The 72,089-nt window shown below is 45.9% G+C and overlaps 2 protein-coding genes across 4 annotated transcripts; both read left to right on the forward strand.

The window, feature by feature from the left end:
* Window positions 1–34,366: 34,366 nt before the first annotated feature.
* On the forward strand, window positions 34,367–39,837 carry LOC123128345 (uncharacterized). 3 transcript variants are annotated; one of them, XM_044548321.1, is made up of 6 exons: window positions 34,367–34,573; window positions 35,596–36,088; window positions 36,191–36,334; window positions 36,432–36,485; window positions 36,610–36,785; window positions 39,388–39,837. In XM_044548321.1, exons 2-6 carry the CDS (start codon window positions 35,662–35,664, stop codon window positions 39,448–39,450), a joined length of 864 nt encoding a protein of 287 aa, XP_044404256.1. In that variant the 5' UTR covers window positions 34,367–34,573; window positions 35,596–35,661; the 3' UTR covers window positions 39,451–39,837. The 3 variants fall into 3 exon arrangements, with proteins under 3 accessions (XP_044404256.1, XP_044404254.1, XP_044404255.1); XM_044548319.1 differs by having other exon boundaries at window positions 35,596–36,334; XM_044548320.1 differs by having other exon boundaries at window positions 35,596–36,334; window positions 36,432–36,482.
* An 819-nt stretch (window positions 39,838–40,656) lies between these two features.
* On the forward strand, window positions 40,657–51,229 carry LOC123129684 (uncharacterized). Its single transcript, XM_044549750.1, has 6 exons — window positions 40,657–40,704; window positions 41,059–41,329; window positions 42,050–42,497; window positions 42,686–42,746; window positions 50,017–50,647; window positions 50,727–51,229. Exons 1-6 carry the CDS (start codon window positions 40,657–40,659, stop codon window positions 51,011–51,013), a joined length of 1,746 nt encoding a protein of 581 aa, XP_044405685.1. The 3' UTR covers window positions 51,014–51,229.
* Window positions 51,230–72,089: the final 20,860 nt, after the last annotated feature.

Consider the following 72,089-nt stretch of genomic DNA (forward strand, 5'->3'; position numbering starts at 1 on the left):
ATTTCACTATCCGTTTCACAACCTTAAGATGACACTCTTTAGGATCAGCTTGATATCGTGCACACATGCACACACTTAGCATAATATCGGGACAAGAGGCACATAGATATAACAATGAACCAATCATAGAGCGATAAACCTTTTGATCAACCGTTCACCATCTTGGGTCAAATCAAGATGTCCACTAGTAGGCATGGGTGTAGTCATACCTTTGCATTCTTGCATATTGAACTTCTTGAATAAGTCCTTGGTGTACTTCATTTGAGAGACAAAGGTACCTTCCTTAGTTTGCTTGATTTGCAAACCGAGAAAGAATTTGAGTTCACTCATCATAGACATCTCAAACTTCTCCGACATTAGCTTTCCAAACTTCTCACTAAAATGAGGGTTAGTTGAACCAAATATGATATCATCAACATAAATTTGGCACACAAATAGTTCTCCATTAACCCTTTTAGTAAAAAGAGTAGAATCAATTTTACCAATTTCAAAGCCTTTTTCAATAAGGAACTTGGTCAAGCATTTATACCATGCTCTAGGAGCTTGTTTAAGACCATAAAGGGCTTTGTGAAGTTTGTAAACATGATTAGGTTTCTTAGGATTGACAAAGCCGGGAGGTTGCTTAACATAAACTTATTCCTCAATTTTGCCATTTAGAAAAGCACTTTTAATGTCCATTTGGTACAAGGTGATATCATGGTGATTAGCATAAGCAAGTAAGATGCGAATGGACTCAAGTCTAGCAACGGGAGCATATGTCTCACCATAGTCCATACCTTCAACTTGTGTGTAGCCTTGGGCGACGAGACGTGCTTTGTTGCGAACCACTTGTCCATCTTCATCTTGCTTGTTGCGAAACACCCATTTGGTACCAATGATGTTGTGGTTGTTGTCGGGCTTCTCAACCAATGTCCACACTTGATTTCTCTCAAAGTTGTGTAGCTCTTCATGCATAGCGTTTATCCAGTTCGGATCCTCCAATGCTTCTTCAACCTTCATAGGTTCAATGCTAGAGATGAATGAGCAATGTTCACAAAAGTTAGCTAAACGAGTTTTAGAGCGAGTGATTCTCCTGGTTTGGATATCATTGTAGATTTGCTCGACGAGATGATCCTTAGCAATTCTTGCTCGAACTCGTGAAAGCTTTTGCTTGGGTCGGGGTGAAACATCCTCTTCATCTTGTGCTTCTTCTTGGCCTTCTTCATTATTGACGTTGTCGTTCTCTTGTCGTGGTGGAGAAGGAGGTTGTTGATGTTCATCTTGGTGCGCTTCCTCGTTTTCTTCATCTTGGCATGTCCCACTTGTGGATGCTTCCGTATCAACTCTTGGTTCACCTTGTCGTGAGGTAGAAGCTTCCACTTGGACAGACGAGGTACTCTCCTTCACTTCCGTTGGACGAATCTTGCCAATGGACAAGTCTTGAATTGCTTCCGAAGGGTCTTTGTCTCCTACATCAATTGGCAATTGCTCTACTTGCGAGCCGTTAGATTCATCAAACTTCACACTACCGTCTCTTCAACCTTTCGGGTGAAATTGTTGTAGACACGGTAAGTGTGAGAGTTTGAGCCATAACCAAGTAGGAAACCTTCATGAGATTTAGGAGCAAATTTAGAACGACGATGCTTATCAAGAATGTAGCACTTTGAGCCGAATACTCAAAAGTATTCAACTTGGGGTTTGTTACCGGTGAGGAGCTCGTATGCCGTCTTGCTGAGTAGCTTGTGAAGATACAAGCGATTTGTTGCATGACAAGCTGTCTCAACCGCTTCCGCCCAAAAGTGCTTTGGCGTTTTGTACTCATCAAGCATCGTTCTTGCCATCTTGATAAGAGTCCGGTTCTTCCTTTCAACAACTCCATTTTTTTGAGGTGTGTACGTAGCCGAGAACTCGTGTGAAATCCCTTCTTCGTCAAGAAAGGTGTCCACATTTGCGTTCTTGAACTCTGTTCCATTGTCGCTCCGAACCTTCTTGATCTTCACGTCAAACTGATTTTGGGCCTTCCTAGCGAAGTTTTTGAAGATCTTTTGGACCTGCGATTTGTCATCAAGAAAGAACACCCACGTAAATCTTGAAAAATCATCAACTATGACTAGACCAAATGAGTTACCACCGAGACTCTTGTAGGAATTTGGACCAAAGAGATCCATGTGAAGTAGCTCGAGTGGTCTTCTTGTGGTCATGATGTTCTTCGCGCGGTGACTTCCTCCAACTTGTTTCCCTGCTTGACAAGCACTACAAAGTCTATCCTTGTCTAATATGACATCGTTAACGCCAAGGATATGATTTCCTTTAATGAGTTTGTCAAGGTTTTGCATGCCCACATGGCCTAGCCTTCTATGCCACAACTAGCCTTTAGAAGATTTAGCAATTAAGAAAGTTTTATGTTGAGCCTTTTTAGTGAAATCAACAATGTAAAGATCTCCTCTACGTATACCGGTAAAGACCATTTTATGATTGTCTCTACGAAACACTTGGCAATCTACTTCAGTGAATAAGACATTGAAACCGAAATCCGCAAGTCTAGAAACTGAAAGTAAATTGTATCCAAGGGATTCAATGAGCATGACATTTTGTATGGAGCTATCATGTGAGATGGCCACCTTACCAAGGCCAACCACCTTACCCTTTGAATTATCACCAAAAGTGACATATTTTCGAGGGCCGTCGTTTTCAGCAAGCTCACGAAACATATCTTTATCTCCGGTCATATGATCAGTACATCCACTATCAAGGACCCATTCCTTTCCTCCAGCCATGTAGCCGTGAAGATTTGCCATAAGACCAAAGTGTCTCATCGCATCATCGAGATCATAATCACTATCATCATCATCCTCATCCGAGTATTCATGTTCAACATCATCTTGTGATTGATCAGTTCCTAGAGAGGGCAATTCATTAGATAAATGATCATTTCTATAGTTATCTTTATGAATTCTAATAGCTCTGGAAATGATATTGCTAATGATTCCAACATCTCCTTTGGCACTCGTAAGATTAGTAAGCTCAAATAAGCAGTCACCAAATTTGGGATCATTGGAATTCATCTTAATCAAAGCAGTAGACTTATGGAGGATTTCATCTAGATCTTTCAAGGAGTAATTAGGAAAGAGTTCCTCAAGAAATTTCCATATGGTGTAGGCACACTTGAGAGTAGGCAAACATCTAATCAAGTTTCTAGGCAAGCCTCTAATGATGAGCTCAACAGTTCTAAGATTGCGAATCATGTCAATATCTTCATCTAGGGTAGGGTGCAAAGGATCAACATGAGGTGCACAAGGGCTAGTAATGTACTTGTTCAAATGATATCCATTGAAAATCTCAAGCATTTCATTTTTCCACTAATGAAAATACTCTCCATCAAGAATAGGCACTCTATGTCTAAGACTCCCCAAAGTAGACACATCCATCTTCCTCCAATGGTGTTTAAACCAAGGCAATGGAGACCAATGCTCTGATACCAATTGAAAGGATCGAGAAGAGGTGTCTAGAGGGGGGGTGATTTGACACTAAGTACCAAAAGTTGCAGTTTTTAATATTCTTAAGTTTAAGTGGAGTTTAAGCACAAGTTTAACAAACACAATACATATCAAGCAAGCATGCAATGAGTATATGAGCAGCGGAAAGTAAAGCATGCAACTTGCAAGAATGTAAAGAGAAGGGTTTGGAGTATTCAAATGCAATTGGAGACACGGATGTTTTTGTCGTGGTTCTGATAGGTGGTGCTATCGTACATCCACGTTGATGGAGACTTCAACCCACGGAGGCTAACGGTTGCGCGAGTCCACGGAGGGCTCCAGCCACGAAGGGTCCACGAAGAAGCAACCTTGTCTATTCCATCATGGCCGTCGCCCACGAAGGACTTGCCTCACTAGCGGTAGATCTTCACGAAGTAGGCGATCTCCTTGCCCTTACAAACTCCTTGGTTCAACTCCACAATCTTGTCGGGGGCTCCCAAGTGACACCTAGCCAATCTAGGAGACACCACTCTCCAAGAAGTAACAAATGGTGTGTTGATGATGAACTCCTTGCTCTTGTGCTTCAAATGATAGTCTCCCCAACACTCAACTCTCTCTCACAGGATTTGGATTTGGTGGAAAGAAGATTTGAGTGGAAAGCAACTTGGGGAAGGCTAGAGATCAAGATTCATATGGTTGGAATGGAATATCTTGACCTCAACACAAGTGTAGGTGGTTCTCTCTCAGAAAATGTGTATTGGAAGTGTAGGTATGTTCTGATGGCTCTCTTCTCGAATGAAGAGTGGGTGGAGGGGTATATATAGCCTCCACACAAAATCTAACCGTTACACACAATTTGCCAAACTCGGTGGGACCGAATGGTTAAACTCGGTCGGACCAATTCAGCAAACCTAGTGACCGTTAGGATTTTCGGTGGGACTGAAATGCAACTCAGTAGGACCGATATGGTTAGGGTTAGGGAATAATGTAATCTCGGTGTGACCAATTACACAAACTCGGTGGGACCGATTTTGGTAATAAGCTAACCATAGAGTTGGTCAGGCAAACTCGGTGAGACCGATTACACAAACTCGGTGGGACCGATTTTGGTAATAAGCTAACCAGAGGGTTTGCATTGTAATCTCGATAGTACCGATTGCTCAAACTCGGTGAGACCGATTTTGGTAATGGACATACACAGAGAGATTACAATCCCATCTCGGTGAGACCGAGATCCCTATCGGTGAAACCGATTTGCTAGGGTTTGTGGCAGTGGCTATGACATCTAAAACTCGGTGGCGCCGGATAGATAGAATCGGTGGGGCCGAGTTTGACTTTTGGTTTAAGTCATATGTGGATGTGGGAAGGTAGTTGAGGGTTTTGGAGCATATCACTAAGCACTTTGAGCAAGCAAGCCATTAAGCAACACCTCATCCCCTCTTGATAGTATTGGCTTTTCCTATAGACTCAATGTGATCTTGGATCACTAAAATAGAAAATGTAGAGTCTTGATCTTGAAGCTTGAGCCAATCCTTTGTCCTTAGCATCTTGAAGGAGTTCCACATCCTCTAGTCCATGCCACTCCATTGTTGAACTTATCTAAAACATACTAGGTAAAAGTGTTAGTCCAACAAGAGATATGTTGACATTAATTACCAAAACCACCCAGGGAGCACTTGTTCTTTCATCTACCAACTCCTGGTAGTTGTTGAAGGTTTCTACCATCAACTGCATGCTCAACTCATCATTCAGTCCTTCCAGAAACTTCTCCTGCTTAGCTGCATCCGTAGCAACGTCATCTGGGGCATAACGTGCTAGCTTACTAAAGTCCTCCACATACTGGCCAACTGTCTGTCCTCCTTGGCGCAAGTTGCGAAACTCACGCTTCTTCATGGCCATAGCTCCTGCTGAAACATGGGCAGTACGGAAAGCCTGTCGAAACTGGTCCCATGTGATAGTATCGATAGGGAAAGTGGCGGTGAAATTCTCCCACCATGATGATGCGGGTCCTTCAAGCTGATGTGCGGCAAACTTCACCTTTTCCGCATATGTGCATCCTGCCATTGTCAATTCCCTTGCTGTATTGCGGAGCCAATCATCTGCTACTATAGCCTCGGTGCTACTGGAAAACACCAGTGGATTCAGCCTAAGAAAACAGGCTAAGTGATCAACAGGTGGTGGCGGTGGTGGTGGGTTGTTGTTGTTGTTCCCCTGATTCTGATTCTGGACTAGCAACTGTATCAACGTGTTTTGCTACTGGATCAACTGAGTGAGCTCCAGTGGGAAGGTAAATCCGAGGTCACGTCTCGGAGGCATCTAAGGGTTTAGAAAAGATGAGATTTAAGAATAGAGAGGGGTCTAGAGAGAAAACACTACCCATATGCACATGAGGCAAAAGCAAACAATTCACTTCATTCAATCAAACAAGGGCATACAATCGATCTAACTATCACAAAAGTGCTCGGACTACTATATTTACATGGTGGACTACTACTACTGATGGGGTGGTCTACTAGAAATATTCTTCGGTTGCAGACTCCATGATATCTGCTCCTACTTCATCAACATAGTCATCATCGCTATCATCTGGATCCGAGTCGGTGTCGTCGATGATGATGTAGTCTTCCGGGCGAATCTCATTGGGTTCTTTGTCTTCTTCTACTAGTGTAGGGCCTCCCATGAACATTCTGATCCTCTTGATCAGATCGTCATTCTTCTCCACTAATACTTTGATTTCCTCCTCATAATCTTCACGTGTAGCCTTGAGTTCTTCCTCCAGTTCTGTGATTCTTGTCCTCACCTTCTTGATCTATCATGTCTGCGCACATCTGGTTCTCCTGACGTTGAATGTGCTGGTTTAACTCCTAGATAAAAGCTGCAATTCATCTGTCCTTCCTGGTGTTGATCATTGCGGTAAACTTCTTCAATGCATCCCATGGCGATGTGAGCTGCCATGCTCTTTCCTAGACTCCAGGTTGGTGCATCAAAGGAAAACTCTATGGGATCAATGACTGGCATGAACGTCCTTCCTAGAACTTGAACTTGAATCATCCAACGCTCCTCTTCCGGTAAAGTGTCGTTGTAGGTTCTAGTGATGCTTGGTACTCCTATGTTCAGATATCTAGTGACTTCCTTCAAGTGACGCCCAAAGGTGTATCTTCATCCGGTTGTGTGAACTTGTTCCTTGCATCCGCCATCCTAAAGGAGTAGAAAAGATGAGAAGTTAGAATGAGAAGAGTGAGTAGTGATCTAGGGCTTTAGCTTAGTCGTCGTGTCCTACAGTCAGCGTGTGCTCTGATACCATCTTGTAGCGACCAGACCTCAAACGGTCCAATCTCTATGCTCCGGTGTCATCCCTGGATCAGTAATGCTGACACCACACAGTACTTGAAGGATTTATAACAGAGTAGCAATCACACACTTATTACATCGAGTCTCAAAAGAGAACTTATTACAATAAATATGGCTTAAGGCAATCTAATAACGATAACAGCGGAAGACTTGGAAGATAAGTGAGTCCATCAACTCCAACGGCATCACTGAGTATAGAACCACGACCTAAAGGCACCTTACTCGTCGTCTGAAATGTCTGCAACATGAACATTGCAGCCCAAAACGGGTCAGCACATGGAATATGCTGGCAATGTAACACATAGAGAGCAATGAAAGAATAAGGCTATATTATATGCATATTTGGCTGGTGGAAAGCTCTATGGTTACAGTTTTGCGTAAAGCCAATTTTTCCCTACTGCAAAGGAATACATTTTATTTAACTATCATGGTGGTTGTTAAACATTGAGAGTGTAGACACCCTCTCAATCCCAATTAAACATCATCATTAAAACTCAACAAAATTATTTAGAGTAACATGATGAGATTCACATGATAATCCAAGTACTAGATACTCAAGATGTCCATAACCGGGGACACGACTAACCATGATTAGTTTATACACTCTGCAGAGGTTTGCGCACTTTTCCCCACAAGACCCAGTCTCCTCCGTTGGGATTCTCGCACTACATGGTGTTTGAGAAACGGATGACCGAGACATAGTCTTTCAGAAACACTCACACCTTACGAACGGGTAGACCATTACACCTACTTTCCCCTACATCTGCTAGTCTACCACTGTAAGAGTTCGCACAACTTAATCAACTATGCTAGAGCCCATAGTAGCTTGTGGCTGCACACAGAAGTTTCTAGTATGAATAATCTCATGATCCCTTTGAGCCTGGGTGGCGGTCCAAAAGAAAAACAGGCAATCGCTGGAATACCCAGGTGCCTTAGTCCACCCAAATGTGTATTTAAGTTGCCACCTTAGATAAACAATTAATTTAACAAACTCACATCTGTCATGGATTTCACTCACCCAATCCACGTCTACTAGCATAGCATGGCATAACAAGCACACGTAGAAGTAACTCCCAAAGGTTTGATAATAAAACATGTGATAGGTACTACCTCATCTACTTCCCAAACCCACAATTTAATTAGATCCTAATCATGCAATGTGTGAGGATTGTTCTAATGCAATAAAAAAACTGGGTAATGGGAAGTATGATCAAAGTGTTACTTGCCTTGCTGATGATCCGCAAAACCTAGCGATTCGAAGTAGTAAGCGGCGCACTCCGGGTACTCTATCACAAAAAAACAAGCATACAATAAGTACTCAACTAATGCACAGGTAAAACTCAAATAAGAGATCTAACCAGAAAGCTCAACTTAAGAACTCCGGTTGGCAAAAAGAATCAAATCGAACGAAGCAACGAAAGACAAACGGCAAAAGAAACAAGCTTCGTTTACTATTCTAGATCTAGGTCAAATTCTAAAAGGCAAAAACTTGTTTGAGTTGGTTAAACGGAAAGAGGGTTTCGAGACAAAACTCCAGGCGCTTGAATCGCCTGATTTCGATAAACGAGCGAAAAGTTATACTAAAACGAAAATCAGATCAGAAATTGCGATCAGAAAAATCGCGGATTTAATTCGAGAAAAAGAAAACGACAAACAGATTAACGAATGAACGTTCGTTATCTGGATCTAAACGATGAACGTGTTCGTTAAAACAAACGAACGAGCGAACGCTCGCTAATTAACTAAACCGAGAAAAAAGTCATTCTATCCAAAAAAGGAATCTAAAAAAATTGAAAAAAACCGGTGAAAACGACGGTTTTCTAAAAAAACGGTGGGCGGCGGCGAGGCTCCGGCGGCAGCAGGCGGCGGCGGCTAGGGCGGGCGGCGCGGGCGGCTAGGATTTGGGCGGCGGCGGCGACTTTGGGCTGAGGCGGCCCGGGTGGCTCGCTATATAAAGCCTCGGCCAGGCACAGTCCTGGCCGGACACGGCCCAAGGTCGGTTCGGTTTTTTTTAAAATAATTACGCTCAGAGAAAATAAAAAAACAAAAGAAATACTAAACAGACTCCAAAAATCCCGAAATAAATTTTCCCCGGTTTCTAAAATCAAGCCGCACATGATGAACATTTATTTGGGGCCTAAATGCAATTTTGAAAAACACGCATTTTTCCTAAATTCAAATAAAATAGCAAATAAAACCAAAATAAAATCTTAATTGATTTTTTTATTAAATCCTCAATATTTCTTTATTTTGGGAAAATCATTTTATTCCCTCTCTCATATTTTGATAATAGAAATAATTGAAGATAAAATAAATAAAATCAAATGATCCTATTTTCAAAATTTGAGAAAACTCAAATATGAAAAAATAACGAAATCCCCAACTCTCTCCGAGGGTCCTTGAGTTGCGTAGAATTTCTAGGATCAACTAAAATGCAAATAAATATGATATGAAATGATGATCTATTGTATAACATTCCAAATTAAAAATTTGGGATGTTACAATGGTCATGTACCCTTGAAGAGTGGTCTGTTTTTGTTGAATCTCGATAGTAGTGATACACATATTCATAATATTGAGGCCAAAAGATGCAGAGTTGATAATGATAGTGCAACTTATTTGTGGCACTGCTGTTTAGGTCATATCGGTGTAAAGCGCATGAAGAAACTCCATACTGATGGACTTTTGGAACCACTTGATTATGAATCACTTGGTACTTGCGAACCGTGCCTCATGGGCAAGATGACTAAAATGCCATTCTCCGGTAGTATGGAGAGAGCAACAAATTTGTTGTAGATCATACATACAGATGTATGCGGTTCAATGAATGTTGAGGCTCATGGCGGATATCGTTATTTTCTCATCTTCACAGATGATTTAAGTAGATATGGGTATATCTACTTAATGAAACATAAGTCTGAAATGTTTGAAAAGTTCAAAGAATTTCAGAGTGAAGTTGAAAATCATCGTAACAAGAAAATAAAGTTTCTACGATCTGATCGTGGAGGAGAATATTTGAGTTATGAGTTTGGTCTTCATTTGAAACAATGCGGAATAGTTTCGCAACTCACGCCACCCGGAACACCACAGCGTAATGGTGTGTCCGAACATCGTAATCGTACTTTACTAGATATGGTGCAATCTATGATGTCTCTTACTGATTTACCGCTATTGTTTTGGGGTTATGCTTTAGAGACGGTCGCATTCACGTTAAATAGGGCACCATCGAAATCTGTTGAGACGACGCCTTATGAACTATGGTTTGGCAAGAAACCAAAGTTGTCGTTTCTAAAAGTTTGGGGCTGCGATGCCTATGTGAAAAAGCTTCAACCTGATAAGCTCGAACCCAAATCGGAGAAATGTGTCTTCATAGGATACCCAAAGGAAACTGTTGGGTACACCTTCTATCACAAATTCAAAGGCAAGACTTTTGTTGCTAAATTCGGAGTTTTTCTAGAGAAGGAGTTTCTCTCGAAAGAAGTGAGTGGGAGGAAAATAGAACTTGATGAGGTAATTGTACCTGCTCCCTTATTGGAAAGTAGTTCATCACAGAAACCGGTTTCTGCGACACCTACACCAATTAGTGAGGAAGTTAATGATGATGATCATGAAACTTCAGATCAAGTTGTTGTTGAACCTCGTAGGTCAACCAAAGTAAGATCCGCACCAGAGTGGTACGGTAATCCTGTTCTAGAAGTTACGTTACTAGACCATGACGAACCTACGAACTATGAAGAAGCGATGGTGAGCCTAGATTCCGCGAAATGGCTTGAGGCCATGAAATCTGAGATGGGATCCATGTATGAGAACCAAGTGTGGACTTTGGTTGACTTGCCCGATGATCGCCAAGCAATTGAGAATAAATGGATCTTCAAGAAGTGTAACGCCCGAATAATCTTGCTACAGTAATCCCACGCTAATCATGCCACGTCATCCCGATTACTGTTGCTAAACGTCCGTTAGTTCAAACCGCGTCAAATTCAAATTCAAATTCAAACCGCCTTTGCCTTGCCGCGTCGCCCGCTCGCCGGTGCACCGGCACCCGCGCCCGCCAGCCGCCCCGTCGGGTGCGCCCCTGCGAGGGCCATCGCCCGTTCGGGTTGCACCCGATACCCGAATGCCCGCAAAGGCCCCTAGGGCCTATGACGAACGGGGCCCACGCCCAGAACAAAATTGTAAAAAAAAATATAAAAATAATAATTAACTAATTAATTAATTAACTAAAGAATTAATTAACTTAATTAATTGTGTTTAACTGACTTAATCAATTAACTAAACTAATTAAACCTGTTTAGTTAGTCATAGACAATGACAGTAGGACCCACATGTCAGTTTGACTAGCTCAACTGACTAGTTGACCGCTGACACAATAATGACGTCATGCTGACATCACAAGTCACTGTTTTGGATAATTCGGATTAAAAAAATTAAATTAATTCTAGAAAATAGATAAATCTTTAAAAATTAATATAAAATAAACCGTAACTCGGATTAAATTATTTTCAACATGAAAGTTGCTCAGAACGACGAGACGAATCTGGATACGCAACCCGTTCGTCCGCCACACATCCCCAGCATAGCGAACACGCAACTTTTCCCCTCCGACTCCTCTACCCGAAAACGCGAAACACCGGGGATAATTTCCCGGATGTTCCTCCCCTTCACCGGTTCCACCTCGTAACGCGTTAGGGCACACCTAGCATCACGCTTTGTCATGTCATGCATTTGTTTGCATTATATTTATTGTTTCTTCCCCCTCTTCTCTCGCTAGACATCGAGACCGACGCTGCTGCTACCCAGTACGACTACGGTGTTGACGACCCCTCTCTCTTGCCAGAGCAACCAGGCAAGCCCCCCCCTTGATCACCAGATATCGCCTATTCCTTCTCTATACTGCTTGCATTAGAGTAGTGTAGCATGTTACTGCTTTCGGTTAATCCTATTCTGATGCATAGCCTGTCTTTGTTGCTACAGTTGTTACCCTTACCTGCTATCCTACTGCTTAGTATAGGATGCTAGTGTTCCATCAGTGGCCCTACACTCTTGTCCGTCTGCCATGCTATACTACTGGGCCGTGATCACTTCGGGAGGTGGTCACGGGCATATATTATATACTTTACACTGTTACATTACCTATGATATTGTTCGGAGATGGGGGCTAAAGGGGCAGGTGGTTCCACCCAGGTAGTGGTGGGCCTGGGTTCCCGACGGCCCCCGACTGTTACTTTGAGGCGGAGCGACAGGGTAGGTTGAGGCCACCTAGGAGAGGTGTGGGCCTGACCCTGGTCGGCGTTCGCGGATACTTAACACGTTTAACGAGATCTTGGTATTTGATCTGAGTCTGGCTATTGGCCTATATGCACTAACCATCTACGCCGGGACAGTTATGGGCACTCGACGTCGTGGTATCAGCCGAAGCCTTCGTGACGTCAGCGACTGAGTGGCGCGTGCCGGATTGGACCGTAAGCCTGCTCTTGTATTAAGGGGGCTAGTTCTGCTTCCGACCGCGTACGCAACATGCAGGTGTGCAATGGGCGATGGGCCCAGACCCCTGCGCCATAGGATTTAGACCGGCGTGCTGACCTCTCTGTTGTGCCTAGGAAGGGTTGCGACATGTTGATCTTCCGAGGCCGGGCATGACCCAGGAAAGTGTGTCCGGCCAAATGGGATCGAGCGTGTTGGGATATGTGGTGCACCCCTGCAGGGAAGTTAATCTATTCGAATAGCCGTGATCTTCGGTAACAGGACGACTTGGAGTTGTACCTTGACCTTATGATAACTAGAACCGGATACTTAATAAAACACACCCTTCCAAGTGCCAGATACAACCGGTGATCGCTCTCTCACAGGGCGACGAGGGGAGGATCATCGGTTAGGATTATGCTATACGATGCTACTTGGAGGTCTTCAGTCTACTCTCTTCTACATGCTGCAAGACGAGGCTGCCAGAAGCGTAGTCTTCGAAAGGACTAGCTATCCCCCCTTATCCCGGCTTTCTGCAGTTCAGTCCACATATAATAGCCTTATTCCAGTTGATACCAATGCATACATATGTAGTGTAGCTCCTTGCTTGCGAGTACTTTGGATGAGTACTCACGGTTGCTTTCTCCTTCTCTTCCCTCTATCCTTTCTACCTAGTTGTCGCAACCAGATGCTGGAGCCCAGGAGCCAGACGCCACCGTCGATGACGACTCCTACTACACCAGAGGTGCCTACTATTACGTGCTGCCCGCTGACGACGACCAGGAGTAGTTAGGAGGATCCCAGGCAGGAGGCATGCGCCTCTTTCGATCTGTATCCCAGTTTGTGCTAGCCTTCTTAAGGCAAACTTGTTTAACTTATGTCTGTACTCAGATATTGTTGCTTCCGCTGGCTCGTCTATGATCGAGCTCTTGTATTCGAGCCCTCGAGGCCCCTGGCTTGTAATATGATGCTTGTATGACTTATTTTATTTGTAGAGTTGTGTTGTGATATCTTCCGGTGAGTCCTTGATCTTGATCATACATATTTGCGTGCATAATTAGTGTACGGTCAAATCAGGGGAGTCACAAGTTGGTATCAGAGCCGACTGCCTGTAGGAATCCCCCTTCCACACTCCTTGGCCGAAGTTGAGTCTAGACATTACAAAAACTTTTACTAACATGGTTGTGTGTCTTACAGGCCCACATCGCCATCTGGGTGGTATTAGGCTCTTTTACTCCTCGTCCTTACTCTGGGACACCGAACTCTCTCCTACTCGGGTTAAACGATTTTACTAACTCTAACACTAGGATACCGTGACCACGTTCACCCCAAAGTTGGATAAGCCCTAGTTATTCTTTAGAGTAGTATTTGAACATTATCCACATTGTCATTTGACTCCTGTGAAAACATCTTTGTTTTCAGATGGAACCCACGAGGTAGGTCATGCGCCACACGACGGCCATTGGTGCCTCAGGATCACCTGCTGTGTTGGTTGAGATGATGACCTATCTGGGTTATCGCTGGCACCCTGAGTACACCGTCTATGAGGAGTATCAGGACTTCAACCAGGAGCAGTACCGTGCCATCGTCCACCTCTACTCTCGGGAGTATGACTCCACTACCGTGCTGCACACTGCTCATGGTGTTGGAGTGACTATCAATATGGCGGTCCACGATGCTGCTTATGCTGCTCTGACACATCTTCGTGGAGAGTATCAGGAGTTGGATACCTCCCCCTTCAGGCACATTGCTATCGCATCCGATGTTGGTGCGGAGGGATACTACACTGCTGCCTACTCCACTATCACCCGAGAGCCCTTCTACCATCAGAACCTGGTTTTGCATGCTGATGGGCTGGATAGAGCTAACCGAGCTCTTCGCCACGAGCTGTACACCACCCGTCAGCACCTGTATCGTGCTCTGACGCTGTTGCACCCCTCTGTCCGCTCTGGTGATCTGTCGCATTCTGCGATCTACCCTGCCCGGACCGTGATGCCCTAGGGCGTCGGCTGGCCAGATGTGGGAGGCTACTCTCCTGCATTGGGTCCTCTCCTGCCACCTGCGCATCGGGTTCCGCGCCAGAGTATCCGCGGACCCCAGGCTACTCGCGTGGAGGTCTTCCCTTCGCGTCACTACCAGCTGTCGGGCTACACCTACCTCCGCAGTACCGCATGGGACTGATGTAGACTTGCTTGTTAGTGTTAGATGCATTCGTCGCGAGCCTATGTGCCGCCTATGATGTCTTAGCCTGTGTACCGAACTCTGTGTAACGAACTCTATGCATGATCTCTTTTGTAAGATATGCCGACTACTATGTAGTATCTATCGTGCTGCTTTCGTTGTGCATGTTTCATCATGAATGATTCTTGTCTTTGCAAATTTCTCAATGCTGAACTACCCCTGTTATATATTAGCAGGATGGTTAGACCAGGTGGTCGTGGTCGTGGTGGCAACGCCCCACCACCGCCTGAGTACATGGCTGGGATGATGCAACAGTTTGAGCTGGATCGTCAGTTCATGGAGAATATTATGGCTCAGTTTCCTCGCCCCAATATGAACCAGCAGCCAACCCAAGTGACTCTGCAGGATTTCATGCGCCTCAACCCAACCGTGTACCGCAGCTCAACTCAGCCTCTGGATGCTGACGAGTGGCTCCGTGACATCACCTATGAGATGGAGTCTGCTGATGTAGCCCCTACCAGCTATGTCACCTTTGCTTCCTTCTTCCTGAAAGGACCCGCAGCTCAATGGTGGGACAGCCACAGGCGTACTCTGCTAGCTGGAACAATCATCACCTGGCCAGACTTCCAAGCTGCCTTTCGTGCTCGCTTCATTCCTCAGGGAGTCATGGACCGGAAGAAGCGTGAGTTCCGCAACCTCACCCAAGGCAACAAAATCGTGGAAGCTTACCAGCGGGAGTTTCTGGACTTGTCCCGCTATGCCGAAGAGGACATTGCAACTGATGCACGCAGACAGGAGAAGTTCCGTGATGGCCTTCAAGCTGACATCAAGCTCGCACTTCTAGTGCATGACTTTGCTGATTTCGCCACTCTGGTGAACAAAGCCATCAATATCGAAACTAGTCTGCAAGAATACCAGAGCTCTCACAGGCGCAACCGTGACACGGGCTCATCTTCGGGCCCGTCTTCGCAGAAGCGCAAGATATGGATTCCCAACAGCATGTACCAGCCGAATGCACCTGCCCCAAGGCAGACCTATGCTGCACCTCATCTGCCTGCTCCTCCAACTAGGCAGCCAAGACTTCCAGCTCCACCACCACAAGCTCCTGTTCCCACTCCCAATAATGGTCTCTGCTACAAGTGTGGTCAGCCAAGTCACCGTGCTAGGGATTGCAATCAGAACCAGAATCAACTGGCCCTCCCCACAGCTGGCCGTGGAAGCAACCAGCCTCGCAACAACAATGCCAAGTCTTATGGTCGTGTTCATGCCAACCACGTTGATCTCAATGAAGTTCTAGACCAGCCTGCTACCGTGATGGGTACACTCCTCGTAAACTCACCTGCATCTGTTTTATTCAATTCAGGAGCATCGCATTCATTCATGTCAGAAGATTTTGCATACAAGCATGACGTTAAATGTGAGGAGATGAACACTTCGATATTGGTAAAAACCCCCGTGGGACAATGTCAAACCTCACTGGTTGGCATCGATGTCCCCGTGGAAATCAAAGGGCTGGAATTCTATGCCTCTCCCATTATCCTGAAGTCGTGTAACACCGACCTCATTCTGGGAATGGATTGGTTGAAAGCGCATACTGCTTCTATAGTTTGCGCCACTAAGGTCGTCCATCTGCTAAACCCTTCTGACGAAATAATAGCTTACCAAGCTCATCTAGTTCAGAACGCCGAGGCACGACTTTATGCCTTGAATGCGTTGAACGCTGCACCACTCGAGGGCATTGAAAACATTCCCGTCGTTCGTGAATTCCAAGACGTCTTCCCAGAAGAACTTCTAGGGATTCCCCCTGCTAGAGCTATCGAATTCATCATCGACTTGAAACCTGGCACCACCCCTATAGCTAAATGACCCTATAAGATGCCGCCGCATGAACTCATTGAGCTTAAGGAGGAAATCGACAAATATCTTGTCAAAGGTTTCATTCGCCCAAGTTGCTCTCCTTGGGGAGCACCTTCTCTCTTTGTTAAGAAAAAGGATGGGACAAACCGATTAGTCCAAGACTACCGTCCTATAAACCAAGCTACCATTCAGAATAAATATCCTCTTCCTCGGATCAATGATCTTTATGATCAACTGGCTGGCTCATCAGTGTTCTCCAAACTCGATTTGAGGCTAGGTTACACCAGATCCATGTTCGTGAAGAGGATATCCCAAAAACCGCCTTCGTGACTCGGTATGGATCATACGAGTACACCGTCATGTCATTCGGCTTAACGAATGCTCCCGCCACCTTCTCTCGTCTGATGAACTATATATTCATGGATTACCTCGACAAGTTCGTCATGGTTTATCTGGATGATATCCTTGTATTTTTCTAGAACGAGGAAGAACATGCTGGACATCTTTGTCTGGTGCTAGAAAAGCTTCGAGAGCACCAACTGTATGCTAAGTATTCCAAGTGTGAATTCTGGCTCCCCGAAGTAACCTATCTTGGGCATGTCATCTCCAAGGATGGTATTGCCGTCAACCCTGAAAGAGTTCAGGCTATTCTCGATTGGACTCCTCCGAAGAATGTCAAGCAAGTCCGAAGTTTTCTCGGTCTCGCCAGCTATTGCCGTCGATTCATCGAGAACTTCTCCAAGATTGCTAGGCCTCTGACTAATCTGTTGCATAAGGGTGTCAAGTTCGAATGGACAGACAAGTGTTAGGAAAGTTTTCAGGCGCTCAAAGACAAGTTGACCTCTGCCCCCGTGCTTGCTCCACCTGATACTAAGAAGGACTTTGTCATTTACTGTGATGCTTCCCGTCAAGGATTAGACTGTGTCCTAATGCAAGAACGCAGAGTGATTGCTTATGCCTCTCATCAACTGCGCCCTCATGAAGAAAACTACCCAGTTCACGACCTCGAGCTTGCTGCTGTCATTCATGCACTAAAGCAGTGGCGACATTACCTTCTCGGTAATCGTTACAAGATCTTCACCGACCACCAAAGTCTGAAGTATCTGTTTACTCAGCCAGATCTGAACCTTCGCCAACAGAGATGGATGGAGACTGTTGCAGACTTTGACGTGGGTATATCTTATACCCCCGGCAAGGCTAATGTAATGACTGATGCCTTGAGCCGCAAGTCTTATTGCAACCACCTCCAGGTTCACCAAGTTCAGCCCTCGCTTGTCAAAGAATTTAGAAAGTTGAACCTCCATATTGTTCCTCCTGGAGCACTCGCTCCCCCTCCTTCATGACTTATACATGTTTCTGTGACTATGAGATTATGCAACTCCCAGATACCGGAGGAACACTTTGTGTGCTACCAAACGTCACAACGTAACTGAGTGATTATAAAGGTGCTCTATAGGTGTCTCTGATGGTACTTGTTGAGTTGGCATAGATCGAGATTAGGATTTGTCACTCCGATTATCAAAGAGGTATCTCTGGGCCCTCTCAGTAATGCACATCACTATAAGCCTTGCAAGCAATGTGACTAATGAGTTAGTTGTGAGATGATGCATTACGGAACGAGTAAAGAGACTTGCCGGTAACGAGATTGAACTAGGTATTGAGATACCGACGATCGAATCTCGGGAAAGTAACATACCGATGACAAAGGGAACAATGTATGTTGTTATGTTGTTTGACCGATAAAGATCTTCGTAGAATATGTAGGAACCAATATGAGCATCCAGGTTCCACTATTGGTTATTGACCAGAGATGAGTCTCGGTCATGTCTACATAGTTCTCGAACCCGTAGGGTCCGCACGCTTAACATTCTATGACGATTTGTATTATGAGTTATGTGATTTGATGACCGAAGTTTGTTGAGAGTCCCGAATGAGATCGGGGTCATGACGAGGAGTCTCGAAATGGTCAAGATGTAAAGATCGATATATTAGAAGGCTATATTTGGATATCAGAAAGGATCCGAGTGATTCGGGTATCTTTTGGAGTACTAGAGAGTTACGGGAATTCATATTGGGCCTTAATGGGCCATACGGGAAAGGAGAGAAAGGCCTCAAGGGTGGCCGCGCCCCTTCCCCATGGACTGGTCCGAATTGGAGTAGGGAAAGGGGCGCACCCTTCCTTCCTTCTCCTTCCCCCTTCCATTTTTCCTATTCCATGTGGGAGGTGGAATCCTACTAGGACTAGGGAGTCCTAGTAGGACTCCACACTTTGGGCGTGCCCTATGAGGGCCGGCCTCCTCCTACCTCCATCCTTTATATACGTGGCCAGGGGGCACCTCATAGACACACAAGTTGATCATTGATCCCTTAGCCGTGTGTGGTGCCCCCCTCCACCATAATCTACCTCGATCATATCGTCATAGTGCTTAGGGGAAGCCCTGCACCGGTAGCTTCATCATCACCATCATCACGCCGTCGTGCTAACGAAGCTCTCCCTCGACACTCTGCTGGATCATGAGTTCGTGGGACGTCACCGAGCCGAACGTGTGCAGATCGCAGAGGTGCCATACTTTCGGTACTAGGATCGATCGATCGTGAAGACGTACGACTACATCAACCGCGTTGTCATAACGCTTCCGCTTACAGTCTACGAGGGTACGTAGACAACACTCTCCCCTCTCGTTGCCATGCATCACCATGATCTTGCGTGTGCGTAGGATTTTTTTTGAAATTACTATGCTCCCCAACAGTAGCATCTGAGTCAGGTTTATGCGTAGATGTTATATGCACGAGTAGAACACAAAGGAGTTGTGTGCGTGGGTATATACATATTGCTTGCCGTCACTAGTTGTTTCTTGATTCGGCGGTATTGTTGGATGAAGCGGCTCAGACGACATTACGCGTATGCTTACGCGAGACTGGTTCTACCGACGTGCTTCGCACACAGGTGGCTAGTGGGTGTCTGTTTCTCCAACTTTAGTTGAATCAGATTCAATGAACGTGGTTCTTTCTGAAGATCAAAAAGCAATCACTATACCGTGTTGTGGTTTTTTTATGCGTAAGTATGAATGGTTCTTGCTCAGCCCGTAACAGCCACGTAAAACTTGCAACAACAAAGTAGAGGACGTCTAACTTGTTTTTGCAGGGCATGTTCTAATGTGATATGATCAAGACGTGATGAGATATAAATTGTTGTATGAGATGATCATGTTTTGTTAAAGTTATCGGCAACTGGCAGGAGCCTTATGGTTGTCTCTTTATTGCATAAGATGCAAGCGCCATATAATAGCTTTACTTTATCGCTATGTGATAGCAATAGTTGCAAAAGCAATAGTTGGTGAGACGACCATGTGACGACACGTTGATAGAGATCAAGATGATGGAGATCATGGTGTCATGTCGGTGACGATAGAGATCATGACGGTGTTTTAGAGATGGAGATCAAAGGCACAAGATGATGATGGCCATATCATGTCACATATTTTGATTGCATGTGATGTTTATCCTTTATGTATCTTATTTTGCTTAGTTCGACGGTAGCATTATAAGATGATCTCTCACTAAATTTCAAGGTATAAATGTTCTCCCCAAGTATGCACCATTGCGACAGTTCGTCATGCCGAGACACCACATGATGATCGGGTGTGATAAGCTCTACGTTCACATACGACGGGTGCAAGCCAGTTTTGCACACGCGGAATACTCAGGTTAAACTTGACGAGCCTAGCATATGCAGATATGGCCTCGGAACACTGGAGATCGAAAGGTCGAGCGTGAATCATATAGTAGATATGATCAACATAGTGATGTTCACCATTGAAAACTACTCCATCGCACGTGATGATCGGACATGGTTTAGTTGATTTGGATCACGTGATCATTTAGATGACTAGAGAGATGTCTGTCTAAGTGGGAGTTCTTAAGTAATATGATTAATTGAACTTTAAATTTATCATGAACTTAGTCCTGTTAGTATTAGCATATCTATGTTGTAGATCAATAGCTCGCGTTTAGCTCCCATGTTTTATTTTTGATATGTTCCTAGAGGAAACTAAGTTGAAAGATGTTAGTAGCAATGATGCGGATTGGATCCTTGATCTGCGGATTATCCTCATTGATGTACAGAAGAATTATGTCATTGATGCACAGCTAGGTGAAAGACTGATTGCAGGAGCAGATGTAGACTTTATGAATGTTTGGCAAGCTCGATATGATGACTACTTGATAGTTTAGTGCATCATGCTTTACGGCCTAGAATTGGGGCTTCAAAGACATTTTGAACGCCATGGAGCATATGAGATGTTCCAAGAGTTAAAATTAGTATTTCAGACTCATGCCCATGTCAAAAGGTATGAGACCTTTGACAAGCACTTCGCCTACAAGATGGAGGAGAATAGCTCAGCTAGTGAGCATGTGCTCAGAATGTCTGAGTACTACAATCACTTGAATCAAGTGGGAGTTAATCTTCCAGATAAGATAGTGATTGACAGAGTTCTCTAGTCGCTATCACCAAGTTACTAGAACTTCGTGATGAACTATAATATGCAAGGGATAACAGAAACAATTCCCAAGCTCTTCGTGATGCTGAAACTGACGAAGGTAGAAATCAATAAAAGCATCATGTGTTGATGGTTGACAAGACCATTAGTTTCAAGAAAAGGGCAAAGGGAAGAAGGGGAACTTCAAGAAGAACGACAAGCAAGTTTCTGCTCAAGTGAAGAAGCCCAAGTCTGGACCTAAGCCTGAGACTAAGTACTTCTACTGCAAAGGGACTGGTCACTGGAAGCAGAACTGCCCCAAGTATTTGGCGGATAAGAAGGATGGTAAAGTGAACAAAGGTATATTTGATATACATGTTATTGATGTGTACTTTGCTAGTGTTTATAGCAACCCCTCAGTATTTGATACTAGTTCAGTTGCTAAGATTAGTAACTCGAAATGGGAGTTGCAGAATGAACAGAGACTAGTTAAGGGTGAAGTGACGATGTGTGTTGGAAGTGGTTCCAAGATTGATATGCTCATCATTGCACATTCCCTATACTTTCGGGATTAGTGTTGAACCTAAGTAAATGTTATTTGGTGTTTGCATTAAGCATGAATATGATTTGATCATGTTTATTGCAATGCAGTTATTCATTTAAAGTCAGAGAATAATTGTTGTTCTATTTACATGAATAAAACCTTCAATGGTCATACACCCAAGGTGAATGGTTTATTGAATCTCGATCGTAGTGATACACATATTCATAATATTGAAGCCAAAAGATGGAAAGTTAATAATGATAGTGCAACTTATTTGTGGCACTGCCGTTTAGGTCATATTGGTGTAAATCGCATGAAGAAAATCCATGCTGATGGGCTTTTGGAATCACTTGATTATGAATCAGTTGATGCTTGCGAACCATGCATCATGGGCAAGATGACTAAGACTCCGTTCTCCGGAACAATGGAGCGAGCAACAGACTTGTTGGAAATAATACATACTGATGTATGCAGTCCGATGAGTGTTGAGGCTCGTGGCAGGTATCGTTATTTTCTGACCTTCATAGATGATTTGAGCGGATATGGGTATATCTACTTGATGAGACATAAATCTGAAACATTTGAAAAGTTCAAATAATTTTAGAGTGAATTGGAAAATCATCGTAACAAGAAAATAAAGTTTCTATGATCTGATCGTGGAGGAGAATATTTGAGTTATGAGTTTGGTCTTCATTTGAAACAATATGGAATAGTTTTGCAACTCACGCCACCTGGAACACCACATCGTAATGGTGTGTCCGAACATCATAACCGTAATTTATTAGATATGGTGCAATCTATGATGTCTCTTACCGATTTACCACTATCAGTTTGGGGTTATGCATTAGAGACAGCTGCATTTGTTGGGGAACGTAGAAATTTCAAAAAAATTCCTACGCACATGCAAGATCATGGTGATGCATAGCAATGAGAGGGGAGACTGTTGTCCACGTACCCTCGTAGACCGAAAGCAGAAGCGTTAGCACAATGCGGTTGATGTAGTCGTACGTCTTCATGATCCGACCGATCAAGTACCGGACGCACGATACCTCCGAGTTCAGCACACGTTCAGCCCGATGACGTCCCTCGAATTCCGATCCAGCCAAGTGTTGAGGGAGAGTTTTGTTAGCACGACGGCGTGGTGACGATGATGATGCTCTACCGACGTAGGGCTTCGCCTAAGCACCGCTACAGTGTTATCGAGGTGGACTATGGTGGAGGGGGGCACCGCACACGGCTAAAAGATCAACTGATCAATTGTTGTCTCTAGGGTGCCCCCTGCCCCTGTATATAAAGGAGCAAGGGAGGGTGCGGCCGACCAGGAGAGAGGGCGCGCCAGGAGGAGTCCTACTCCCACCGAGAGTAGGACTCCCCCCTTTCCTAGTTGGATTAGGACTTGGGAGGGGGAAAGAGGAGGGAGAGAGGAAGGAAGGGGGCGCCACCCCCTTCTCCTTGTCCTATTCGGACTAGGGGGGAGGGCCGCGCGGCCTAGCCCTGGCCGCCTCTCCTCTTCTCCGTAAAGGCCCACTAAGGCCCATTAACCTCCCGGGGGGTTCCGGTAACCTCCCGGTACTCCGGTAAAATCCCGATTTCACCCGGAACACTTCCGATATCCAAACATAGGCTTCCAATATATCAATCTTCATGTATCGACCATTTCGAGACCCCTCGTCATGTCCGTGATCACATCCAGGACTCCGAACAACCTTCGGTACATCAAAACATATAAACTCATAATATAACTGTCATCGAAACGTTAAGCATGCGGACCCTACGGGTTCGAGAACTATGTAGACATGACCGAGACACGTCTCCGGTCAATAACCAATAGTGGAACCTGGATGCTCATATTGGCTCCCACATATTCTACGAAGATCTTTATCGGTCAGACCGCATAACAACATACGTTGTTCCCTTTGTCATCGATATGTTACTTGCCCGAGATTCGATCGTCGGTATCTCAATACCTAGTTCAATCTTGTTACCGGCAAGTCTCTTTACTCGTTCCGTAATGCGTCATTCCGCAACTAACTCATTAGTTGCAATGCTTGCAAGGCTTAAGTGATGTGCATTACCGAGAGGGCCCAGAGATACCTCTCCGACAATCGGAGTGACAAATCCTAATCTCGAAATACGCCAACCCAACAAGTACCTTCGGAGACACCTGTAGAGCACCTTTATAATCACCCAGTTACATTGTGACATTTGGTAGCACACAAAGTGTTCCTCCGGTAAACGGGAGTTGCATAATCTCATAGTCATAGGAACATGTATAAGTCATGAAGAAAGCAATAGCAACATACTAAACGATCGGGTGCTAAGCTAACGGAATGGGTCAAGTCAATCACATCATTCTCCTAATGATGTGATCCCGTTAATCAAATGACAACCCATGTCAATGGCTAGGAAACTTAACCATCTTTGATCAACGAGCTAGTCAAGTAGAGGCATACTAGTGACATATTGTTTGTCTATGTATTCACACATGTATTATGTTTCCGGTTAATACAATTCTAGCATGAATAATAAACATTTATCATGGTATAAGGAAATAAATAATAACTTTATTATTGCCTCTAGGACATATTTCCTTCAGTCTCCCACTTGCACTAGAGTCAATAATCTAGATTACACAGTAATGATTCTAACACCCATGGGGCCTTGGTGCTGATCATGTTTTGCTCATGGAAGAGGCTTAGTCAATGGGTCTGCAACATTCAGATCCGTATGTATCTTGCAAATTTGTATGTCTCCCACCTGCACTAAATCCCGGATGGAATTGAAGCGTCTCTTGATGTGCTTGGTTCTCTTGTGAAATCTGGATTACTTCGCCAAGGCAATTGCACTAGTATTGTTACAAAAGATTTTCTTTGGACCCGATGCACTAGGTATGACACCTAGATCGGATATGAACTCCTTCATCCAGACTCCTTCATTTGCTGCTTTCAAAGCAGCTATCTACTCTGCTTCACACGTAGATCCTACCACGACGCTTTGTTTAGAACTGCACCAACTGACAGCTCCATCGTTCAATGTAAACACGTATCTAGTTTGCGATTTAGAATCGTCCGGATTAGTGTCAAAGCTTGCATCAATGTAACCATTTACGATGAGCTCTTTGTCACCTCCATAAATGAGAAACATATCCTTAGTCCTTTCAGGTATTTCAGGATGTTCTTGACCGCTGTCCAGTGATCCACTCCTGGATTACTTTGGTACCTCCCTGCTAGACTTATAGCAAGGCACACATCAGGTCTGGAACACAATATTACATACATGATAGAACCTATGGCTGAAGCATAGGGAACATCTTTCATTTTCTCTCTATCTTCTGCAGTGGTCGAGCATTGAGTCTTACTCAACTTCACACCTTGTAACATAGGCAAGAACCCTTTCTTTGCTTGATCCATTTTGAACTTCTTCAAAACTTTGTCAAGGTATGTGCTTTGTGAAAGTCCAATTAAGCGTCTTGATCTATCTCTATAGATCTTGATGCCCAATATATAAGCAGCTTCACCGAGGTCTTTCATTGAAAAACTCTTATTCAAGTATCCCTTTATGCTATCCAGAAATTCTATATCATTTCAAATCAACAATATGTCATCCACATGTAATATTAGAAATGCTACAGAGCTCCCACTCACTTTCTTGTAAATACAGGCCTCTCCAAAAGTCTGTACAAAACCAAATGCTTTGATCACACTATCAAAGCGTTTATTCCAACTCCGAGAGGCTTGCACCAGTCCATAAATGGATTGCTGGAGCTCGCACACTTTGTTAGCTCCCTTTGGATCGACAAAACCTTCCGGTTGCATCATATACAACTATTCTTCCATAAATCCATTCAGGAATCCAGTTTTGACATCCATTTGCCAAATTTCATAATCATAAAATGCGGCAATTTCTAACATGATTCGGACAGGCTTAAGCATCGCTACGGGTGAGAAGGTCTCATCGTAGTCAATCCCTTGAACTTGTCGAAAACCTTTCACAACAAGTTGAGCTTTATAGACAGTAACATTACCGCCAGCGTCAGTCTTCTTCTTATGACGCCCCTGATTTGACCGTACACTAATCATGCATGCAAATGTGTACAATCAAGATCAAGGACTCACGGGAAGATATCACAACACAACTCTACAAATAAAATAAGTCATACAAGCATCATATTACAAGCCAGGGGCCTCGAGGGCTCAAATACAAGAGCTCGATCATAGACGAGTCAGCGGAAGCAACAATATCTGAGTACAGACATAAGTTAAACAAGTTTGCCTTAAGAAGGCTAGCACAAACTGGGATACAGATCGAAAGAGGCGCAGGCCTCCTGCCTGGGATCCTCCTAACTACTCCTGGTCGTCGTCAGCGGGCAGCACGTAGTAGTAGGCACCTCCGGTGTAGTAGGAGTTGTCGATGACGGTGGTGTCTGGCTCCTGGGCTCCAGCATCTGGTTGCGACAACCAGGTAGAAAGGATAGAGGGAAGAGAAGGAGAAAGCAACCGTGAGTACTCATCCAAAGTACTCGCAAGCAAGGAGCTACACTACATATGTATGCATTGGTATCAACTGGAATAAGGCTATTATATGTGGACTGAACTGCAGAAAGCCAGGATAAGGGGGGATAGCTAGTCCTTTCGAAGACTACGCTTCTGGCAGCCTCGTCTTGCAGCATGTAGAAGAGAGTAGACTGAAGACCTCCAAGTAGCATCGTATAGCATAATCCTAACCGATGATCCTCCCCTCGTCGCCCTATGAGAGAGCGATCACCGGTTGTATCTGGCACTTGGAAGGGTGTGTTTTATTAAGTATCCGGTTCTAGTTGTCATAAGGTCAAGGTATAACTCCAAGTCGTCCTGTTACCGAAGATCACGACTATTCGAATAGATTAACTTCCCTGCAGGGGTGCACCACATATCCCAACACGCTCGATCCCATTTGGCCGGACACACTTTCCTGGGTCATGCCCGGCCTCGGAAGATCAACACGTCACAGCCCTACCTAGGCACAACAGAGAGGTCAGCACGCCGGTCTAAATCCTATGGCGCAGGGGTCTGGGCCCATCGCCCATTGCACACCTGCACGTTGCGTACGCGGCCGGAAGCAGAACTAGACCCCTTAATACAAGAGCAGGCTTACGGTCCAATCCGGCACGCGCCACTCAGTCGCTGACGTCACGAAGGCTTCGGCTGATACCACGATGTCGAGTGCCCATAACTGTCCCTGCGTAGATGGTTAGTGCGTATAGGCCAATAGCCAGACTCAGATCAAATACCAAGATCTCGTTAAATGTGTTAAGTATCCGCGAACGCCGACCAGGGTCAGGCCCACCTCTCTCCTAGGTGGCCTCAACCTGCCCTGTCGCTCCGCCTCAAAGTAACAGTTGGGGGCCGTCGGGAACCCAGGCCCACCACTACCTGGGTGGAACCACCTGCCCCTTCAGCCCCCATCTCCGAACAGTATCACAGGTAATGTAAGAGTGTAAAGTATATAATATATGCCCGTGACCACCTCCCGAAGTGATCACGGCCCAGTAGTATAGCATGGCAGACGGACAAGAGTGTAGGGCCACTGATGGAACACTAGCATCCTATACTAAGCAGTAGGATAGCAGGTAAGGGTAACAACTGTAGCAACAAAGACAAGCTATGCATCAGAATAGGATTAACCGAAAGCAGTAACATGCTACACTACTCTAATGCAAGCAGTATAGAGAATGAATAGGCGATATTTGGTTATCAAGGGGGGGGCTTGCTTGGTTGCTCTGGCAAGAGAGAGGGGTCATCAACACCGTAGTCGTACTGGGTAGCAGCGGCGTCGGTCTCGATGTCTAGCGAGAGAAGAGGGGGAAGAAACAATAAATATAATGCAAACAAATGCATGACGATGCATGACATGACAAAGCGTGATGCTAGGTGTGCCCTAACGCGTTACGAGGTGGTACCGGTGAAGGGGAGGAACATCCGGGAAATTATCCCCGGTGTTTCGCGTTTTCAGGCAGAGGAGTCGGAGGGAAAAAGTTGCGTGTTCGCTATGCTAGGGATGCGTGGCGGACGAACGGGTTGCGTATCCGGATTCGTCTCGTCGTTCTGAGCAACTTTCATGTTGAAAATAATTTAATCCGAGTTACAGTTTATTTTATATTAATTTTTAAAGATTTATCTATTTTCTAGAATTAATTTAATTTTTTAAAATCTGAATTATCCAAAACAGTGACTTGTGATGTCAGCATGACATCATTATTGTGTCAGCGGTCAACTAGTCAGTTGAGCAAGTCAAACTGACATGTGGGTCCTACTGTCATTGTCTATGACTAACTAAACATGTTTAATTAGTTTAGTTAATTGATTAGGTTAGTTAAACACAATTAATTAAGTTAACTAATTCTTTAATTAATTAATTAATTAATTATTTTATTTTATATTACAATTTTGTTCTGGGCGTGGGCCCCGTTCGTCATAGGCCCTAGGGGCCTTTGCGGGCGTCCGGGTATCGGGTGCAGCCCGAACGGGCGATGGCCCTCGTAGGGGCGCACCCGACGGGGCGGCTGGCGGGCGCGGGCGCCGGTGCACCAGCGAGCGGGCGATGCGGCAAGGCAAAGGCGGCCGGCGCAAGAAGCACTCGCCGGCAGGGGTGAGTGGGGCGAGTGGTGAGGGGACGAGGCCGCTGCGGGGGTGGCAGAAGCAGAGGCGCAACAAGGGGGGTGGCCACGGCGCGGGAGCGAGGCGAGGAGGGCCGCGGGTGCACGCCCAGGGTGCGGTCGGCAGGGGTGGCCACGTGCGCTGGGCCGGCGGCGGGCTCGCGCTGGCCGGCAAGCAGGGGCCGCGGGCGTGGTCGGCGAGGACGGCCGGAGCGGGGAGGGCTACGGGATCAGGAGGGCTGCGGCCGCGGGTGCGTGGGGAGGCGCGGGCGCACGCGGTGATAGGCGCGACGGGCCGTCTGTGACCGCGGCGAGGAGAAAGGGAGAGGAGGGAGGCGCTCACAAGGGGGAGTAGGGCACGTGGCAATGGGGGACGAGGAGGCAGTCGGGGACGATACGGCAGAGCGGGTGCAGGCCGGTGGGGAAGGGGAAGCAGGCCGGCGAGGGAGCTCCGGTCGCCGGCGCGTCCAGGCGGCGATGGGCGCGCGTGGGAGAGGGGCGAGGGGATCGGGATTCCCCGATCCAGATCCAGGCGATGGGAGTGGGGGGAAGCGAGTGGGGGAGTGGTTAGGTTAGGGTTTGGGTTCGTGGGGGATATGGAGAAGTGGGGGGAGGACAGTTGGGCCTGTGGCCGGAAGGGCCGGCCTGCTGGGCTGAAGCCCAGTGGGGCCTTTCTCTCCTTCCATTTTTTGTTTTCTTTTATTATTTCTTTCTTTTCTGTTTAAATCATTTTAAACCATTTAGCCATTTTATAAAAATGTGTTTGTTGCACCATAATTACCTTTGTAATATATGGCAACCACCGAACATTTTTGTTTCAATTTTTGAAAACTTTTATTGCCGACATTAATTTTAAATTTGAATTTGACGCGGTTTGAACTAACGGACGTTTAGCAACAGTAATCGGGATGACGTGGCATGATTAGCGTGGGATTACTGTAGCAAGATTATCCGGGCGTTACAATTCTCCTCCACTACAAGAAATCTCGTCCCGAGATTTAGGAGGTAGAAGGAAACAGTGCGGGGTATTCATCACGAAGACGATCCTCGCGTTCCCAGGTGGCTTCGTCTTCAGAGTGATTCGACCACTGGACCTTGAGGAACTTGATCGCCTTCTGACATGTGCGGCGTTCAGCTTGGTCGAAAATGCGGACCGTATGCTCTTTATAGGAGAGGTCCTGTTGCAATTCAAGCACTTCATGATCCACTGCTCAGATTGGGTCCTTGAAGGAGCGTCGGAGTTGTGACACGTGGAACACATCGTGAACCTGAGAAAGGTTCGGCGGAAGATCGAGTTGATATGCCACCTTTCCATGCCTTTCGAGAATAGTGAAAGGACCAATATAGCGGGGAGCTAGCTTTCCTTTGATCCCGAAGCGGTGTGCACCCTTCATTGGTGTAACTCGAAGATAAGCCTTTTCGCCAGGTTGATAGACCATGTCTTGGTGATGACGGTCATACTGACTTTTCTGACATGACTGAGCAGTCTTGAGATTCTCGCGAATAATGCGAACTTGTTCTTCGGCCTGTTGGATAATATCCGGACCAAACAGTGGACGTTCCCCCGTTTCTGACCAGTTCAGAGGGGTTCGACACTTTCGTCCATATAGCACTTCGAAGGGGGACATCTTCAGACTAGCTTGATAGCTATTATTATAAGAGAACTCGGCATATGGAAGAGATTCCTCCCATTTCTTGCCGAACGATATTACACAAGCTCGAAGCATGTCTTCGAGAACTTGGTTGACACGTTCAACCTGTCCTTGCGACTGAGGATGAAACACAGTACTGAACGACAGATGAGTTCCCATAGCTTCTTGGAAACTCGCCCAAAACCTTGAAGTGAATAAGCTGCCACGGTCTAAACTGATAACTAGTGGAATACCGTGAAGTGAAACAATTCTGGCCATGTAGAGAGTAGCAAGCTGACTAGCAGTGATTGTCTCTTTGACCGACAGAAAATGGGCAACTTTGGAAAGCCGGTCAATGACGACAAGAATAGCATCATTACCTTTATGCGATTTGAGAAATCCAGTGACGAAGTCCATTTCAACATGGTCCCATTTCCATTCAGGAATAGAGATAGGTTGCAGAGTTCCAGCAGGCCTTTGATGCTCTGCTTTGATTCGGCGATAAACGTCACACTCAGCAACATAACGAGCAATGTACTGCTTCATATTAGACCACCAGAATCTTTGACGAATATCCTGGTACATCTTTGTACTACCAGGATGGATGGACAGAGGCGTATCATGGGCTTCTTGCATAACCCTTTTAGTCTTATCCAGGTTTTTCTTCAAACATGGTACCACTAGGCGGCCTTTGAAATACAAAGCGCCATCGTCAGCGATAGTGAAGAATGAGGGCTTTCCTTCTGCTAGATGGCGTTTAATCTTATGGACTTCAGAGTCATAACCTTGAATAGTCTTTATACCAGCTAAGAGATCTGGTACGACAACCAGGGTATTTAGAGAACCCTTAGTAACAACAAGAAGATTCATCTTGCGGAACTCCGGGGAAAGCAATAGCAATATACTAAACGATCAAGTGCTAAGCTAACCGAATGGGTCAAGTCAATCACATAATTCTCTAATGATGTGATCCCATTAATCAAATGACAACTCATGTCTATGGCTAGGAAACTTAACCATCTTTGATTCAACGAGCTAGTCAAGTAGAGGCATACTAGTGACACTCTGTTTGTCTATGTATCCACACATGTACTAAGTTTCCGGTTAATACAATTCTAGCATGAACAATAAACATTTATCATGAAATAAGGAAATAAATAATAACTTTATTATTGCCTCTAAGGCATATTTCCTTCAGGAGTACTTTGCTCTGATACCAATTAAAAGTGTGTATCAACTAGAGGGGGTGAATAGGCGTTTTTTTTATGAATTCGTCATTGAGGAAATTCAACTTGAGGAATTTGCTAAGCGACGAACTAGTAGCAACAGAATAAGTACTCAAGTGCAAGCATAACATGGCAGTAACACAGTCAACATGATGATATGAAACAAGCACAGTGCACAGGTAGCGTGTAAATAGGATAAGCAGGTTGAAGATAATATGACTGAAGAATTAGTATTAAGAAAATTGATAAAGTCTGCAGTCAAAGTCTTCAAATAGTAACGATCAAGTTCGTCAACACATGAATGAGGAAATGAAAGGGTTGAGGAAATAGAACCAGTAGCTTCGTGAAGACAATGATTTGGTAGACCAGCTCCAATTACTGTGACGGTTGTACGTCTGGTTGGATCGGCTAGGTATTTAAACCCGAGGACACATAGTCCTCACCGTATTCTCCTTGAGCTAAGGTCACAAAGATCTCGCCCAATCACTCGTGGTAAGTCTTCAGGTGACTTCTAACCTTCACAAACTCGGTCACTCGGCGATCCACAATTCCTCTTGGATGCTCTAGACCATGACGCCTAACCGTCTGGAGGATGCATAGTCCTCAAAGGTAACACGCGTCGGTTCCATACGGGAACAATCTCTTCAATGATGCTCAATCACTTTGGGTTGTAGGTGTTCGGGTTTGAGTTTTCCTCATTGATGAATTTTGCTCAAAGTTCTCGGAGGATGGGATGTTCTCAATGACAAGTGTCAGTTTCTCTCGGAGCAGCCAACCAACTAGTGATTGTAGGGGGCGGCTATTTGTAGCCGGGGAGCAGCCCGACATGATAAGACATAAATGCCCTTCAATGATATGACCGTTAGGTGGATAAGATATTTTGGGACAACTGGCGCGTAGCACAACAACGGTCGGAAATTGTTCCTCACTTGTAGGTAATCGCACTGGCGAATTTCTAACTCCTCAGTCAGAACAAATCCCTTAAAGAACAGAAGAACTTCGTCTCTGTCACTGAAGAAATTGACTGAACTATATGAGATTTCCAATGGCTCCACTCAAAAGGATTGGGAAGGTGTAGAATTTGAGATGAGCATCACTTGAAAACTTTTTCTTAGTTCTACCTCGACCCCCTTTAACAGTACGACATTTTCTTTGACTCAAGAAAGAGAAAATGAAACTACGAAAACAGAAGTCTTCACGCTTCATAAACCTTGTATCAATATCAAAGTATTCAAGGTCATACCAATTTCCTCATTTTCAAAGTCTTCAAGAAAACCAAGGTCTTCAACTGAAGACATTTATTTTTAGGGGTCGACTTTCATCGTAAATATCAAACTCCTTATAGACTTATAGAACTTGTGTACACTCACAAACACATTAGTTCCTTAACCTATAAGCCTTCAATACACCAAAATCATTAAGGAGCACTAGATGCACTTACAAAAATAATAGCAAAAGTGTTTGGAATACTCGATATGTTGGAGACGTATCAAGCCCCAAGAAGACGTGTACTTCAACATCCTTTATAGGAGTAATTACGCGCAAAAATCAAACCAGCTTTTTTTAAGAAGTATGCTTGTATTCAAATCATAAAAAATACAAAGTCCTTGATCCGTACAATCACACCCTTACACACACACAAAATAAACAGAATAACAAAGAGCACACTAAAACAACCAATAAAACATGAAGTTCTCAGAGCTATGTGTCATCGTCCCTAAACCTTACGAGAAGACCCCTGCAGCCAGACCTAAACAGATCATCATCTTTAACCACGGGATAATCGCCGCCATGCTGCTCCCCATTTTCTTCGCTCCCATGCTGAAAATACAAGGACACACATATGCATCCAACACGCCTGCACAAGCCTTTGCCATTTGTGACCTTGAGTACCGATGTATGCGCCCCTTCTAGATGGAAGAGAACTACGATCCGATTCTGGCGTCGCGGTCGGGCCAACTGCCAGAGCAAAGCAGAATATCCCTCTAGCAGCATAAAGAAGGAGGAAGAAACGCATCCGAAAATCATACCGACGATGAGGAAAAAGAATCTCCGTCTCCACACAACCACTACCCATTTGGGGACCAACCCGGCCAGTGCCGGTCGACCTTTAGGCACCATAGACCGCGACCTCGACGAGATTCAGGGACCCCCACCCTACTGGCTCCTAGATGAAGGCAAGAGTCCCATCTGACCGTAAGCGGAGCACGAGGGAACTTATTTAGACACGACGCCTCCATCGGACGCATAGATCCAAGGTTTCCCCTTCCTCCCGTCGCTAGAGCGAGCGACGGAGGGAGAGGGAACCAATAGCGACTCCAATGGCTCGCAAAGGGAACCCGCGGGCACCTCCTTTCCGCCTCGCTACGATCCGGTCTTTTCGGAGGCAGTTACCTACATTGAAGGGGTAGAAAACACTAAACTCTTTAATGCCTCAAACCTCCCAACATTCTTGAAAAACACGACAACTATCCCTCCACTTTCTCCCTCTGATGCATATTAATTATCGTTGATTTAGTAGTAATGATCTTTTGTGCATCTTAACATTGTGGCCTAGTTGTGGAGGAAAAAAAGAGGATAAGCCACAAAAGATCAGAGCATTAATTATACCGCACAGAAAAATGAGCTAAGAGTTGTATCTTAGCTAAGATACAACTCCACTATTTCTTGTTTAATTACAACGCCACATCAATATTTTGCCTATGATAGCGTGGTGAGAGCCAAGCAAGCCCTAAAGTGACATTTTTTTCTCCATCTATTGTGTTTGAAATACTGTGTTTTTTTATATAAGGTTTGATACATTAGGAGAAAAGAAAAGGACCCCGGTAAATCCCGAACGTTCAGATTCTAAGCATGTCATCCCGAACATTTTTTCATTGCAACTTCAATTGAGGCGAGGTGGCAAATTTAGTTGTTAAAACATGCCAACTTTGTCTCGGTTTATTTTTTTGTCCGAAAATTGCCATGGTTGCCAACCCCTCGTGAACTAAAGTTGCCATGAATAACGTTCGAATTGCCATGCTTAAATTTTAAACGTTCGGGATTTATCATTTCCGAAAGAAAACGCTGAATCGATGCCGCATATGTACGTAAGAGAAAAATGGCAATCCAAACGTTCGGGATTTATCATTTTCGAAAGAAAACGCTGAATCGATGGCGCATATGTAGGTAAGAGAAAAAACACAGTGAAGAAAATTCGGCCCAGATCTCAGATGTACTCCCTCCGTTCTGAATTACTTGTCGCAAGTATGGATGTATCTAGATGTATTTTAGTCCTAAATACATCCATTTCTATGACGAATAATTTGGAACGGAGGAAGTAAGAGAGATCCGACCGCAGGGGAGGTGGCCTATCCGGCTGCACGATTCGCTCGACCGACGCCTAGAGTTGTGGCATCGGTGCAGATCCACGGAACGCCGAACGACCGACGCGACGGACCCGTGCCGTGGCAGGTCGATCCAACTAACGCGCGCCGACCCGAGCGGAACCTCCCGCGCCCGGCGCGCGCGCACGGGCACGGCGCCCAAATTTCCGAACGCGAGCGCGCGCAACCCGGGACCGCCAGGCTCCAGGCCTTCCCCGCTCACGCCGCCCGCCCGCTCCAAGTTTTCCCCTCCAACCCTTTTCGCCTCCACCCCCACACCCACAACCAGAGAGAGAGAGAGAGAGAGTCCCACCCCACTCTCCTCGCGCGCCGGACCCCCCGCTCCGGAGGGCGATCTCGGGAGGAACGGCGGGCGTCCCGCGGCGAGGTTTGCGCCCCCAAACCCTACCCCTCCTCTCCGTCTCGCCACCGCATCTGTAGGTTTTGGCCCGGTAGCTACTGCGCGGGAGGCTGGGGGCCGAGGCCACCGCCCCGCCATGTTTCCTGTCAGATTTGGCTTCCCCCCTTTCGGCGCAGAGCTGGAATCCCCGTTGATTCATCCTCACGATAGACTCGCCATTTCCAAGTTTTTGTAGCGACTCTACTTTGTACTAAGAAGACGACGGAATGGAACCCTATTTCACCGCTAAATCGTTGTCAACTCTGCGGAATTACCCCGCAATAACGCGCATTACGTCCTGTGTATTTGTTTGGGGGGCGAGAGCGGGAGGATTCCGTCTCAGAAACCCTCGATCTCATCCAATTTTGCATCCATTGGCACTTAGTCGGCTTGATTTACGCTGAATATTCAGTTAGCTCCTAGCCTCCTAGCACATGACATTGCTTTGCTTCCTGTAGTCCTGTACAAGCCGTGCACAACCATTTTCACGATTCGCAAACCTTAGCCCTTTGTTTTGGCTCTAAAGTCTAAACCATGCTTATGTGCATTTACTCCCTTCTTTCTCAACACAGTATGAGGCCCTGTTTGGTTCATAAGTCCTAGGACTTTTTCTAGTCCCAACTAAAAAGTCTCTAGTCCCTAAAAAGTCCCTCCCTGTTTGTTTCCAGAGACTAAAAAGTCCCTAGTCCCTTCCTAGAGGTTATTAAATGACCATGTTGCCCATAGTATATAGAAAAATAACAATCAAACAACACCATGGGGTGGCGGGCCATTGAATGCATGGAGGGGCATTGTTGGAAAAGTCCCAAAAAGTCCCAAAAAAGACTCTCCTTGAGAGTCTTCTTCATTTAGTCCCAAATGCCTAGTTTAGTCCCTAAAAAGTCCCTCCTGTTTGGTAAATAAGTCTCTAGAGAGACTTTTTCTAGTCCCTACACAAAAAAGTCCCTGGAAACAAACACCGGCTGAATGCATGCTCACATTGTATTTTGTTTCTGAATTGATAAATGCAGTTGTATTGTACGGTTGTCCGCGACGACTGTTAATTGTGGCAAGTTGGTGAGTATCTGGAAGCTGCAATGACTGAAAACACCCAGGGCAGTGGCCGGCGGGCCTTTGGAGACCTGACGAATGTCCTTGGCAAGCGGCCAGCCTCATGCGATCTGGAGAAGAATGCAGGTGGAGTCAAGATGAGTCGGGTTGAAAAGGTGGTTAACCCTAGGAAAGAGTCTGATGAAAAGGCAAAGGCCAATGTTGGGGCATCAGGAAACCTTATTGAAGTTTTGGTTGATGGTATTGGCAAAGAGGATTTTGCAAGGACTTCAATTTTCCGTGGAGCCAAGGTTCAGCACATGGCCGCTCAGGCAGCTGGGCTACTATCCAAGGATGATGATGATGTGAGGAATCGTTGTGTATCATTGGATTCTTCTGGCCTCAACGACAAGGCGGAGTCTTCCTTGGAATCAGAGGGTGGCTGTGAAGGGGAAGATGACGAAGACACTGATAGTGAGTTGCTGCCATATGCCAGTGAGGCTAGTAAGATTGTAATTAATGATAAGACTAATGAGGGTGAGTGTCTGACTCAAGAGGAGATGGTTGTATCACCAGGAAATCAGAATCCGCAGTCTTCATTTGACGCTACAGCTCGTGATGACATGGCATGTACAAATGTCCAGCATCCTCCAATGGGGGTTGGTGGCTTGGAAAAATCATGTGCTACAAAGTCTTGCACTTGCTCTTTCTGTCTTAAGGGTATGTTTACATGAATGTCTTGCTTCCGCATGTATTGTACATGCCATTATGATGCCATGTGAACATACACCTTATCTCTTCATTCCTGTTCGAACAGCTGCTTTTATGTGGACTGATCTCCATTATCAGGATGCAAGAAGCCGGCTTGGTGGTAATTCTTGGCATATTCAATTCTTTCTCTCTCTCTAAGTAGTATGTGTAGTGTGGTTTCTTTCTTTGTTCACGATTGATCATTTTACTAATATTGATTCCATCTCTGTCTAACCTTTCGTTAGCATTGAAGAAGAGCATAAAGTTTGCTAGATCGCTAGAGGCAAAGAGGCAAGGAAATGAATTCAATGCAGACAGATACTCGAAAAGAGCTGCAGAGATGGGATTCGAACTATCTCAACAACAGAGATCACTCTTTCTTCATACTGAAAATGCCCTTGTTCGTGAATCTGCCCAGCTCGTAAGTTGTTTTATACCTACAATATTCCAACTTAGTCAAAATTATGTTGACGGTGTCTTGGTATCAATTTGTATGGTGTCACTGTGGTTAGTAGCGAAAAGTTGTGATTGCCACAGTTTACTTTCTGTGTAAATGTCTGTTTGCTTGCACTGGTAAATTTTGAGGGACCATTTGTTTGTTAGTTCGCGGAAGATCAGTTATGAATTTAGCCCTGCTGTGGTACTCAGTAGTTTGACCTTCAATTTATCATTACATTTTTTGGGCCAACACAAAAGGCAAATACTTCTGTCCTCACAAAATATTTCATGACCAGCTCAAAACCATAGTTATTCTAAAGATACTCGTGTACTTGATATTTTTTAGTGCCTATCTAGGCATGTTAAGTAGGCAGTTGGTGTCATTTTTTGCCACATATTGGATGATGTATGTTACCACCTATCTTTTCATCTGTATTTGCTAAAACATACTCCCTCCGTTCCAAAATAGATGACCCAACTTTGTACTAAAAGTTAGTACAAAGTTGGGTCATCTATTTTGGAACGGAGGGAGTAATTGCTAGGATTCTTCCAAGTTGATAACCTGTTGTGGCATACTAGTTGTAGAAACAACAGAGAAGTACATGGTGTCTCACACAATGTAGTCGCAACAATGGTGTGTACGACGGTCTTATAGCGAAGATTGTCGTACACCGACAAAATTGACAGTTCGACGTTTTTTGTATAGGTTCCTTCGCCTTGTCAGATTGTGACCTAGCTCTATGTCAGAGAAGGCGTTGAGGGAGGCTGACCGTCGAGTTACTCCTCACACCATTGGTGCCCTTGAGTTTATTCAACTGAGAATGAAACGGAGTACATGTGGCCGGGGGGGGGGGGGGGTATATGTTAGTGGTCCTTGGGAAATGACCAAGCTATCCATGGAGGTAGTAGGTGGGAAGGGTAGATAATCTTTGTTCCACTATTCCATGAAGGCTAAGGTGGACGGCCTGTAGTCCATGGCGAGCCATCCTTCTCATAGCCTCCACCAGGGCGGGCTTTGCCTATTTGGGCCAATTATTGACTTGGGTTCTTTTGGCTTCTTGTTTTTGAATAAGTAGTTTTTGAAAATGGAATTGTACAAGCAAACAGCCATTTGCACGAATTGTGTTCTCAGACATGGTGTTTGAATTTTCGCTTGCTCTAGTACTGGATTCTTTTTTTATGGGCTCCAGTAGGACTCTGCTAGGGCATTAAGTATGGGCAAATTTTTACAAGGTTAGATTACAGTGAAAAGGCAAACTGATAAAAAAACAAGAAAGGAAAATCCAATGCTGAAGCATGGGCTGCACATAAATAAACTAGGGATCAAATCTCTCGTGCCTCCTTTAGGGGGCTTAAATTCTCTAATCATTGTTGCTATCCCTGCTGTGTCAGAGCTTTTTTGCTGAAAAGTTCTGCGTCCCTCTTTCCATGTGTGCCAGACAACATATCCGTCAATCACAGGCTGTGTCTTCTGCTCCTTATTCACCTGTCCTTGAGTTATTTTGTTCCACCAGCCCTATTGATCTTGCTTGCATTGCACAATGTCATCTGAGGCCTTTCTGAAGCAAAGTGCTGCCACATCTCTTAGAGATGGGGCATTGCAGTGCAAGATGAGCAGGATATTGCAGGACTTGATCATATAAGCAAACAACATGGGCCGATGTTGCCAAGATGTGTGCGAAGTTTGTTCAATGTTCAATTCCTGTTCTGGAGCAGCAGCCATAGAATTTTTTTGACCTGGTTTTCCGTCTTGATCTTCCAAATCTTTGCCATGTGCTTCTGAGTAAGAGGAATAGAGCCCGAGCACTGCACTGTGTGCAGATTTGGCAGAATAGAACATACTTGGCTCGCATATCACTTCCAATGAACTGAGTCCCTAGAGGAATTCAGTCCCCTGTAGCTTGGTCCAAAGGTTCCTGAGCTTGTCGAGCTGAGCTTCAGAGGAGATCCTGTTCAAACCTATCATCATCTATTGTTTCAAAGTACTAGATTCTGAGGAGACATTTCTGTTAGACTTCTAGTTGTGGTCGTGCTAGGTCTGTTTACATCATTAAATTTTGTAGCATAGCTCGATAATGTGAGTTAGCGCCCCTTGTGCCTTGCTAATATGTAGAAAAGGCCTTCAAAGTTAGTTGAATGTATTCAGATTCAACCATCATCAGGCTGCGATGATCATTGTTCCTTTTGTCATTGAAAATCTCATGGGCCATTTGGTCTAGCTTTAGGGCTAGCATACAAAAATATGAGCTAAAATATGCCGTTGCAAGCCTTGCTGAACTTTTTCCAGCCTATTTCACGGAAATTCAGTTTAAATTTGTGGTAATTATGTAGCATTCACTACCTTGCCTGAAAGAAATTTTCTTCCCTGCTGAGAATTTGATGTATTCCTAGTTTTGATTGTGTGGCGACTTGTTATGTTATGACAGTGTACTTCTGTGATCAACTTTGTTCTTTTTGTTTGAAGAACAGTTCACTACTATTTCAACTATATATCTGCATATTCCCTTTGCATTGGAGTATTTCATTGTTTGATTGCATTGTTAGTATATGATCATGCGCTAATATTCTAATCCCTTTTTGTGCAGCATTCAGCTGTTGTCAAGTTAAAGGACTTGAGAGATAACTGCAAGAAAGATCTGAAGATCTGATCATCAATTCTTCCCCAGGAAGACGAGTCCTGCATGCACGGTTGTGCTCTGGTAAACTTGTTGCCCTGGGATGTAGTAGGATAAGCTGGATCTTTTTGAATCAAGATGTGTATGGTGTTTGGTTGTCAACTAGCAAGTTAGGGGGTTATCAAGTAGGAAATTCGGCCGTAGTGATTACTCCTAACTTAAAGCATAGGCCAGCATCTTAGCCTCCGAAGATCAGCAGAGGAAATGCTTTTGTAAAAATCTTAGAGGGAGTTGTGAACTGTAGGTTTGTGACGGGAGTCCTTTCAGTTGCACGTGGATGTGAGATAGCACCATCTTGTTTCCTGCTCTCCAAGGAGCCAAACGGGAAGTGCAAATAATGTCATTTGACTCGTTTTTCCATGCTTGCTGCCGATGTTTCCACCATTTCGTGCTGCATCCTGTGAGATCTGTATATTTTTTGTTGTTGTTGCTGTCGATGAATTGATTGCCTGATGCTTGTTCGCTCACATAATTTGTTAATTTTTGCTATCCCTGTGATGAATTGGTCGAAATATTGAGATGTGTAATCCTTTATTATTGGCTTTGAGCCTGCAAGTGCCTTGTTGCTGCCATCCTGTTTCTGACGTGGGAATTTGATAAAGAAGCAGTTTCGGTTTTAGTCCGGTTTTCCATTAATTAACCGGGCAATTCTCTTCTTCTTAATCAATGAAAATGGCAAGTCTTTTGCCTTGTTTCAAAAATAAATAAATAAATAAATAAATAAGCAGTTCAGCTTTCCGGGGCATTTGTTTATATTGTTTCTGCTGGCCGAAGGAGAAATTAGGGCAACTCCAACAGGCGTTCCCAAATGGTCCGATCGTGTTCATTTGAAGGTAAACATCACAAAACGCGGCCTAAAGCATGGGAGCAAACGGACAAATGTATGTTTTTGATCCGCTTTTGACCCATTCTTGGCCCAAATGTTGGCCATGTTTGCATTGAAATGGACAACTTTCGGATGGGCAGGACGCGCCCTAGTCCTTCTCTGGCCCGCCTGTCAGGGACACACACGCCCACTTTCCCTCCATTTCACCAAATCCCTCCCGCGCCCACCTCCCCACGGCTGGGACTTTCGGATGGGCAGGACGCGCGCCCTAGTCCTTCTCTGGCCCGCCTGTCAGGGACACACACGCCCACTTTCCCTCCATTTCACCAAATCCCTCCCGCACCCACCTCCCCATGGCTGGCGACTTGGCCGCGGCCGCGAGCCCCGCGGCAAAGAATAAGGTTCCCAAGTAGCTACGGTCGGAGCTCATGCCGGCGGAGCTCGCCAAGCTCGACGCCGAATTGACAGGAGGAACCGGCGGACAAGGGTGGCGGAGAAGAAAGCCGCTCCCGCCTACGCCGTCAAGGCGGCCGCGTTGTGTGACACGCAACATAATGCCGAAGTCGACGACAAGGAGTCCATCGTCGCCAAGGCGCATGTTAGGGTTGTGTTGACCCTGCCTGCCATTTTCTCGATCGCTGGCCACGGCCTGCACAAGTTTGTCCCCGTTCGTCCTCCGTAGTACCGGTCCCCGAGTTGGCCGTCACACCGGAGATGCCCGGGTATCGTGCGCAGCCGCTGCATGCCATGGCCAGACCAAGTTCTCCACGTTGCCGGACGGTAGCGTGGTCGCGCCAGCCACCCCCGCCATCCTGACCACGAGCGTCATCGACCTCAACGTGACACCGGAGTACAGTGGCGCTGGCCAGCCGTCCGACGGGAGACAAAGGAAGCAACCTCGGTCGATTCCTACGACCAACCTTGCTGGCGCCTGCAAGCTGTTTGATGATATACCACTGCCGGCGCCAACGGTAGACGACCCTGAGTACGCCGCTTTCATGGAGAACGTCATCTTCGAGGGCCGTGGTGAGCCTTCAACGTCGACAGTCAAGGCCATGCTTTCGATCCCGCGAGACCCAAAGCCAGGACGACTGCGGCCAGTATGGTGACGACTTATTCGGTGGCCATGATGAAGATGTGATGGACGAGGATGGCAACTCATGGCATGAAGACGATGACTTGTATTGTGAAGATGAGGAAGAAGAGATCGACATTGCGGAGGAGCCATTGGTGTTTATCGATGAGCTCACCCAAAGGGTCGAGGCCCAAAGGAGGAGGCAAAGCATTTGCACAGGATCATACACCCGAGAAGAGGACAGTTTTATTTGCGAGATTTGGATGGAGATAGGCCAAGATCCCATGAAAGGTGCCAAGCAAAAAGGATCCGTCTTTTGGACGAGGTTTCACAAAACCTGTCATGAGCGAAGGAAGTTTGCCCCCTACCAATTTGCGAGCACCCATGGCATCAACTCAATCCAAAAGAGATGGGGGGTGTGGGGTTCATCCAACAAGAGTGCAACAAGTATTGTGCCGTGCTTGAGAGTGTCCTAGGCGTTGGTGACTTGGTATGAACCTCTCCTATTTTTCATTGCATGCCATCTTTATGTTTCATGCATCTTGTGTCCTTCCATGTTACAATTGCGGCATCATCTTTGATTGTGTAGGCATTCCAATCTTTGAAAGCCTTCAAGGTCTGACACAAGAACAAGCTCTTTACTCTTACGCATTGTTGGTCGCTCGTCAAAGATTGTCCCAAGTTCAAAGACCAATATGCCGCTCGTAAGAAGAAAGGAGGGAAGGCGGACGTGGCTAAGGAGGGAGACTTGCTCAAGAGGCCGTGGGGCAAGACCAACTCCAAGGCCGACGAGAAGCGTGATGCGTCGTCCATGGCCTTGCAAGCAACTTTGGAAGGCAGGATGAGTCAAAAGGAAGTGGGGGAGGAGAGGAGGAGCAATGGGAAGGACGAGCAAATGAAGATATACCTAGAGCTCCAAACGAAGAAGCTTGACATGGAGGAGGCTATGAAGAGGATGAAGCTTGACATTGAGGAGGCCGCTCAATTGAAGAATCTCGTGATCGAGGCCACCAATGCCGACACCAAAGCAAAAGAGGTGGCGCTCGCGATCATTAGCATTGGCAAGACCAACGTGTCACCGGAGAGGAAAGCTTGGTTCACGAACCGGCAGAAGGAGATGTTCGCCTAAGACGACCTAAACTAGGTGAGTGGCCTCTGCGTGGACTATGACCGTGCATTTTGAAGGCTACCTAGTGTGCCGGCGTTGGCTTTGTTGCGGACGCCAAAAACTTGTTCATTTTGAAGGCTGACTAGTGTGCCGGTCGCTGGCTTTGTTTTGGGCTTTAAAAAACTTGTTCACTTTGAAGGCTGACTAGTGTGCCGGCCACTGGCTTTGTTGCCGGCGTGAAACTAGGTGGTGACCATTCTGTAGGCCGCTGGCTTTGTTGCTAGCCGGCATGAACCTGGCCACTGGCATTTTGTTGCTTTGAAAAAAATTGCATGCGGGAGAAATATGGCCGCACATTGGGCGCACGATCGGTGCATCCACAAATCCGGGCGGACACCACCCCATTGCTATCCCCAAATGGATGAAATCCGGACAAAATGTCTATCCGTTTGGGGTCGTGTGTTGGTGTTGGGTGATGACCCACAAGTGTAGGGGATCTATATAGCCTTTTCGATAAGTAAGAGTGTCGAACCCAACGAGGAGCAGAAGGAAATGATAAGCAATTTTCAGTAAGATATTTTCTACAAGCACTGAAATTATCGGTAACAGATAGTTTTGTGATAAGGTAATTGGTAACGAGTAGCAAGTAATAAAAGTAAATAAGGTGCAGCAAGATGGCCCAATCCTTTTTGTAGCAAAGGACAAGCCTGAACAAACTCTTATATGAAGGAAAACGCTCCCGAGGACACATGGGAATTATCGTTAAGCTAGTTTTCATCATGTTCATATGATTCACATTCGGTACTTTGATAATTTGATATGTGGGTTGACCGATGCTTGGGTACTATCCTTACTTGGACAAGCATCCCACTTATGATTAACCCCCATTGCAAGCATCCGCAACTACAAGTATTAAGGTAAACCTAACCATAGCATGAAACATATGGACAGGGCCGTCTTCAGAAATTCGGGGCCCCGGGCGAAAACCAAAATGTGGCCTAAAATTTCGAACAATTCACATAACATAAGTAGTATTAGTATGCGCACATCATACTCTCAATTTATTATATAATTTTGAGTATGTTTTATTTGTACCTTATTTAGGCATATATCAAATAGTAATGTTAAAAAGGTAAAGGGATTGCAAAGCAATGAACAAACCTCATGTTCTACCAAATAGGAGCATCTGTCTAATATTTCTTGAAATAAAATCTTCACATGTATCTTACGCTCTTCAGAACCATATTCATGCTTCCTAATTCTAGTAGACATGGTGAAGATTCAGAAACAAAACCTAACAAATTATAAGTGACCATTGATCAAACATAATCTAACTAGTTTCTAATAGTGTCGATTGCTAGATGACTAGATCATTCAAATACAAAGAAAATGAATTGAAAAAAGAACCTTGCTTTTGGAGATTAGAACATAGTCACTAGTTTGGCCTGATGTGTTCCTCAATCCTGATTGAAGCAACGAACGGATCCGCAGTCCATACTGTTGCATCTTCACGCAGTAAGACGATCAACAGTGGATTGGATCGGAGGTGACTGCGCTGCCGCCGGCACGACTTCTAGGGCCACGCGTAGGGCGAGGGTTTGGTGCTTCGTCGATCCCGGATCGCCGGTCGCGAGACCGAGACGGCAGTTCGCTCTAGCGATCTGTATCCAGTGTTTCGATGGGCCTCTAACCTTCTTTTTTTCTATAAGTATATGTTATTTGGCCCTCTATAAGTAGCAGCCCGGATGCCCCATCTGCAGCAAAGACACCACGTAAATCTAGTCAACACAGATACGTCAGTTTTTAGTTTTTCTAGCGATCTTTCAGCGGAAGGAGGCATCAAGCGGATTTTCTCTTGATGGAGGCCCCACGATTTTGGGGGCCCTGTGCGGTCGCTCACCTCGCTCCCCCTCATCGATGGGCCTGCATATGGATCCAAATCAGCCCCTTACGAAGCAACGCATAAACTAGGGTTTAAGCTTCTGTCACTCTAGCAACCCATCATCTACTTATTACTTCTCAATGCCTCCCTCTAGGCCCAAACAATGGTGAAGTGTCATCTAGTCGACGTTCACATGACACCACTAGAGGGATGACAACATACATCTCATCAAAATATCAAACGAATACCAAATTCACATGACTACTAATAGCAAGACTTCTCCCATGTCCTCAGGAACAAACGTAACTACTCACAAAGCATATTCATGTTCATAATCATAGGGGTATTAATATGTATAATGGATTTGAACATATGATCTTCCACCAAGTAAACCAACTAGCATCAACTACAAGGAGTAATCAACACTACTAGCAACCCATAGGTATCAATCTGAGGTTTGGATACAAAGATTGGATACAAGAGATGAACTAGGGTTTGAGATGAGATGGTGCTGGCGAAGATGTTGATAGAGATTGACCCCCTTCCGATGAGAGGATCGTTGGTGATGATGATTTCCCCCTCCCAGAGGGAAGTTTCCCTGGCATAACAGCTCTACCGGAGCCCTAGATTGGTTCCGCCTCGTGGCGGCGGAGTTTCGTCCCGTGAGCTGGCTTATGATTTTTTCTCGGATGAAAGACCTCATATAGCAGAATATGGGCATCGAAGGGCCACCAGGGGGCCCATGAGGCAGGGGGCACGCCCAGGGGGGTAGGGCGCGCCCCCCACCCTCGTGGCTGGTGGGTGGCTCCCTCTGGTACTTCTTGTGCTCAGTATTTTTTTATATATTCTGGAAATAACTTCCATAAAGTTTCAGGACTTTTGGAGCTGTGCAGAATAGGTCTCTAATATTTGCTCATTTTCCAGCCCAGAATCCCAGCTGCCGGCATTCTCCCTCTTCATGTAAACCTTGTAAAATAAGAGAGAATAGGCATAAGTATTGTGACATAATGTGTAATAACAGCCCATAATGCAATAAATATCGATATAAAAGCATGATGCAAAATGGATGTATCATTGGGGAACGCAGTATTTCAAAAATTTTCCTACGATCACGCAAGATCTATCTAGGAGATGCATAGCAACGAGAGGGGAGAGTGTGTCTATGTACCCTCGTTGACCGAAAGCGAAAGTGTTTAGTAACGCGGTTGATGTAGTCGAACATCTTCGCGATCCAACTGATCAAGTACCGAACGCATGGCACCTCCGTGATATGCACACGTTCAGCTCGGTGACGTCCCTCGCACTCTTGATCCAACTGAGGCCGAGGGTGAGTTCCTTCAGCATGACAGCGTGGTGACGGTGATGATGAAGTTACCAACGCAGGGCTTCGCCTAAGCACTACAACAATATGATTGAGGTGGAAAACCGTGGAGGGGGGCACCGCACACGGCTAAGAGATTGTCTGTTGTGCCTTTGGGTGCCCCCTCCCCACGTATATAAAGGAGGGGCAAGAGGAGGCCGACCAAGGAGGAGGCGCGCCATGGGGGGGTCCTACTAGGACTCCAAACCTAGTAGGATTTGCCCCTCTTTCTTATTCCAAGTGGGAGAAGGGGGGAAGGAGGAGGAGGAGAGAAGGAAGGAGGAGGGCGCCACCCCCTCCCCTTGTCCAATTCGGATTGGGGCAAGGGGCGCACGCGCCACCTCCTCGCCAGCACTCTCTCTTCTCTATTAAGGCCCATGAGGCCCAATAGCTTCCCGCGGGGGGAGGGGGGGGGGTTCCGGTAACCCCCGGTACTCCGAAACCTATCTGAAACGACCCAAACCATTCCGGTGTTCGAATGTAACCTTCCAATATATTAATATTTATGTCTCGACCATTTCGAGACTCCTCGTCACGTCCGTGATCTCATCTGGGACTCCGAACAACCTTCGGTTATCAAATCACATAAACTCATAATACAAATCGTCATCTAACGTTAAGCGTGCGGACCCTGCGGGTTCGAGAACTATGTAGACATGACCGAGACACATCTTCGGTCAATAACCAATAGTGGAACCTGGATGCTCATATTGGCTCCTACATATTCTACGAAGATCTTTATCGGTCAAACCGCATAACAACATACGTTATTCCCTTTGTCATTGGTATGTTACTTTCCCGAGATTCGATCGTCGGTATCATCATACCTAGTTCAATCTCGTTACCGGCAAGTCTCTTTACTCGTTCCGTAATGCATCATCCCACAACTAACTCATTAGTCACATTGCTTGCAAGGCTTATAGTGATGTGCATTACCGAGAGGGCCCAGAGATACCTCTCCGATACACGAAGTGACAAATCCTAATCTTGATCTATGCCAACTCAACAAACACCATTGGAGACACCTATAGAGAATCTTTATAATCACCCAGTTACGTTGTGACGTTTGATAGCACACAAGGTATTCCTCCAGTATCCGGGAGTTGCATAATCTCATAGTCATAGGAACATGTATAAGTCATGAAGAAAGCAATAGCAGAAAAACTAAACGATCATTATGCTAAGCTAGCGAATGGGTCTTGTCCATCACATCATTCTCTAATGATGTGATCCCGTTCATCAAATGACAACACATCCCTATGGCTAGGAAACTTAACCATCTTTGATTAACGATCTAGTCTAGTAGAGGCATACTAGGGACACTCTGTTTGTCTATGTATTCACACATGTACTAAGTTTCCGGTTAATACAATTCTAGCATGAATAATAAATATTTATCATGATATAAGGAAATATAAATAACAACTTTATTATTGCCTCTAGGGCATATTTCCTTCAGTTGGAGTTGCCCTTAAGTGGGAGCAAAATCATGAAGGGTGATGCCAAAGGGAGTGATATATTGTCTGAAAAAACCCACAACGTAGCCTCCCCCACCGTATCATCCCCTGGGGCTGCGGGTGACTCAGGTAGCGGTGTCGCATCCCCCTCTTGCCTCCACCCTCCTCCCTCCCTTGTCGTTGTTGCCAGTCGGAGTTGGTAGGGCAAAGCCCCTCGTGGTGGTTGGCGATGAGGATCTTTTCCCCTCAGCTCATGGGTGGTAGAAACGTGGCGACCTGACTGGGCAGAGGCGTCGTGTTACAAGTCGTTCGTGGCGGCAGTGTGCTCGTGGGATCGCTATGCGACAACCTTGCAGGTTGTTGTTGAAGGAAATATGCCCTAGAGGCAATAATAAAGTTGTTATTTATATTTACTTATATCATGATAAATGTTTATTATTCATGCTAGAATTGTATTAAACGAAACTTAGTACATGAGTGAATACATAGACAAACAGAGTGTCCCTAGTATGCCTCTACTAGACTAGCTCGTTAATCAAAGATGGTTAAGTTTCCTAACCAGAGACATGTGTTGTCATTTGATGAACGGGATCACATCATTAGAGAATGATGTGATGGACAAGACCCATCTGTTAGCTTAGCATAATGATCGTTTAGTTTTATTGCTATTGCTTTCTTCATGACTTATACATGTTCCTCTGACTATGAGATTATGCAACTCTCGAATACCGGAGGAACACCTTGTGTGCTATCAAACGTCACAACGTAACCGGGTGATTATAAAGAAGCTCTACAGGTGTCTCCGTTGGTGTTTGTTGAGTTGGCATAGATTGGGATTAGGATTTGTCACTCCGAGTATCAGAGAGGTGTCTCTAGGCCCTCTCGGTAATGCACATCACTATAAGCCTTGCAAGGAATGTGACTAATGAGTTAGTTACGGGATGGTGCATTACAGAACGAGTAAAGCGACTTGCCGGTAACAAGATTGAACTAGGTATGATGATACCGATGATCGAATCTCGGGCAAAGTAACATACTGATGACAAAGGGAATAACGAATATGTAGGAGCTAATATGAGCATCCAGGTTCCGCTATTGGTTATTGACCGGAGATGTGTCTCGGTCATGTCTACATAGTTCTCGAACCCGTAGGGTCCGCACGCTTAACGTTCGATGATGATTTGTATTATGAGTTATGTGATTTGATGACCGAAGTTTGTTCGGAGTCCCAGATGAGATCATGGACATGACGAGGAGTCTCAAAATGGTCGAGAGGTAAAGATTCATATATTGGAAGGTTACATTCAGACACCGGAATGGTTTCGGGAAGTTTCAGAGTACACGGGGTTACTAGAACCCCCCGGAAGTTAATGGGCCAACATGGGCCTTAGTGGAGAAGAGAGAGGGCCGACCAGGAGGTGGTGCGCACCCCCTTGCCAATCCGAATTGGACAAGGGGTAGGGGCAGCGCCCCCCTTTCCCTCTCCTACTCCTTCTCTCTTTCCCCCATTGCTACTCCGGAAAAGGAAAAAAGAGGAGAGGGGAATCCTGCTAGGACAAGGGAGTCCTAGTAGGACTCCCCACACTTGGCGCACCCCTAGGGGGCTGGCCTCCTCCTACCTCCTTTATATAAGGAGGCGGGGGGGGGCACCCCAAAGGTACAACAAACATCTCTTAGCCGTGTGCGGTACCCCCTCCACAATTTACCACCTTGGTCATATCGTCGTAGTGCTTAGGCGAAGCCCTGCGCCGGTAGCTTCATCATCACCATCGCCACGCCGTCGTGCTGATGGAACTCTCCCTCGTCCTCAACTGGAGCAAGAGATCGAAGGACGTCATCGTGCTGAACGTGTGCTGAACACGGAGGTGCCGTACGTACGGTGCTAGGATCGGTTGGATCGTGAAGATGTTAGACTACATCAACCGTGTTACTAAACGCTTCCGCTTTCGGTCTACGATGGTACGTAGACACACTCTCCCCTCTCGTTGCTATGCATCTCCTAGATAGATCTTGCATGATCGTAGGAATTTTTTTGAAATACTGCGTTCCCCAATAGTGGCATTGTGACGCCCCGAGTCCGATGCGCCAGGTGTCCTCCAGTTATTCGTTGTTGTTGCCTTGTCTTTTGCTTGCGTGTTTTTTTCATCATGTCATCATGTGCATTGCATCATCATGTTTTCAAAACTTGCATCCGTCCGGGTTCCCCCAGTTCCGTACGTTGTCCGTTCTGAGCCCAACCACACTCGCACGCGCCCGCGGCACGTCCGAAATATTATTTTATACATGGCCGGAAAATGTTCTCGGAATGGGTTGAAAGTTAGCGTGCGGTCTTATTTTAGTGTAGGAAGACTGCCTGTCAAATTTCATCGCATTCGGAGTCCGTTTGATAGCCCAACCGTTAACTATAGCGACATTATAGTCGGTCAAAACGTCGGACGTTTTCAGTCTCCGGAAACAGTTGCCGGGCTGCATCTCTCTTCTCTTCTCTCAGCCCAAAGCTTTCTGCACAGTCCGATGTCAACCGCCAGGCCCCGAAACCCTCTTTGCACAGTGCACCAAACCCCTCGCGCGCGTCCCAAAATTGTCCCGAACCCGACCCGAGCAGTCGTCACCGTTGTGTTCGGATCATCCCCAAACATCTACAAAACGTCTCCGTTTTGTTAATTGGACTTCCTAATATAGTTATTCGCGACCGTCCGATTACGATCAAAGGGACCGGATAGCCCCTAATTTAACTCACCTGCTATTTATACTCAGATGAAACCCTAGAGACTAGGGATCTGTCCCATCCGTCCCGTGTCCGCCGCCACCATTCTCTCCCTTGGTTTTAGCGCCAAACCAATCCCCAATCGACAGCCTCGATCCAAATCCACCTGCACGCAACCAGCATCTACCTCCTCCCGATCTGCCTCCTCTCGCAGAGGCACTCACCTCGACCCCGAGCGGATCAAGCCAGCCGTCCCCGCCGGCGATGGGCAACACCGGACCAGCAGGACTATGGCCTTCCTCTCCCTCCTCCCCTCTATTTTTCCTCGTGCTCCCCGGATCTCTCTCACGATCTCCCTCTCTCTCTGTTTTTCATCAGCTACAGGTCGCTGTCGCCTTGGTCAACCCTCGCCGGAGCTCCGTCGACGCCCCGCTGGCCGGATCCGGCCCGGAAACAAGCAGATCCCTTCATCCTCGTTGAGCTCCGCCTCCCGTTCCCGTCGCTCCGCCGTGCGCCAAGTTCCCTATCGTCATGCCCTGCTTCTGCATCCTCCCGCTTGTCTCTGTGCGCGCTGAAAACGAGTGAGCCGCCGCCTGCGTTGACCCGCTGCTTCGAGGACGAGGACGCCCAGCGACCAGCGCCCGAGTCGACTCCCTTGCATCGCCTGTTGCCGCGCCTTGGACCTGCACCCAGCCTTCCTTCCCCGCGCCGTTCCTTGTGCGCCGGACCTCCCCAACCTCGCTGGAGCCACGCAGGTCGCCGACCCTTCCTCTCAGTCCTCCGGTCCTCCTCTGTCTTCCTCTCTCTCAACCGCTCTCTCTCTCTCTCTCTCAGGGACGAACAAGGACGCCGCCCCATGGAACCTTCTCTGCCTGGAGCTCCTTCACCTGCATCCGCCCCCTTCGTCCAGACCCGCCGTCTTCGCCTCCCTTCCTTCGTCTCCGGCGAGCAGCAGTGCCGCCGCGGCTCTGCTTCCTGTCGTGCAGACTACAGAGGATGCCCGCTCGTGCCCTGCTTCTCGTCCTGTCCAGGAGCGAGCGCATTTACCGCGGCTCCACACCCCCTCGTTTGATCCAACAAGGCCCAGGTGCGACCGGCCCATGGCCACCTCTTTCCTGTAGCCCACAGAGCAGGCCCAGCTTGCTTCCCCTCCAGATCCGACCCGGGCTTGGCCCAAAGTGAGCAACCCTCACCCAGATCCAGTTTCGGCCCGATATGTTTTTTTCCTGTTGCTGCGATTTTGTCTTTTTTTCCAGAGGAGGCCAGTTTTGCAGAAAAGTCCCTAGACTTCATGCATTTAATAACTTCACAACCGTGCATCGGATTGAAAAACTTAATATATGAAACTTGCTTAGAATTTTGTGTAGATTAATAATTTGCTACTTTCATCTATGTCTAAAATGTTTAAAATGATGTTTGTTTGATTTTGCTTAGATGCCATGTTAAAATGATTTAATTCATAACTAATTAACCGTAGCTCGGTTTTAAACAAACTTTATATGTAAATGGGGTAGAAAAATGCCTAGTTTAACTTGGTGCACTTGTTTTGCATGTTTAATAACTAAAATTATGTTTAGGGCAGAACAGTACCAAACCTAATATATGCATATGAGGAGTTTCCGGACTTGTTGTTTTGTTGTTCCGGCCTCATTTAAACTTGCCTAGATTATATAGTTTCATCATGTTTCACCTCTTGCCATGCTAACAACATTTAATCTTGTTGAGTATATAAACGAGAGAGAACTAAATAAGGCATGTGGTGTTCCGTCAATGTGCAACTCGTTGCATATTGAGCTCCACTTAACTTGTAGTGTTGTTTGTGCACTTTGCCATGCCATGCTTCATTAAACCAGACATGCATCATAATTGTTTGTGCATCATGCCATGTCTATGTGTTGGTTGTTTACTATGTTGTTTGCTTCTTTCCGGTGTTGCTTCTTCGGGTTGGTTCCGATAACGTCGTGTTGTGAGGATTCGTTCGACTTCGTCCGTTTATCTTCTTCATGGACTCATTCTTCTTCCTTGCAGGATTTCAGGCAAGATGACCATACCCTCGAAATCACTTCTATCTTTGCTTGCTAGATGCTCGCTCTTTTGCTATGCCTATGCTGCGATACCTACCACTTGCTTATCATGCCTCCCATATTATTGAACCAAGCCTCTAACCCACCTTGTCCTAGCAAACTGTTGTTTGGCTATGTTACCGCTTTGCTCAGCCCCTCTTATAGCATTGTTAGTTGCAGGTGAAGATTGAAGTTTGTTCCTTGTTGGAACATGGAGATGTTGTTCCTTGTTGGAACATGTTTACTCGTTGGGATATCACAATATCTCTTATCTAATTAGTGCATCTATATACTTGGTAAAGGGTGGAAGGCTCGGCCTTATGCCTGGTGTTTTGTTCCACTCTTGCCGCCCTAGTTTCCGTCATATCGGTGTTATGTTCCTGGATTTTACGTTCCTTACGCGGTTGGGTTATAATGGGAACCCCTTGACAGTTCGCCTTGACTAAAACTCCTCCAGCAAGGGCCAACATTGGTTTTACCATTTGCCACCTAGCCTTTTCTTTCCCTTGAGTCAGCCGGCTCAAGGGTCATCTTTATTTTAATCCCCCGGGTCAGTGCTTCTCTAAGTGTTGGTCCAACTGAGCGATGTCCGAGGCTACCAGGGGCAACTCTGGGCTGGCTTACCCGACGTATTGCTCATCCGGTGTGCCCTGAGAACGAGATATGTGCAGCTCCTATCGGGATTTGTCGGCACATCTGGGTGGCTTTGCTGGTCTTGTTTTACCATTGTTGAAATGTCTTGTAACCGGGATTCTGAGCCTGATCGGGTCTTCCCGCTAGAAGGAATATCCTTCGTTGACCGTGAGAGCTTGTGATGGGCTAAGTTGGGACACCCCTGCAGGGATTTGAACTTTCGAAAGCCGTGCCCGCGGTTATGGGCAGATGGGAATTTGTTAATGTCCGGTTGTAGAAAACTTGAAGTTGACCTTAATTAAAATACATCAACCGCGTGTGTAACCGTGATGGTCTCTTCTTGGCGGAGTCCGGGAAGTGAACACGGTGTTGGAGTTATGCTTGACGTAGGTTGTTCTAGGACCACTTCTTGATCATAGTTGTTCGACCGTGCTTTTGCATTCTCTTCTCGCTCTCTTTTGCGAATAGGTTAGCCACCATATATGCTAGTCGCTTGCTGCAGCTCCACCTCATACATGTTACCCTTCCTATAAGCTTAAATAGTCTTGATCGCGAGGGTGTGAGATTGCTGAGTCCCCGTGACTCACAGATACTTCCAAAACCAGTTTGCAGGTGCCGTTGAATCGTGCAAATGACACAATCAAGCTCAAGGAGGAGCTCGATGAAGATCTCGTTTCTTTGTGTTGTTCCATTTCCGGTTGATCAGTAGTGGAGCCCAGTCGGGACGACCGGGGATCTGTGTAGCAGTTGGGGTAGTATTCTTTTATTTTGGTTCCATAGTCGGACCTTGTTTGTATCTGGTTGATGTAATGCTTTATTTCATGTAATTGTGTGAAGTGGCGATTGTAAGCCAACTATGTATCTTTTCCCTTATGTATTACATGGGTTGTGTGAAGATTACCTCACTTGCGACATGCTTTCAATGCGGTTATGCCTCTAAGTCGTGCTTCGACAAGTGGGAGATATAGTCGCATCGAGGGCGTTACAGGCATCGAGCCAGGTTTATGCGTAGATGTTATATGCACGAGTAGAACACAAAGAGTTGTGGGCGATAATAGTCATACTGCTCACCACCAACGTCTTACTTTGATTCAGTGGTATTGTTGGATGAAGCGGCCCGGACCGACATTACATGACCGCGTTCATGAGACTGGTTCTACCGACGTGCTTCGCACACAGGTGGCTGGCGGGTGTCTATTTCTCCAACTTTAGTTGAATCGAGTTTGACTACGGCCGGTCCTTGTTGAAGGTTGAAACAACACACTTGACGAAAAATCAGTGTGATTTTGATGCATAGGTAAGAACGGTTCTTGCTAGAAGCTCGTAGCAGCCACATAAAACTTGCAACAACAAAGTAGAGGACGTCTAACTTGTTTTTGCAACCACATAAAACCATATCACATCAGAACATGCCCTACAAAAACAAGTTAGACGTCCTCTAATTTGTTGTTGCAAGTTTTACGTGGCTCCTACGGGCTGAGCAAGAACCGTTCTTACCTATGCATCAAAAACCACAACGCGGTATAGTGCTTGCCTTTTGATCTTCAAAAAGAACCCTGTTCATTGAATCCGATTCAACTAAAGCTGGAGAAACAGACACCCACTAGCCACCTGTGTGCGAAGCACGTCGGTAGAGCCAGTCTCGCGTAAGCATACGCGTAATGTCGATCTGGGCCGCTTCATCCAACAATGCCGCTGAATCAAGAATCAACTAGTGACGACAAGCAATATGTATATATCCACGCCCACAACTCCTTTGTGTTCTACTTGTGCATATAACATCTACGCATAGAACTGGCTCGGATGCCACTGTCGGGGACGCAGTAATTTCAAAAAAATTCCTACGCACACGCAAGATCTATCATGGTGATGCATAGCAACGAGAAGGGAAGAGTGTTGTCCATGTACCCTCGTAGACCGTAAGCGGAAGCATTATGACAATGCGGTTGATGTAGTCATATATCTTCACGATTCGACCGATCCTAGTACCAAAAGTACGACACCTCCGTGATCTGCACACGTTCGGCTCGATGACGTCCCACGAACTCTTGATCCAGCCGAGTGTCGAGGGAGAGCTTCGTCAACACGACGGTGTGATAACGGTGATGATGAAGTTACCGGCGTAGGGCTTCGCCTAAGCACTACGACGATATGACCGAGGTGGATTATGGTGGAGGGGGGCACCACACATGACTAAGAGATCAATGATCAACTTGTGTGTTCTAGGGTGCCCCTGCCCCCGTATATAAAGGAGCAAGGGGGAGGCCGGCCGGCCCTAGGGCGGGCCAAGGAGGGGAGGAGTCCTCCTCCTAGTAGGAGTAGGACTCCCCCTTTCCTAGTCCAACTAGGAGGGGAAGGGGAAGGAAGGAAGGGAGAGGAAGAGGAGAAGGAAAGGGGGGGGGGGGGGCGACCCCCTCCCTAGTCCAATTCGGACTTCCTATAGGGAGGGGCGCGGCTGCCCCTTGTGGGCTGCCTCCCCTCTTCCCCATGGCCCATGGAGGCCCAACTTTCCCCCCGGGGGGGGGGGGGGGGGTTCTGGTAACCTCCGGCACTCCGGTTTTCTCCGAAATCACCCGGAACACTTCCGGTGTCCGAATATAGCCGTCCAATATATCATATTTATGTATCGACCATTTTGAGACTCCTCGTCATGTCCGTAATCATATCCGGGACTCCGAACTACCTTCGGTACATCAAAACATATAAACTCGTAATACTGATCGTCACCGAACATTAAGCGTGCGGACCCTCCGGGTTCGAGAACTATGTAGACATGATCGAGACACGTCTCCAATCAATAACCAATAGCGGAACCTCGATGTTCATATTGGCTCCCACATATTCTATGAAGATCTTTATCGGTCAAACCGCATAACGATATACGTTGTTCCCTTTGTCATCGGTATGTTACTTGCCCGAGATTCGATCGTCAGTATCTCAATACCTAGTTCAATCTCGTTACTGGCAAGTCTCTTTACTCGTTCTGTAATGCATCATCCTGTAACTAACTCATTAGTCACATTGCTTGCAAGGCTTATATTGATGTGCATTACCGAGAGGGCCCAGAGATACCTCTCCGATACTCGGAGTGACAAATCTTAATCTCGATCTATGCCAACTGAACAAACACCATCAGAGACACCTGTAGAGCATCTTTATAGTCACCCAGTTACATTGTGATGTTTGATGGCACACTAAGTGTTCCTCCGATATTTGTGAGTTGCATGATCTCATAGTCATAGGAACATGTATAAGTTATGGAGAAAGCAATAGCAACAAACTAAACGATCATCGTGCTAAGCTAACGGATGGGTCAAGTCAATCACATCATTCTCTAATGATGTGATCCCGTTAATCAAATGACAACTCATGTCTATGGTTAGGAAACATAACCATCATTGATTCAACGAGCTAGTCAAGTAGAGGCATACTAGTGACACTCTGTTTGTCTATGTATTCACACATGTACTAAATTTCCGGTTAATACAATTCTAGCATGAGTAATAAACATTTATCATGATATAAGGAAATATAAATAACAACTTTATTATTGCCTCTAGGGCATATTTTCTTCAGTCTCCCACTTGCACTAGAGTCAATAATCTAGATTACATTGTAATGATTCTAACACCCATGGAGTCTTGGTGGTGATCATGTTTTGCTCGTGAGAGAGGCTTAGTCAACTGGTCTGCAACATTCAGATCCGTATGTATCTTGCAAATCTCTATGTCTCCCTCCTTGACTTGACCGCGAATGGAGCATCTCTTGATGTGCTTGGATCTCTTGTGAAATCTGGATTCCTTTTGCCAAGGCAATTGCTGGGTGGTAGGCTCTTGGGATGGATCTTCGATGAGCGATGTGGTAGCAGATGTTGGTGGTATGCTTCGGTCATGTGGATGGCGTGGCGTGTTGTGGCGGGTGGTCTTGGTGAGGCTTTCCCCGACGGTGGTGGCCAAGACTTGATCTGGATCTAGAGTCCATGGTATGCTGATGTGGGCTCCCTGTCAGGGGTGGGTCTATGACATGTTCCTCCGATGTGGTGGGTAGGGTTGGTCGAGCGAAAGCTTTGCGCCTCGGTGTCGGTGGCAACAATGCCTATGGGTGTCGCTCTCCTCTTGAGGCATCGCCCTGACACTCTCTCGACCCTCCGACACCTAGCATGAAAACATTCGTCCGCTTCAGCGGCGGTGGTGCTTCGCATCTTGTCCATCTTGGAGGCATCGGCAATGGAGTGTGGTGGTCTGTCTAGCATGACGACGTGTCTTCTATGATTTCTCTCGGCAGCATGCCTGATGCGTTTAGGTACATGGTTGTGCATTTTAGCGTTCTTGGCTTGCTTTCTCATATATTTTTTACCAGCTATAAGGATTTTTCTCAATACCTTGTATCGTTTAGCCGTGTGGCTTTATTAATATATAGTAGGGCGAATGTCTGTTGCAAGACAAGGCGTTTGTGATTAGTGGATGGATGGGATTCAGCTTTTTAAACGGTCGGCCTGTTATCTTTGTTGATGTGTTTCTCTTGAATTGCAGCCATCCGACGGGGCTTCTTGATTTGAGACCCATGTATCGGGGTTTCTCAGGAGTCGCGTCTCAGGAGTGTTTATTGGTCTGTCTTTGTGGCTGTGGGGCTTCTTGATTTGAGAGTGGTCGGCATGCCTTATAGGGATGTTGCTTGTTCTTCTTTCTAGATAATATATGTTTGTAACAATTTTTGTGTGCCTTTTCACTAATTATGCAGTCATTTCTCTTATAATTAATGAACGGGTGTGGTAAATCGATTGCTTTATAACTTCTCCTTGCGTTTCTAAATATAAGCCTTTTAAAAGATTTCATTATAGATTACATACGAGGCAGAATGAGTGAACATATACTCTAAAAGGCGTTTATATACATTCAAATGTAGTCTCTACAGTGAAATCTCTAAAAGACTTACATTTAGAAAAGAAACGAAGGGAGTATATGTTTCTTTCATTCCAAGCATGGCCATAAAGGCTATCCACAGATTGGATCTGCCAGGACAAGAGGAGCACAAAAATCATCGTCGGTGCCGTGACTGGATGGACGCCATCAATCATGTGAAATGTGACACCGCGCGCCGATCCACTTCCGCTGATAGTGGCCGCGGGCGACCCTCAGCAGCAACAACCATCTCTCACCAGGCAATTAACTCCCGCCACAAAGCTTGTCCCACGGTATCCTAGCAGCCAGGACCGAAGCCGTTTCGAGAAAACCAAGTTCCACGATCCGATCGCGGAGACGAATATTTGAGTTACGAGTTTGGTCTTCAATTAAAATAATGTGGAATAGTTTCACAAATTCATGCCACCTGGAACACCACATCATAATGGTGTGTCCGAACGTCATAACCGTACTTTATTGGATATAGTGCAATCTATGATGTTTCTTACCGATTTACCACTGTAGTTTTGGGGTAATGCATTAGAGACAACTGCATTCACGTTAAATAGGGCACCATATAAATCCGTTGAGATGACATCATATGAACTGTGGTTTAGCAAGAAACCTAAGCTATCATTTCTTAAAGTTTGGGGCGGCGATGCTTATGTGAAAAAGTTTCAAAATGATAAGCTCGAACCCAAATCAGAGAAGTGCATCTTCATAGGATACCCAAATGAAATAGTTGGGTACACCTTCTATCACAGATCTGAAGGCAAATTTGTTGCTGAGAATAGATCCTTTCTAGAGAAGGAGTTTCTCTCGAAAGAAGTGAGTGGAAGGAAAGTAGAACTTGATGAGGTAATTGTACCTGCTCCCTTGTTGGAAAGTAGTTCATCACAGAAATTTGTTCCTGTGACTCCTACACCAATTAGTGAGGAAGCTAATGATGATGATCATGTAACTTCAGATCAAGTTACTACCGAACCTCATAGGTCAACCAGAGTGAGATCCGCACAAGATTGGTACGGTAATCCTATACTGGAAGTCATGTTACTAGACCATGATAAACCTACGAACTATGAGGAAGCGATGATGAGCCCAGATTCCGCGAAATCTGAGATGGGATCCATGTATGAGAACAAAGTATGGAATTTGGTTGACTTGCCCAAATGATCGGCGAGCCACTGAGATTAAATGGATCTTCAAGAGGAAGACGGACGCTGATAGTAGTGTTACTATCTACAAAGCTATAATTGTCGCAAAAGGTTTTTGACAAGTTCAAGGTGTTGACTACGATGAGAGTTTCTCACTCGTATCTATGCTTAAGTCTTTCCGAATCATGTTAGCAATTGCCACATTTTATGAAATCTGGCAAATGAATAAACAAAATTGCATTCCTTAATGGATTTATTAAAGAAGAGTTGTATATGATGCAACCAGAAGGTTTTGTCGATCCTAAAGGTGTTAACAAAATGTGCAAGCTCCAGCGATCCATCTATGGACTGGTGCGAGCATCTCGGAGTTGGAATATACGCTTTGATGAGTTGATCAAAGCATATAGTTTTATACAGACTTGCGGTGAAGCCTGTATTTACTAGAAAGTGAGTGGGAGCACTACAATATTTCTAATAAGTATATGTGAATGACATATTGTTGATCAGAAATAATGTAGAATTATTCTGCAAAGCATAAAGGAGTGTTTGAAAGGAGTTTTTCAAAGAAAGACCTCGGTGAAGCTGCTTACATATTGAGCATCAAGATCTATAGAGATAGATCAAAACGCTTGATAAGTTTTTTCAATGAGTACATACCTTGAAAAGATTTTGAAGTAGTTCAAAATGGAACAGTCAAAGAAAGAGTTCTTGCCTGTGTTACAAGGTATGAAATTGAGTAAGACTCAAAACCCGACCACGGCAGAAGATAGAAAGAGAATGAAAGTCATTCCCTATGCCTTGGCCATAGGTTCTATAAAGTATGCCATGCTGTGTACCAGATCTATTGTATACCCTACACTGATTTTGGCAAGGGAGTACAATAGTGATCTAGGAGTAGATCACTGGACAGCGGTCAAAATTATCCTTAGTGGAATAAGGATATGTTTCTCGATTATGGACGTGACAAAAAAAGGTTCATCATAAAGGGTTACGTCGATGCAAATTTTGACACTAATCTACATGACTCTAAGTCTCAATCTGGATACATATTGAAAGTGGGAGCAATTAGCTAGAGTAGCTCCGTACAGAGCAATGTTGACATAGAAATTTGCAAAATACATACGGATCTGAATATGGCAGACCCGTTGACTAAACTTCTCTCACAGACAAAACATGATCACACCTTAGTACTCTTTGGGTGTTAATCACATAGCGATGTGAACTAGATTATTGACTCTAGTAAACCCTTTGGGTGTTGGTCACATGACGATGTGAACTATGGGTGTTAATCACATGGTGATGTGAACTAGATTATTGACTCTAGTGCAAGTGGGAGACTGAAGGAAATATGCCCTAGAGGCAATAATAAAGTTATTATATATTTCCTTATATCATGATAAATGTTTATTATTCATGCTAGAATTGTATTAACTAGAAACATAATACATGTGTGAATACATAGACAAACAGAGTGTCACTAGTATGCATCTACTTGACTAGCTCGTTGATCAAAGATGGTTATGTTTCCTAGCCATAGACATGAGTTGTCATTTGATTAACGGGATCACATCATTAGGAGAATGATGTGATTGACTTGACCCATTCTGTTAGCTTAGCACTCGATCGTTTAGTATGTTGCTATTGCTTTCTTCATAACTTATACATGTTCCTATGACTAGGAGATTATGCAACTCCCGTTTACCGGAGGAACACTTTGTGTGCTACCAAACGTCACAACGTAACTGGGTGATTATAAAGGAGCTCTACAGGTGTCTCCGAAGGTACATGTTGGGTTGGCATATTTTGAGATTAGGATTTGTCACTCCGATTGTCGGAGAGGTATCTCTGGGCCCTCTCGGTAATGCACATCACTTAAGCCTTGCAAGAATTACAACTAATGAGTTAGTTGCGGGATGATGTATTACGAAATGAGTAAAGAGACTTGCCGGTAACGAGATTGAACTAGGTATTGAGATACCGACGATCGAATCTCGGGCAAGTAACATACCGATGACAAAGGGAACAACGTATGTTGTTATGCGGTCTGACCGATAAAGATCTTCGTAGAATATGTGGGAGCCAATATGAGCATCCAGGTTCCGCTATTGGTTATTGACCGGAGACGTGTCTCGGTCATATCTACATAGTTCTCGAACCCGTAGGGTCCGCACGCTTAAAGTTTCTATGACAGTTATATTATGAGTTTATGAGTTTTGATGTACCGAAGGAGTTCGAAGTCCCGGATGAGATCTGGGACATGACGAGGAGTCTCGAAATGGTCGAGACGTAAAGATCGATATATTGGACGACTATATTCGGACATCGGAAAGGTTCCGAGTGATTCGGGTATTTTTTGGAGTACCGGAGAGTTACGGGAATACGTATTGGGCCTTATTGGGCCATACGGGAAAGAAGGAAAGGGGCCTCAAGGGTGGCCGCACCCCTCCCCTTGGTCTGGTCCGAATTGGACTAGGGAAGGGGGGCGCCCCCTTCCTTCCTTCTGTTGGAAATATGCCCTAGAGGCAATGATAAATTGGTTATTATTATATTTCCTTGTTCATGATGATCGTTTATTATCCATGCTAGAATTGTATTGATAGGAAACTCAGATACATGTGTGGATACATAGACAACACCATGTCCCTAGTAAGCCTCTAGTTGACTAGCTCGTTGATCAATAGATGGTTATGGTTTCCTGACCATGGACATTGGATGTCGTTGATAACGGGATCACATCATTAGGACAATGATGTGATGGACAAGACCCAATCCTAAGCCTAGCACAAGATCATGTAGTTCGTATGCTAAAGCTTTTCTAATGTCAAGTATCATTTCCTTAGACCATGAGATTGTGCAACTCCCGGATACCGTAGGAATACTTTGGGTGTGCCAAACGTCACAACGTAACTGGGTGACTATAAAGGTGCACTACGGGTATCTCCGAAAGTGTCTGTTGGGTTGGCACGAATCGAGACTGGGATTTGTCACTCCGTGTAAACGGAGAGGTATCTCTGGGCCCACTCGGTAGGACATCATTATAATGTGCACAATGTGACCAAGGAGTTGATCATGGGATGATGTGTTACGGAACGAGTAAAGAGACTTGCCGGTAACGAGATTGAACAAGGTATCGGGATACCGACGATCGAATCTCGGGCAAGTATCGTACCGATGGACAAAGGGAATTGCATACGGGATTGATTAAGTCCTTGACATCGTGGTTCATCCGATGAGATCATCGTGGAGCATGTGGGAGCCAACATGGGTATCCAGATCCCGCTGTTGGTTATTGACCGGAGAACGTCTCGGTCATGTCTGCATGGTTCCCGAACCCGTAGGGTCTACACACTTAAGGTTCGATGACGCTAGGGTTATAAAGGAAGTTTGTATGTGGTTACCGAATGTTGTTCGGAGTCCCGGATGAGATCCCGGATGTCACGAGGAGTTCCGGAATGGTCCGAAGGTAAAGATTTATATATGGGAAGTCCTGTTTTGGTCACCGGAAAAGTTTCGGGTTTTATCGGTAACGTACCGGGACCATCGGGAGGGTCCCGGGGGTCCACCAAGTGGGGCCAAAAGCCCCGAAGGGCTGCATGGGCCAAGTGTGGGAGGGGACCAGCCCCAGGTAGGCTGGTGCGCCCCCCCCCCCACCAAGGCCCAAGGCGCAAGGAAGAGGGGAAGGGGCAAACCCTAGGGCAGATGGGCCCTAAGGCCCACCCTGGTGCGCCTCCCCCTCTCCCCTCCCCTTGGCCGCCCCTAGATGGGATCTAGGGGGCTGCCGCCACCCCTAGGGAGGGAACCCTAGGTGGGGGCACAGCCCCTCCCCTCCCCCTATATGTAGTTGAGGTTTGGGCTGCCCAATACACACGAGTTCCTCTCCTTCTTGGCACAGCCCTACCCCTCTCCCTCCTCGTCTATTGCGGTGCTTGGCGAAGCCCTGCAGGATTGCCACGCTCCTCCATCACCACCACACCGTCGTGCTGCTGCTGGACGGAGTCTTCCTCAACCTCTACCTCTCTCCTTGCTGGATCAAGGCATGGGAGACGTCACCGGGCTGTACGTGTGTTGAACGCGGAGGTGCCGTCCGTTCGGCACTAGGATCTCCGGTGACTTGGATCACGACGAGTACGACTCCTTCAACCCCGTTCACTTGAACGCTTCCGCTTAGCGATCTACAAGGGTATGTAGATGCACTCTCCTTCCCCTCGTTGCTGGTCTCTCCATAGATAGATCTTGGTGACACGTAGGAAAATTTTGAATTTCTGCTACGTTCCCCAACAGTGGCATCATGAGCTAGGTCTATTGCGTAGATTCTATGCACGAGTAGAACACAAAGTAGTTGTGTGCGTTGATTTTGTTCAATATGCTTACCGTTACTAGTCCAATCTTGATTCGGCGGCATTGTGGGATGAAGCGGCGCGGACCGACCTTACACGTACTCTTACGTGAGACTGGTTCCACCGACTGACATGCACTAGTTGCATAAGGTGGCTAGCGGGTGTCTGTCTCTCCCACTTTAGTCGGATCGGATTCGATGAAAAGGGTCCTTATGAAGGGTAAATAGCAATTGGCATATCACGTTGTGGTTTTTGCGTAGGTAAGAAACGTTCTTGCTAGAAACCCATAGCAGCCACGTAAAACATGCAAACAACAATTAGAGGACGTCTAACTTGTTTTTGCAGGGTATGCTATGTGATGTGATATGGCCAAGAAGAATGTGATGAATGATATGTGATGTATGAGATTGATCATGTTCTTGCAATAGGAATCACGACTTGCATGTCGATGAGTATGACAACCGGCAGGAGCCATAGGAGTTGTCTTTATTTATTTATGACCTGCGTGTCAACATAAACGTCATGTAATTACTTTACTTTATTGCTAACCGTTAGCTGTAGTAGTAGAAATAATAGTTGGTGAGACAACTTCATGAAGACACGATGATGGAGATCATGATGATGGAGATCATGGTGTCATGCCGGTGACGATAATGATCATGGAGCCCCGAAGATGGAGATCAAAAGGAGCAATATGATATTGGCCATATCATGTCACTATTTGATTGCATGTGATGTTTATCATGTTTTTGCATCTTGTTTACTTAGAATGACGGTAGTAAATAAGATGATCCCTCATAATAATTTCAAGAAAGTGTTCCCCCTAACTGTGCACCGTTGCGACAGTTCGTTGTTTCGAAGCACCACGTGATGATCGGGTGTTAGATTCTAACGTTCACATACAACGGGTGTAAGACAGATTTACACACGCGAAACACTTAGGTTGACTTGACGAGCCTAGCATGTACAGACATGGCCTCGGAACACAAGAGACCGAAAGGTCAAACATGAGTCGTATAGAAGATACGATCAACATGAAGATGTTCACCGATGTTGACTAGTCCGTCTCACGTGATGATCGGACACGACCTAGTTGACTCAGATCATGTAATCACTTAGATGACTAGAGGGATGTCTATCTGAGTGGGAGTTCATAAGATGAACTTAATTATCCTGAACATAGTCAAAAGGTCTTCGCAAATTATGTCGTAGGTCGCGCTTCAGTTCTACTGTTTAGATATGTTCCTAGAGAAAAATTAGTTGAAAGTTGATAGTAGCAATTATGCAGACAGTAAAAGGCTTATGTCCTTAATGCACCGCTCAATGTGCTGAACCTCGAACGTCGTCTGTGGATGTTGCAAACATCTGACATGCACATTTTGATAACTACGTGATAGTTCAGTTAAACGGTTTAGAGTTGAGGCACCGAAGACGTGTTAAAACGTCGCGAAACATACGAGATATTTCGAGGGTTGAAATTGGGATTTCAGGCTCGTGCCCACGTCAAGAGGTATAAGACCTCCGACGATTTTCTTAGCCTGCAAACTAAGGGAGAAAAGCTCAATTGTTGAGCTTGTGCTCAGATTGTCTGAGTACAACAATCGCTTGAATCAAGTGGGAGTTGATCTTCCAAATGAAATAGTGGCAGTTCTCCGAAGTCATTACCACCAAGCTGCTAGAGCTTCGCGATGAACTATAATATATCAGGGACATATATGATGATCCTTGAGATATTCGCGATGTTTGACACCACAAAAGTAGAAATCAAGAAGGAGCATCAATTGTTGATGGTTGGTGAAACCACTAGTTTCAAGAAGGGCAAGGGCAAGAAGGGATACTTCATGAAATGGCAAATCAGCTGCTGCTCTAGTGAAGAAACCCAAGGTTGAACCCAAACCCAAGACTAAGTGCTTCTGTAATAAGGGGAACAGCCACTGGAGCAGAATTACCCTAGATACTTGGTAGATGAGAAGGCTGGCAAGGTCGATAGAAGTATATTGGATATACATTGTGTTAATGTGTACTTTACTAGTACTCCTAGTAGCACCAGGGTATTAGATTCTGGTTCGGTTGCTAAGTGTTAGTAACTCGAAATAAAAGCTACGGAATAAACGGAGACTAGCTAAAGGTGAGCTCACGATATGTGTTGGAAGTGTTTCCGATGTTGATATGATCAAGCTCCCTCTACCATCGAGATTGGTGTTAAACCTAAATAATTGTTATTTGGTGTTTGCGTTGAGCATAGACATGATTGGGTTATGTCTATCGCAATGCGGTTATTCATTTAAAGAGAATAATAGTTACTCTGTTTATTTGAATAATACCTTCAATGGTCTTGCACCTAAAATGAATGGTTTATTGAATCTCGATCGTAGTGATACACATGTTTATGCCAAAAGATATAAGATAGTAATGATAGTACCACCTACTTGTGGCACTGCCACATAAGTCATATCGGTATAAAACGCATGAAGAAGCTCCATGTTGATGGATCTTTGGGCTCACTTGTTTTGGAAAAGTTTGAGACATGCAAACCATGTCTATTGGTGTATAAACTCCATGCAAATGGACTGTTTGGCCTCACTTGATTTTGAATCACTTGAGACATGCAAATCATACCACATGGGCAAGATGACTGAAAGCCTCGTTTTCAGTAAAATGGAACTAGAAAGCAACTTGTTGGAAGTAATACATTTTGATGTGTGCAGTCCAATGAGTGTTGACGCGTGTAGTGGATATCGTTATGTTCTTACTTCACAGATGATTTGAGTAGATATTGAGTATATTTACTTGATGAATCACAAGTCTGAATTATTGCAAGGTTCAAGTAATTTCAGGGTGAAGTTGAAAGATCGTCGTGACAAGAGGATAAAAGATCTATGATATGATCATAGAGATGAATATCTGAATTACGAGTTTGGCACAAAATTAAGACATTGTGGAAATTGTTTCACAACTAATACAGCCTGGAACACCATAGTGTGATGGTGTGTCCGAACATCATAACTGCACCCTATTGGATATGATGCATACCATGATGTCTCTTATCGAATTACCACGATAGTTTATGGGTTAGGCATTAGAGACAACCACATTCACTTTAAATAGGGCACCACGTAATTCCGATGAGATGACACCATATGAACTATGGTTTAGAGAAACCTAAGCTGTCATTTCTTAAAAGTTTGGGGATGCGACGCTAATGTGAAAAAGTTTCAGGCTGATAAGCTCGAACCCAAAGCGGATAAATGCATCTTCATAGGACACCCAAAACAGTTGGGTATACCTCCTGTCTCAGATCCGAGAGCAATAAGGGATTGTTTCTAGAATCGGGTCCTTTCTCGAGGAAAAGTTTCTCTCGAAAGAATTGAGTGGGAGGATGGTGGAGACTTGATGAGGTTATTGAACCGTCTCTTCAACTAGTGTGTGGCAGGGCACAAGGAGTTGTTCCTGTGGCACCTACACCAATTAAGTGGAAGCTTATGATAGTGATCATGAAACTTCAGATCAAGTCACTACCAAACCTCGTGCGATGACAAGGATGCGTACTACTTCAGAATAGTACGTAATCCTGTCTTGGAAGTCATGTTGCTAGACAACAATGAACCTACAAGCTATGGAGAAGCGATGGTGGGCCCGGATTCCGATAAATGGCTCGAGGCCATAAAATCCGAGAGAGGATCCATGTATGAAAACAGAGTGTAGACTTTGGAAGAACTACTTGATGGTCGTAAGGCTGTTAGGTACATATGGATTTTAAAAGGAAGACGGACAATGATGGTAAGTATCACCATTAAGAAAGCTCGACTTGTCGTTAAGATGTTTCTCGACAAGCTCAAGGAGTTGACTATGATGAGACTTTCTCACTCGTAGCGGTGATAAGAGTCTGTTGGAATTATACTAGCAATTACTGCATTATTTATGAAATCTTGCAGATAGGATGCAAAAACATTGTTTCCTCGATGGTTTTTGAGGAAAGGTTGTATGTGATACAACCAGAAGGTTTTGTCAATCCTGAAAGATGCTAACAAGTATGCAAAGCTCCAACAATCCTTCTAAGAACTGGAGTAAGCATCTCGGAGTTGGAATGTATGCTTTGATGAGATGATCAAAGTTTTGGGTGTATACAAAGTTTATGAGAAACTTGTATTTCCAAAGAAGTGAGTGGGAGCACTATAGAATTTCTGATGAATATATATTGTTGACATATTGTTGATCAGAAATGACGTAGAATTTCTGGAAAGCATATAGGGTTATTTGGAAAGTGTTTTTCAATGGAAAGCCTGGATTAAGCTACTTGAACATTGAGCATCAAGATCTATAAGGATAGATCAAAACGCTTAATGGTACTTTCAAATGAGCACATACCTTGACATGATCTTGAAGGTGTTCAAGATGGATCAGTCAAAGAAGGAGTTCTTGCCTGAGTTGTAAGGTATGAAGTTAAGACTTAAAGCTCGACCACGGCAGAAGAAAGAGGAAGGACGAAGGTCGTCCCCTATGCTTTTGTCATAGGCTCTCTACAGTATGCTATGCTGTGTGCCGCACCTGAAGTGTGCCTTGCCATGAGTCAGTCAAGGGGTACAAGAGTGATCCAAGAATGGATCACAGGACAGCGGTCAAAGTTATCCTTAGTAACTAGTGGACTAAGGAATTTTCTCGATTATGGAGGTAGCAAAAGAGTTCATCGTAAAGGGTTACGCCGATGCAAACTTTGACACTAATCCAGATTATTCTGAGTAGTAAACTGGATTCGTATAGTAGAACAGTTATTTGGAATAGCTCCAAATAGAACGTGGTAGCTGCATCTAGGAGATGACATAGAGATTTGTAAAGCACACACGGATCTGAAAGGTTCAGACCCGTTGACTATAACCTCTCTCACAAGCATAACATGATCAAACCCAGAACTCTTTGGGTGTTAGTCACATGGGGATGTGACCTTGAGTGTTAATCACATATCGATGTGAACTGGATTATTGACTCTAGTGCAAGTGGGAGACTGTTGGAAATATGCCCTAGAGGCAATAATAAATTGGTTATTATTATATTTCCTTGTTCATGATGATCGTTTATTATCCATGCTAGAATTGTATTGATAGGAAACTCAGATACATGTGTGGATACATAGACAACACCATGTCCCTAGTAAGCCTCTAGTTGACTAGCTCGTTGATCAATAGATGGTTACGGTTTCCTGACCATAGAAATTGGATGTCGTTGATAACGGGATCACATCATTAGGAGAATGATGTGATGGACAAGACCCAATCCTAAGCCTAGCACAAGATCATGTAGTTCGTATGCTAAAGCTTTTCTAATGTCAAGTATCATTTCCTTAGACCATGAGATTGTGCAACTCCCGGATACCGTAGGAATACTTTGGGTGTGCCAAACGTCACAACGTAACTGGGTGACTATAAAGGTGCACTACGGGTATCTCCGAAAGTGTCTGTTGGGTTGGCACGAATCGAGACTGGGATTTGTCACTCCGTGTAAACGGAGAGGTATCTCTGGGCCCACTCGGTAGGACATCATCATAATGTGCACAATGTGACCAAGGAGTTGATCACGGGATGATGTGTTACGGAACGAGTAAAGAGACTTGCCGGTAACGAGATTGAACAAGGTATCGGGATACCGACGATCGAATCTCGGGCAAGTATCATACCGATGGACAAAGGGAATTGCATACGGATTGATTAAGTCCTTGACATCGTGGTTCATCCGATGAGATCATCGTGGAGCATGTGGGAGCCAACATGGGTATCCAGATCCCGCTGTTGGTTATTGACCGGAGAACGTCTCGGTCATGTCTGCATGGTTCCCGAACCCGTAGGGTCTACACACTTAAGGTTCGATGACGCTAGGGTTATAAAGGAAGTTTGTATGTGGTTACCGAATGTTGTTCGGAGTCCCGGATGAGATCCCGGACATCACAAGGAGTTCCGGAATGGTCCGGAGGTAAAGATTTATATATGGGAAGTCCTGTTTTGGTCACCGGAAAAGTTTCGGTTTTTATCGGTAACGTACCGGGACCACCGGGAGGGTCCCGGGGGTCCACCAAGTGGAGCCACAAGCCCCGGAGGGCTGCATGGGCCAAGTGTGGGAGGGGACCAGCCCCAGGTGGGCTGGTGCGCCCCCCACCAAGGCCCAAGGCGCAAGGAAGAGGGGAAGGGGGCAAACCCTAGGGCAGATGGGCCCTAAGGCCCACCCTGGTGCGCCTCCCCCTCTCCCCTCCCCTTGGCCGCCCCTAGATGGGATCTAGGGGGCTGCCGCCACCCCTAGGGAGGGAACCCTAGGTGGGGGCACAACCCCTTCCCTCCCCCTATATATAGTTGAGGTTTGGGCTGCCCAATACACACGAGTTCCTCTCCTTCTTGGCGCAGCCCTACCCCTCTCCCTCCTCGTCTATTGCGGTGCTTGGCGAAGCCCTGCAGGATTGCCACGCTCCTCCATCACCACCACGCCGTCGTGCTGCTGTTGGACGGAGTCTTCCTCAACCTCTCCCTCTCTCCTTGCTGGATCAAGGCATGGGAGACGTCACCGGGCTGTACGTGTGTTGAACGCGGAGGTGCCGTCCGTTCAGCACTAGGATCTCCGGTGATTTGGATCACGACGAGTACGACTCCTTCAACCCCGTTCACTTGAATGCTTCCGCTTAGCGATCTATAAGGGTATGTAGATGCACTCTCCTTCCCCTCGTTGCTGGTCTCTCCATAGATAGATCTTGGTGACACGTAGGAAAATTTTGAATTTCTGCTACGTTCCCCAACACCTTCTCCTTTTCCCTTCCTCTTTTCCTATTTCATATGGGAGGTGGAATCCTACTAGGACTAGGGAGTCCTAGTAGGACTCCACATATGGCGCGCCCCCTCCTAGGGCCGGCCTCCTCCTCCCTTTCTCCTTTATATACGGGGCAGGGGCACCCCAAAGACACAAAAATTGATCTCTTGATCTCTTAGCCGTGTGCGGTGCCCCCCTCCATCATAATCCACCTCGATAATATCGCAGCGGTGCTTAGGCGAAGCCCTGCCTTGGTAGAACATCATCATCGTCACCACGCCGTCGTGCTGACGGAACTCTCCCTCAAAGCTCGGCTGGATCGGAATTCGAGGGACATCATCGGGCTGCACGTGTGCAGAACTCGGAGGTGCCGTACGTTCGGTACTTGGATCGGTCGGATCGTGAAGACGTACGACTACATCAACCGCGTTGTCATAACGCTTCCGCTATCGGTCTACGAGGGTATGTGGACAACACTCTCCCCTCTCGTTGCTATGCATCACCATGATGTTGCGTGTGCCTAGGAATTTCTTTGAAATTACTACGTTCCCCAACACATATATCATTCATCACATGCTTTTGGCCATATCACATCACACGACACATGCTGCAAAAACAAGTTAGACGTCCTCTAATTGTTGTTGCAAATTTTTACGTGGCTGCTATAGGTTTCTTAGCAAGAACGTTTCTTACCTACGCCAAAACCACAACGTGATATGCCAATTTCTATTTACCCTTCATAAGGACCCTTTTCATCGAATCCGATCCGACTAAAGTGGGAGAGACAGACACCCGCTAGCCACCTTATGCAACTAGTGCATGTCAGTCGGTGGAACCAGTCTCACGTAAGCGTACGTGTAAGGTCGGTTCGGGCCGCTTCATCCCACGATGCCGCCGAATCAAGATAAGACTAGTAACGGTAAGTAAATTGACAAAATCAACACCCACAACAACTTGTGTTCTACTCATGCATAGAAACTACGCGTAGACCTGGCTCTGATGCCACTATTGGGGAACGCAGCAGAATTTAAAAAAAATTCTACGCATCACCAAGATCAATCTATGGAGTCTTCTAGCAACGAGAGGAAAGGAGTGCATCTACATACCCTTGTAGATCGCGAGCGGAAGCGTTCAAGAGAACGGGGTTGATGGAGTCGTACTCGTCGTGATCCAAATCACCGATGACCGAGCGCCGAACGGACAGCACCTCCGCGTTCAACACACGTACGGTTGGGAAGACGTCTCCTCCTTCTTGATCCAGTAAGGGGGAAGGAGAGGTTGATGGAGATCCAGCAGCACGACGGCGTGGTGGTGGAAGCAGCGGGATCTCGGCTGGGCTTCGCCAAGCTCAGCGAGAGGGAAAGGTGTCACAGGAGGGAGAGGGAGGCGCCAGGGGCTAGAGTGCGCAGCCCTCCCTCCCCCCTCTTTATATAGGGGTCCAGGGGGGCGCCGACCCCTCTAGATCCCATCTAGATAGGGGGGGCGGCGGCCAAGGGGGGTGGCTTGCCCCCCAAGCCAAGTGGGGCGCCCCCCACCCCTAGGGTTTCCGACCCTAGGCGCAGGGGGAGGCCCAAGGGGGGCGCACCAGCCCATCAGGGGCTGGTTCCCCTCCCACTTCAGCCCATGGGGCCCTCCGGGATAGGTGGCCCCACCCGGTGGACCCCCGGGACCCTTCCGGTGGTCCCGGTACAATACCGGTGACCCCCGAAACTTTCCCGGTGGCCGAAATTGGACTTCCTATATACAATTCTTCACCTCCGGACCATTCCGGAACTCCTCGTGACGTCCGGAATCTCATCCGGGACTCCGAACAACTTTCGGGCTACTGCATACTAATATCTCAACAACCCTAGCGTCATCGAACCTTAAGTGTGTAGACCCTACGGGTTCGGGAGACACACAGACATGACCGAGACGACTCTCCGGTCAATAACCAACAGCGGGATCTGGATACCCATGTTGGCTCCCACATGCTCCTCGATGATCTCATCGAATGAACCACGATGTCGAGGATTCAATCAATCCCGTATACAATTCCCTTTGTCAATCGGCACGTTACTCGCCCGAGACTCGATCGTCGATATCCCAATACCTCGTTCAATCTCGTTACCGGCAAGTCACTTTACTCGTACCGTAATGCATGATCCCGTGATCAACCACTTGGTCACATTGAGCTCATTATGATGATGCATTACCGAGTGGGCCCAGAGATACCTCTCCGTCATACGGAGTGACAAATCCCAGTCTCGATTCGTGCCAATCCAACAGACACTTTTGGAGATACCCGTAGTGCACCTTTATAGTCACCCAGTTACGTTGTGAC

Source organism: Triticum aestivum, chromosome 6A (genome assembly GCF_018294505.1).
Source record: "Triticum aestivum cultivar Chinese Spring chromosome 6A, IWGSC CS RefSeq v2.1, whole genome shotgun sequence".
NCBI classification, from domain to species: domain Eukaryota; kingdom Viridiplantae; phylum Streptophyta; class Magnoliopsida; order Poales; family Poaceae; genus Triticum; species Triticum aestivum.

What these genes read in the sequence shown, in the direction of transcription:
- LOC123129684 (XM_044549750.1), top strand. Translation starts at nt 40,657, where the DNA reads ATGGCTGGCGACTTGGCCGCGGCCGCGAGCCCCGCGGCAAAGAATAAG. An exon ending in GCCCCGCGGCAAAGAATAAG is followed by an intron (nt 40,705 to 41,058) that starts GTTCCCAAGTAG and finishes TGCCATGGCCAG; the next exon opens with ACCAAGTTCTCCACGTTGCC. An exon ending in CGTCATCTTCGAGGGCCGTG is followed by an intron (nt 41,330 to 42,049) that starts GTGAGCCTTCAA and finishes CGCTCGTCAAAG; the next exon opens with ATTGTCCCAAGTTCAAAGAC.
- LOC123128345 (XM_044548319.1), top strand. Translation starts at nt 35,662, where the DNA reads ATGACTGAAAACACCCAGGGCAGTGGCCGGCGGGCCTTTGGAGACCTG. An exon ending in TTGCTCTTTCTGTCTTAAGG is followed by an intron (nt 36,335 to 36,431) that starts GTATGTTTACAT and finishes CTGTTCGAACAG; the next exon opens with CTGCTTTTATGTGGACTGAT. An exon ending in TTCGTGAATCTGCCCAGCTC is followed by an intron (nt 36,786 to 39,387) that starts GTAAGTTGTTTT and finishes CTTTTTGTGCAG; the next exon opens with CATTCAGCTGTTGTCAAGTT.